This window comes from Ranitomeya imitator, chromosome 7 (genome assembly GCF_032444005.1).
Source record: "Ranitomeya imitator isolate aRanImi1 chromosome 7, aRanImi1.pri, whole genome shotgun sequence".
NCBI lineage: Eukaryota > Metazoa > Chordata > Amphibia > Anura > Dendrobatidae > Ranitomeya > Ranitomeya imitator.
The window spans coordinates 166,832,106-166,904,194 of NC_091288.1; the positions used below are offsets into that span (position 1 = coordinate 166,832,106).

Below are 72,089 nucleotides of genomic sequence, written 5' to 3' on the forward strand. Positions count from 1 at the left end.
ACTAGTATTAGATTAATAATGGATAGGTGTCATAATTGACGCCTCTCCATTATTAATTTGGCTTAATGTCACCTTACAATAGCAAGGTGGCATTAACCCTTCATTACCCCATATCCCACCGCTACACGGGAATGGGAAGAGAGTGGCCAAGTGCCAGAATAGGCGCATCTTCCAGATGTGCCTGTTCTGGGGTGGCTGGGGCCAGATGTTTTTAGCCAGGGGGGGGGGGGGGGGCAATAACCGTGGACCCTATTCAGGCTATTAATATCTGCCCTCAGTCACTGGCTTTACTACTCTTGCGGAGAAAATTGCGCAGGAGCCCACGCCAATTTTTTCCGCCATTTAACCCTTTAATTTAATAGCTAGAACGGCCAAATTTTGCATATACACACTACTGACATTAGTAGTGTGGAATATGCAAAAAAAATGGGAATATGACATGGTTTACTGTATGTAAACCATGTCTCATATCATGTCGGGTTTAGGAAGGAGATAGCAAAAGCCGGTAATTGAATTACCGGCTTTAAAGCTATCTAGCGCTGTATGAAGTAATAATATATATACATATATGTGTCTACTGACATACAGTGGGGCAAAAAAGTATTTAGTCAGTCAGCAATAGTGCAAGTTCCACCACTTAAAAAGATGAGAGGCGTCTGTAATTTACATCATAGGTAGACCTCAACTATGGGAGACAAACTGAGAAAAAAAAATCCAGAAAATCACATTGTCTGTATTTTAAACATTTTATTTGCATATTATGGTGGAAAATAAGTATTTGGTCAGAAACAAAATTTCATCTCAATACTTTGTAATATATCCTTTGTTGGCAATGACAGAGGTCAAACGTTTTCTATAATTCTTCACAAGGTTGCCACACGCTGTTGTTGGTATGTTGGCCCATTCCTCCATGCAGATCTCCTCTAGAGCAGTGATGTTTTTGGCTTTTCGCTTGGCAACACGGACTTTCAACTCCCTCCAAAGGTTTTCTATAGGGTTGAGATCTGGAGACTGGCTAGGCCACTCCAGGACCTTGAAATGCTTCTTACGAAGCCACTCCTTCGTTGCACTGGCTGTGTGCTTTGGATCATTGTCATGTTGAAAGACCCAGCCATGTTTCATCTTCAATGCCCTTGCTGATGGAAGGAGGTTTGCACTCAAAATCTCACGATACATGGCCCCATTCATTCTTTCATGTACCCGGATCAGTCGTCCTGGCCCCTTTGCAGAGAAACAGCCCCAAAGCATGATGTTTCCACCACCATGCTTTACAGTAGGTATGGTGTTTGATGGATGCAACTCAGTATTCTTTTTCCTCCAAACACGACAAGTTGTGTTTCTACCAAACAGTTCCAGTTTGGTTTCATCAGACCATAGGACATTCTCCCAAAACTCCTCTGGATCATCCAAATGCTCTCTAGCAAACTTCAGACGGGCCCGGACATGTACTGGCTTAAGCAGTGGGACACGTCTGGCACTGCAGGATCTGAGTCCATGGTGGCGTAGTGTGTTACTTATGGTAGGCCTTGTTACATTGGTCCCAGCTCTCTGCAGTTCATTCACTAGGTCCCCCCGCGTGGTTCTGGGATTTTTGCTCACCGTTCTTGTGATCATTCTGACCCAACAGGGTGGGATTTTGCGTGGAGCCCCAGATCGAGGGAGATTATCAGTGGTCTTGTATGTCTTCCATTTTCTAATTATTGCTCCCACTGTTGATTTCTTCACTCCAAGCTGCTTGGCTATTGCAGATTCAGTCTTCCCAGCCTGGTGCAGGGCTACAATTTTGTTTCTGGTGTCCTTTGACAGCTCTTTGGTCTTCACCATAGTGGAGTTTGGAGTCAGACTGTTTGAGGGTATGCACAGGTGTCTTTTTATACTGATAACAAGTTTAAACAGGTGCCATTACTACAGGTAACGAGTGGAGGAAAGAGGAGACTCTTAAAGAAGAAGTTACAGGTCTGTGAGAGCCAGAAATCTTGATTGTTTGTTTCTGACCAAATACTTATTTTCCACCATATTATGCAAATAAATTGTTAAAAAAACAGACAATGTGATTTTCTGGATTTTTTTTTCTCAGTTTGTCTCCCATAGTTGAGGTCTACCTATGATGTAAATTACAGACGCCTCTCATCTTTTTAAGTGGTGGAACTTGCACTATTGCTGACTGACTAAATACTTTTTTGCCCCACTGTATATATATATATATAGACAGTATATATGTTTTTTTTTTTTTTTTACACATGGATCCCTTGTATAGCCGTATGTCGGTTTTGCAAGCCTGCGAGAAAAACACGCAGTACGGATGCCATACGGATTACATACGGTGGATGCCATGCGAAAAAAACGCTGAAACACTCTGCCTACGGAGGAGCTATGGATCACTATTTTGGGGATTTTTCAGCGTATTACGGCCGTAATATACGGACCGTATTGTCTTACGCTGAGTGTGACTCCAGCCTAATAGTTTGCTGATTACACCCAAGAATACTCTTCTCGTAATAACATCACCACCGAACTACTACAAAATACCAGTGATTGTCTACTGTCTCTAATATAATTTCCTCCCTATACCTGAATCTTTCCAAAATTGAACTCTTTTTGATTCTAGCCTATCTACGCATGATTATTTCCTTGTGTGATTCTATCATAACTCCCAGCAGCACACTCATCGTTTTGGGGTTTGTCTGGGAGACCAGGAAGATGTCCCACCAATTGTCAGGACAATCACACAATTGGATGACAATTGATGGACGAGGCAATGACTACTATTGCTACTAAGCATCCAGTTCCACCCTTGACCAGCAAAAGTCCGAGAAGCTGCAGCTTATCCCGGACCATCTCTTCATGTTTGATTTGTCCGAAAGCGGAGACAGTGATGCCGTCGCTGATTGGGTGTGGGCATCACAACAACGCACGAGAGCCCTGGGGAGAGAGAGTGCCGACACAGTGGGAACGGCGCCGGCACGGTGAGTATAAGCTTTATTATGTTATCAGGGCCAAGCAATGGGTATGAGAAGTTGTCCAAGTAGTGGACAACTTCTTTAAAGAATATCTGCCCCCCCATGGAGGTCCAAGGTGGAAGATATTAATGCCATATTTCCTTTCGCAATTTGAGCTTTCTATAAATATGAGACATGGTATATACAACTTTATATGGTTGATATTAATTCTGGCCTAATGGTCAGGACGCTCAGTAATGGAAGTCAGTGCAATGCGGTCGTCACTGTGTCACAATACTGAGAATATGTCTCCCATATTTATAGAACCTACACCTCACACTAAAAAAAACCAATATATATATCTTTTAATGTGGCCCCGGAAAGTCTGGGACGTTGGCCATGTGGCTTTATTGTTGCTTTCAAGTCAGGAAATGCCTAATTGCAAAGGGACAGAAAAAAAGTGTCACCACACAAACCTTTTGTTTCATATAATCTTTATTTTTATATAGCGCTAACATATTCCGCAGCGCTTTACAGTTTGCACATATTGTCATCACTGTCCCCGATGGGGCTCACAATCTAAATTCCCTATCAGTATTGTGTTTGGAATGTGGGAGGAAACCAGAGAACCCGGAGGAAACCCACGCAAACACGGAGAGAACAAACAAACTCCTTGCAGATGTTGTCCAGGGTGGGATTTGAACCCAGGACTCCAGGGCTGTTGTGCTAACCACTGAGCCACTGTGCTGCATCACAGACCCTCTGTTCAGCAGGGGTGGGGGTGGGGGGTCATTGAGCAAATAGGAGGAAGAGATCGTCAGCTCTTCTTTTGGTGGCCCCGATTCACAATTCATAGTGAATTCATGCTCCAATGCTCGATATGAAGGTGACAGGGATAGATTTAGCTCACTTCTATACTCCCTTTACCAAATCAGTCACTTCACATGCACATTAAAAACATCTCCAGAATCTGCATTTTTCTTACTTTTCCAACTGCCTAAACTCTGTCTCTCTTAGGCTACTTTCACACTTGCGTCGGTACGGGTCCGTCGCTATGGGTCGGGCCGACGTACCGACGCACGTTGTTAAATTTCTGCACGACGTGGGCAACAGATGCAGTTTTTCGACGCATCCGCTGCCTATTCTGAAGTCTGGGGAGGAGGGGGCAGAGTTTTGGCCGCGCATGCGCGGTAGAAAATGGCGGATGCGACGGACAAAAGAAGTTCACTTGAACGTTTTTTTGTGACGACAGTCTGCCAAAACACGACGGATCCGTCGCACGACGGACGCGACGTGTGGCCATCCATCGCGATCCGTCGCTAATACAAGTCTATGGGCAAAAAATGCATCCTGCGAGCACATTTGCAGGATCCGTTTTTTGCCCAAACCGACAGATTGCAACGGATGCCAAACGACGGAAGTGTGAAAGTGGTCTTCTTCACTCCTTCCTGGACTACTGTGACTCTCTTCTGATCGGTCTCCCTCTCACTAAGCTCACCCCTTTCTAATCCATCCTGAATGTGGCAGCCAGGATCGTATTCCTCTCCATCCGCTGCCTCCACCCTGTGCCAGCCATTGCACTGGTTGCCCATTCACTACTGAGTACAATATAAACTTTTCTCTCTCACCCACAAAGCTCTCCATGGTTCTGCACCACCCTACATCTCCTTCCTTTCTCTCACCCTACCAGTGCTCTCCGCTAATGATCTCAGACCAACATCCTCTCTAATTCCAGCCTCCTACTGCTGTCTCCAGACTTCTCTTGTGCTGCACCAGTTCTCTGGAATGCGCCACCCCAGACAATCCGGCCAATTTCCCGTAGCCACAATATTAAGTATGCTGTAAAAGCATCGCCGCACTGAACCGTAAAGTGCGGCGGTATATGTTGGCGCTATAGAAATACACTTGCAGCACAGGCTCCAGTGCGTTGGGAAGCTGCAGGCATTGGGTCAGGATTGTCCTGTGATGGGGGCTTGTGGCCTAATGCGTTAATACAGCCGTGGCCTCGTGACTCGCCACGTTTTTATAACTGACATTGGGGTTACATCGCCTCGTCATATAAATACTTCCTCACACTGAGGTAATGAAGTCATTGCTGACGTCTGGTTCACTAGGAGTTACTTATTGAGGAATATTTGGAGGCATGAGGTACAGACAGCCACACAGCAAAGTGCTCTGACAGCAACACTTCCCCAGCAGCAGAGGAACAGGGCTGCTCCCCCTGCAAATGCCAGCCATAATAACAACTGAGATTCACGCGCATGCGCGGTGTCAGCGTTCAGTCTCCGTGCAACCAAGTTTGGCTGAACATTCCTCCCTTTGTGACGTATCTAGATATACAGCCGTATTAGCCAATCAAATGAACGTTGTGGAGTTCAAAGCGACCGCTACACCAGTAGGATCGAGGAAAGCCGCCAGTGGGCGGGGTTGGCATGCTAGCAGGTTTTCGCCGAGCTTCCACTTAGTGTCAGGTCAGCGGCGTCACAGGTTCAGTTTGTTTGGAGTCAGCACGGGGGAAATATGGGGGTGAGGTAGCTGGCGGGGCGCTCTTGTCTCACGTCGTCGCTCCCCTCACTACGTGACTCCGGATTTATTCTTAGAGCGCGGCGACTACAGACTGAAAACGAAGGGCGTCAGCTGAGGGCTGTGACTGCTCACCACCCTACCCCGGAGGAGGAGAACGACAGGCCCGGGGGACGGAATAAAATGGAGGACAAGAAAGAGGAGGGCGAGGCGGAAATCCAGGAGCACGGCCCCGAATACTGGTTCACCAAATGGGAGCGCCAGTGCCTGGCGGAGGCCGAGCAGGAGGAGCAGCCGGAGGCCGACGCCGAGGACGGCCAGCACAAGCTGTGGCACCTGTTCCAGAACTCTGCCACCGCCGTGGCGCAGCTCTACAAAGGTCAGTGCCGGGCTCCTCGGAGGCACCGCCGCAGCCCCCGCCTCACCTCCACAAGATGGCGGCGCTCACTGCCGCTCCCTGTCACCACCCCAGGGGGCGCCACCCAGCGGCCGGGCCCCTGGAGCTGACAGCTGGGCCCCGCTCGCCCGCCTCTACCGGAAGTCACTCCAAAATGGCGTCTGTTGTGAGTGACGGCCCGTGCGGCTGTATGGCCCCTGATCGGCGGCGGCGGGCACGTCTGCTGCCTCCCCGTGCCCAGCAAGCAGCAGAGCAAAATGGCCGCCCGCTCCGTGCTGTGCTCACTCTCCTGTGTTTTCCCTTCCAGATCGCGTGTGTCAGCAGCAGGGGCAGCCGCTGTGGGCCACCTTCCAGAACGCCGCCACAGCTGTCACCAATCTATATAAAGGTAGGGCGGCATCTACTGTCATGTGCCCGGGGGTCTGCCTCAGCACCAGGGGCGCCCTCCCAGCGCAGGAGCCTGCTGTGCAATGTATCCTCTCCTGTGTCCCCCTGGGGGGGTCTGCCTCAGCACCAGGGGCGCCCTCCCTGCACAGGAGCCTGCTGTGCAATGTATCCTCTCCTGTGTCCCCCTGGGGGGTCTCCCTCAGCACCAGGGGCGCCCTCCCTGCACAGGAGCCTGCTGTGCAATGTATCCTCTCCTGTGTCCCCCTGGGGGGGTCTGCCTCAGCACCAGGGGCGCCCTCCCTGCACAGGAGCCTGCTGTGCAATGTATCCTCTCCTGTGTCCCCCTGGGGGGTCTGCCTCAGCACCAGGGGCGCCCTCCCTGCACAGGAGCCTGCTGTGCAATGTATCCTCTCCACAGGAGCCTGCTGTGCAATGTATCCTCTCCACAGGAGCCTGCTGTACAATGTATCCTCTCCACAGGAGCCTGCTGTACAATGTATCCTCTCCACAGGAGCCTGCTGTACAATGTATCCTCTCCACAGGAGCCTGCTGTACAATGTATCCTCTCCACAGGAGCCTGCTGTACAATGTATCCTCTCCTGTGTCCCCCTGGGGGGGTCTCCCTCAGCACCAGGGGCGCCCTCCCAGCACAGGAGCCTGCTGTACAATGTATCCTCTCCTGTGTCCCCCTGGGGGGTAGGGGGGATCTGCCTCAGCACTAGGGGCGCCCTCCCAGCGCAGGAGCCTGCTGTGCAATGTATCCTCTCCTGTGTCCCCCTGGGGGGGTCTGCCTCAGCACTAGGGGCGCCCTCCCAGCACAGGAGCCTGCTGTGCAATGTATCCTCTCCTGTGTCCCCCTGGGGGGGTCTCCCTCAGCACCAGGGGCGCCTTCCCAACACAGGAGCCTGCTGCGGGGGCAATGTATCCTCTCCTGTGTCCCTGCGACCCCTTATCCTGGGGGGTAGGTGGAATGTGCCTCAGCACCAGGGGCGCCCTCCCAGCACAGGAGCCTGCTGTACAATGTATCCTCTCCTGTGTCCCCCTGGGGGGTAGGTGGAATGTGCCTCAGCACCAGGGGCGCCCTCCCAGCACAGGAGCCTGCTGTACAATGTATCCTCTCCTGTGTCCCCCTGGGGGGTAGGTGGAATGTGCCTCAGCACCAGGGGCGCCCTCCCAGCGCAGGAGCCTGCTGTACAATGTATCCTCTCCTGTGTCCCCCTGGGGGGGTCTGCCTCAGCACCAGGGGCGCCCTCCCAGCACAGGAGCCTGCTGTACAATGTATCCTCTCCTGTGTCCCCCTGGGGGGGTCTGCCTCAGCACTAGGGGCGCCCTCCCAGCACAGGAGCCTGCTGTACAATGTATCCTCTCCTGTGTCCCCCTGGGGGGGTCTCCCTCAGCACCAGGGGCGCCCTCCCAGCACAGGAGCCTGCTGTGCAATGTATCCTCTCCTGTGTCCCCCTGGGGGGGTCTCCCTCAGCACCAGGGGCGCCCTCCCAACACAGGAGCCTGCTGCGGGGGCAATGTATCCTCTCCTGTGTCCCTGCGACCCCTTATCCTGGGGGGTAGGTGGAATGTGCCTCAGCACTAGGGGCGCCCTCCCCAACACAGAAGCCTGCTTGGGGGGGTGGGCAATGTATCCTCCCCTGTGTCCCTGCTACCCTCTGATCCTGGGGATAACGCTCCATATGTGGCCTCCTCTCTGTACAGCCCAGTAAAGGATCAAACGCTGGGAATGTGACAGATCAGTGTTCGGTGCCTCATTCTGGGAGACCGCAGATGTACTTGCATACCCTCAGTATAGGAGCCTGGTCAGTGCGCACGGCAAAGGTTGGGGTCTTGTTGGCCTCTGGTTAGAGACCCTGGTATCTGATAAATGTGGGCACCATGTATCCAGCACTAGCTCTGTCAGCCACTTATATTTGACTGCTGCGTTTTGAGACAGGAACGTACTTTAAAGGCCACCGTGAAACGAGACCACATGGGCACTAGCCAGACTGGTCCTTGGCGGCTTCTCTCTGCCCACTGACAGTGACTGGTGCTTTCCTATATACACATGTAGGCAGACGTCTGTCAGCGGGAGGAGAGAAGCTGCCGAGGACCCGTCTGTCTGACAAGTCTCTAGCACGGTCTTTTCTCTTTTGAAATGCTGCTGTGCGTCAGACAAACCTGGCAGAAGTCACACACAGTTCCAGGTTGACTAAGGCTACATTCACACTAGCGTTCGGCTAGTGTGCGTCGCGCTAGCGTCGGGCGACGCAGCAGCGACGCACGCGTCATGCGCCCCTATGTTTAACATGGGGGACGCATGCGTTTTTGCTTGTTGCGTTTTCCGACACGTGCGTCTTTTTTGACGCTAGCGTCGGACCAAGAAAACGCAACGAGTTGCATTTTTCTTGCGTCCGATTTTCGTCAAAAAACGACGCACGCGTCGAAAAACGCAGCGTGTTTGCACGCGTTTTTCGGTGCGTTGTGCGTCGCCGACGCAGCGGCGCACAACGCTAGTGTGAACGTAGCCTTATATCGCTGTATGGGATCCAGTAAAGTACCACTCCAGGTATACTTTTTTTTTTTTCACCACCAGATAAGTATCAATAATGTGTGTTTTTTTTGTGAACAGTAAAACACCTACCGGTGGCACTTGCACAGTTTCCAGCTCCGCTTTAGGTTCTTTCTGCCATTTTGTGACTAGCCGGAATTCTCTGCCAATAGTCGCTACCTTTTACTTGAGATCCTCATTCTGAGTCTCATAGACTTCCATTGAGAAGTGACTTGTGGTCCGCGCAAACCCTGGAGAGATCTGGCAGGCCACAACTCAAGTCATGCGGTAGAAGAGCGGCATCGGGACCTGAAGATATCGCCAGCTGGTAAGTGTTCTACACACTGTACATGTGTTACTGGTACTGCTCTGGTGAAATAAACAACTAAAACCACAGAATGATGCGCTAATTGTATGTAGTCTATGGGGGAGGATGCTGCAGAAGGGTATCTGTCTGGCCTTCTTTTGGTACATATCAAAGTGAGCTCAGCCTAATAGTGCATTGACCCAGTAGATTGGTCCTTGTCCAGCGGTTGTGGCTTCTCTGGGATTTACCGCTAGTTACTTCTGATTCTGACTGTCGCTCCATGTTCTCTGCTAGCAGTTCTGTCCTGTGTGTTATGTGGGGTGCAGTTGCTGGGTTACATGGTCCTGTGCCTTGGGTGCCTGTAGTTCTTTTCTGTCCTGTGCAGTAATATGACGGGGCGAGGCATCTGCTGGACGTGGGGTTCTGCAAACATTAGTGTGATGGTTACTATGCAGCAGCAAACACATGATCTAACTTACTTTTTGGTTATTTTTGGGCTTGAGTATTTTTGGGTGAAGTTTTTCTCCACCCTGTTTCTAATTAGAGCATAAAAAATATTGCTAAATTGATCGTCAACTTTTAAAGGAAACTTGATCCACCAGCACAGTTTAGGTTTAAGAAAACTAAACTCTGTTCCTGCGTCCACCAGCAAATCTCTGCCGGTGCTCCCAAATGTCATTGGCATCGGAAGTGGTGCTGACTTCATGTTTGTGAGCCCCCAGCTCTGCCAGTGTAGACTGATCGCTCGGCTCACTTACTGGCTGCTGCGTTGTGCACATGTCAATGCCAGGAGCTGGTAGCAATTGCTGAGACTTACTAGTGGACCTGGGGATGGTGATGTTTTTTTTTTTTAATACTGCCAAACTGCACCTGAGAACCAATATTTCCTGAAAGAGAGTATGTAACCCCTTGTGTGGTGTGAAGCCTACTGTGTTTTGTAATGTAAAAAGGAACGGTCTTCAGACTTCCTTGTCTTGTAATAAGATTGTTGGTTGTTTCTTAGTAAGTGTTGGCCTTTCAATTCAGACATGAAAAAGATTCTTCTGTTTGTTTGGTAATTGTGTATGGCAGAATCTGGCGTGCTGAGGCTTTGAATTCTGTCTTTGGTAAGAGTACCTTGTGGCATCACATCTCGTGATTTCCTATGATGACGTGCTATGACCTCCTACAACTGAAGCGCGGAGAATCAATTGTTTCCAAAAGCGTTGGGTTTTCTGTCGCAGGACGTCACTTCCACGTTACTCGCTTGCTGTTTTTTTTTTTTTTTTTTTTTTTTTTTTTTTTTTTTTTTTACAGCAAATTCACCGTTTGAAAATGGTCGTTTGACAAAAAGTCTTGTGGCATTTTTTCTTTTTCTGGTGTGACTCTTCTGAGAATTGTTGCTCTAGAACATGTTACCGTGTAGCTAACTGGTATATACCGCCTTTGAGAATTGTACAATTTATTGGCCTTCCTATTAACTAAGATAACTTGTTCATCGCTATCTGACTGGTGTTATCACTCCAAAAACCTCTGCGGAAGTAACTTGTCTCTGGCTCAGTTTTTGCATTGCTATGAATGTCTGAGGGTACGTGTCCATGTTCAGGATGGCCGGTGGTTTTGATGGAGCCGCAAACTTGCTCTCCCCCCCCCCCCCCCTTCTGGAGACGCGATGATGCCGGATGTGTTCATTGCACACATCCGGAATCATCGCACCCCACACATAGGGCCCTGTGTTATACCTTGTGGCGGCACAGTGTCGCCGCAAGGTAAATGGACATGCTGCGATCTAAAGACGCGCCGCACGTCTGGAATCGCATGGCCGCGGGATGCGTGTTACCATGCATAGTGGAGACGGGATTTCATGAAATCCCCTCCACTATGCTGTAACATCTGGATGCTGCGTTTGACGCTGCGTCTCTATGCAGCGTCAAACACGCAGCGTTTCCTGAACGTGGAAACATACCCTGATACACTTTACGATCAGTGTGCTTAAACATCAGTATGTTGGTTTTGCTCTTTTTTCATGTAATTTCTCTGTTTTGCTGAGATGACCTTGATACCTGTATCTCTGAGCTTCCTTCTTGTTGACATTTCCTGTGGCAGAACTTGTGACGTTATACAGGCAGTCGATAAGGTGACTTTTCTACTCGCAAGTCTGTAATCCAGCTGTTGCCCATGTGATTGAGATGTGCAGTCATATACAAGATGGAGTTTGTGTACATGTGCCTAAGGCTACTTTCACACTAGCGTCGGAATCTCCCCGTCGCAATGCGTCGGGGAGAGATTCCGACGCTAGCGTTTGCTGCATTGCACAATGGGTGCAGCGGATGCATTTTTCCGGCGTATCCGCTGCCCCATTGTAAGGTGCGGGGAGGTGGGGGCGGAGTTCCGGCCGCGCATGCGCGGTCGGAAAAAGCGGTCCGTCGGGAGAAAAAAACATTACATGTAGCGTTTTTTGCTCCCGACGGTCCGCAAAAGCACGACGCATCCGTCGCTCGTCGGATGCAACGCGTGGCAATCCGTCGCAAATGCGTCGTCAATACAAGTCTATGGGGAAAAAAACGCATCCTGCAAGCACTTTTGCAGGATGCGTTTTTTCTGCAAAACGACGCATTGTGACGGATTGCAGAAAACGCTAGTGTGAAAGTAGCCTACCTGTGTATGGTATTGGAATTGTAGGCAATTGTGCAAAATGTTAGAGCCTTGTTGTTAGGTTTCTTAGGGTAAATTTGGTGTCTTAGGAAATTGGCATTTATGTTTTTGAGTAATATCTATGGCATGGCTTCTCTATGTAGTGCGACTTTAGGAGCTAAGACAAGGTGCCGAGGCCTCAGCATTGCCATAAACTGCCACAACTAATCTCAACAGCTAAACACCATTAGGAAGCTGAACCCCAGGTTCTGTGCCACAATTTGTCAATACACTCCCCCAGTGCTTGCTCCCTGCTGCTTTGCTGTCTGTTTTGGCTGTAGCAGTGAGGTCACGTTGACAGCGAGTGCCACCTCTGTGGCCAGTGCCTGAGCTCTGCAGCCCGTGCAGTCTTCCTCGGCACAGCGCTGAGCTCAGTGATTGGCTACAGCGGTGGCGTGTGCTGTACAGCAAAAACACATAACAAAGCAGCAGCAGGTACTGGGCGTGGTGTCAGTGTGTGTAATGTAGGGAGTTCAGGATGCAATATTTTTAAAGGTATGTGCTAAGATGTGAGGAGTTTTAGGTTCCCCAAATGTCCTTCGGTCTTCAGATTACTGCTTGTGAACTCCTCCCTTGCTGTAAGATAGCTCAGTATTATATTCAGCTATGACTAACGCTCATGTGTTGTAAGGACAGGCAGAATTGCAGTAGAGGTACTCTGAGATTACTGCTCTTTTGCTCTTGAAACCCTTTATTTCACGCTGCAAAGTACAGAAGAAGCACATACATGAAAGTGTGCATGTGGCAGTACACTAGGAAAGTCTGCAAAATACTGTGGAATTGTCCCTAAAGACCATTTCTCTATGGAAATGGAGTGAGTAGGGATCCCGTGAAGGGAAGCATACGCTGGCGTTGTCTGCAGGATCCCTCTTGGCCTGGTTGATACTTGCCTGCCAAGCTCTGAATACTGGTAGCATATAGTGGGGGCATTATGACATTTCTGCAGATTGGGATTGTGTGAAATGAACAGCAGCCAAATATGTATATTAGCCAAATCCACTAATTAAATATTTTGTTTATGATGAATCTGATTGTAGACACATTTCCTTCAAGCTGCGGTCTCCACGGAGGACTAGACGAGTGTGGAGTGGAACGTATTCAATTATTGCTTTACTTGTAGGTTGATGGAAGCATGTTGTTTTGTCAACACTGCTAGAGAATCTTTCCTGTGATGTATATATTATACTTTTTTTTTTTTTTTCTGTGAAAACCTTTTTGAATTCCCCCAGTGTGCTGAATAATATAAGAGCGTGTGCTTGCCTCCCAGACCAGTGGCGTTCCTCTGCTCTCACATCTGTCTCCTAGTGGCCAAGTGCAATTACTTCAAGTGAGACAGCCACCTTCCCATCTGGTGGTTGCTGATTGGCTGCAGTGGTCACGTGACATAATGTCACTAGCTCACCAGAGGACACAGGAGCAGCATTGTCTTGGGAGGCTAGTATGCTATTTTCCTTTGCCGCTAGATAAAATTTCAACCCTCTAAGTCTTTGGTTGATGTTGTGCAGTTTTTAGCTCTTATGGTAGTGGACAGCGGCAGGAAGGATTTTAAAAGGATGAAAGGCTTTCTCTCCTCGCATCTTTCCAATTCATAATGTCATACATAATTTTTAACCCCTTAAGGACCAGGGGTATTCTCGTTCTTGTGTTTCCATTTTTTGCTCCCCTTCTTCCCACGGCCATAACTTTTTTTTTTTTTTTTTTTTTTTTCTTCCCGCAAAAAAGCCATCACATGGCCATATTAATGGGAAGTTGTACTTTTGAATGGCACCATTGATTTTTACCATATCATGCACTGGAAAATGGGGATAAAAAATTCCAAATGTGGTGAAATTGCAAAAAGTGCAATTCCAAATTCTTTTGTTTTGTATTTTTTTTTTTTTTTTTAACCATGTTCACTAAATGCTAGAACGGACCTGCCATTATGATTCTCCAGGTCATGAGTTCCTAGACACCAAACATGTCTACGTTGGTGTTTTTTTTTTTTTTTTTTCTTTAAGTGGTGAAAAAAAAATTCCCCCCCAAAACGTTGCCATTTTCCAGGATTTGGGGCTGGGTGAGGGCTTATTTTTTGCACGCTGAGCTGATGTTTTTAATGACACCATTTTGGTGTGTATATGATCTTTTGATTGCCTGTTATTGCATTTTATTGCAATGTTGCAGCTACCAAAAAAATGTACCGTAATTCTGGCTTTTCAATTTTTATTTTTTTTTTTTCTCGCTACCCCATTTACCAATTGGATTCATTATTTTTTTTAATTTTTTTATATTGATAGAGCGATTCTGAACGTGGTGATAAAATGTATGGCATGTATCGCATGCATGCTTTATGCATGCTTCAATAGCTGCCATAACCTGATGGGCTCTGACCACTGGGCGGAGCTCATACCTATCCAGATATAACTACAGAAGTTTCCTGCTGACCCTGGGTTGTCATGCCAACCCATTGGCGACCCCCCAGTCATGTGACACATGCGCCGATGGGAGGAGGTAATGACTCGCTTCCTGCACGCGCATGTTAAATGCCGCTGTCAGTTTGACAGCAGCATTTACCATGTTAACAGCCTCTGTCCATCATTGAACGTTAAGGGATTAATGACCACCATTACACCATTTTACTGACCTGAGAAATAAGAGTATATTATTTCTTGATGGGTAAAAGTCCAGTAGTTGTCTGCTGTACACTATAGCGGACACCCTGCTGCATCAGCCACGATTGATGTCGGCACAGACTATTGACGTCCGTCCACCTACTCTCTAGATCTAGATTAACAGATCATTGGAGGCTCAATCTTAAACCCCTTTGGCACCATAACATTGCGATTCTGTCGTCCTGATGGTCGACAAGGTAATCCAAAGCCTGTTTAAGGCTATGTTCACACGTTGCTTTTTTTTTTTTCTTCTTTTTTTACTGTCAGGAGCAGGTTTTGCCTTCAGAAAAAAACGCAGCAAAAATACGTCTGAGCATAATAAACACCACTAAAAAAAAGAGCAACTCTTTGCAAGAGACACTCTAAAGTGAATCAGCAGACCAACATAAGAAGAGAGAGCAAAATAGATCTTCTAAAAAAGCACTTTATTTCAAAATATAAATATATATATATATATTTTTAAGTTACTGAACAAACATAAGACACAAACGGCACTCCTGAAAAAGTGGTGCATGGAAATAGTTAGCAGATAATTATTTCTTACGTGTATTTACAGCAGGGCCTATTAACATTATGGCTTCTAACCAAATGCCCCTAGTCAAAGAAAAAGGGAAACTAAGACTATTGCGAAACAATTTTTAGCTAAAAGATAGTTCAAAGTCTAATACTTACATGAAAGATGGTATGTGAATGTACCGGGGTAGAGTGCACATGTGCTGGCCTACCAACCCCACACTTCATCAGGGGGCATGTAAGCGTGTTTCTGAAAAGCACCTAAGGGGTTAACAAAGTACAGCAGTTTTCAATATGTTAAGGGGATCATTTTTGTACTTTTTCTAAAATGTATAGATAGATCTGCATCTCCAAAATCACTACTAAACTGAATAGGTCCACACAAAAAACTTGTAAATTCCCTTGAAAAATTGCTGCTAAATTAAATTTAAAAAAATTTCTTCCTAATGAAGTAAAAAAAAAAAAAAAATTATACAAATGGTGCTGATGCAAGGCAGATGTAAGGAAAGGGTTAACTACTTTGTGTAAAGATACCGTCACATTAAGCAACGCTGCAGCGATCTATACAACGATGCCGATCGCTGCAGCGTCGCTGGAGAGCTGTCACACAGACGGCTCTCCAGCGACCAACGATCCCGAAGTCCCCGGGTAACCAGGGTAAACATCGGGTTACTAAGCGCAGGGCTGCACTTAGTAACCCGATGTTTACCCTGGTTACCATTGTAAAAGTAAAAAAAAAACAGTACATTCTGGTGTCTGTCCCCCGGCCTCAGCTTCCCTGCACTGTGTAAGCGCTGGCCGGAAAGCAGAGCGGTGACGTCACCGCTGTGCTCTGCTTTACGGCCGGCCGGCGCTGATACTGGGGGACGCAGGGAAGCTGACGCTGAGGAACGTGACAGGAATGTAAGTATGTAGTGTTTTTTTTTTTTTTTTACTTTTACAATGGTAACCAGGGTAAATATCGGGTTACTAAGTGCGGCCCTGCACTTAGTAACCCGATATTTACCCTGGTTACCAGTGAAGACATCGCTGGATCGGTGTCACACAAGTCCTGGACTTTCCCCAGCGACCAACGACATCACAGCAGGATTCTGATCGTTGGTCGCTGTCACGCATAACGATTTAGTTAACGATATCGTTGCTACGTAACAAAAAGCAACAATATCGTTAACGATATCGTTATGTGTGACAGTACCTTAACGAGTATCTGGATCAAAGGTAAACATTCAAAGTTATTAAATTGCTAATTTACTAAAAGATGTCAAATTTCAGGTTTTTAAAAAAGCTAATGATATTGACCTACGTTATTACTTCAGGATAGTAGTAAATATGCCACAAAAAAACAATCTCAACCACTGGGATATGTGAAAACATTTCAGATTTATTGTCATATAAAGTGGTTTGTCAAATCTGAACAATTTGTCCTGGTCACTAAGGAGTTAACAGCAGTGGACTTTGGTGACTCTGGTAGTGTTCTTGTCTGAAGGCATTGGATCATGTAATAAGTGGTTTTGGGGGCAGATCTGTTTGTATCTAGGGAAACTAAAGTTTGTGTTTTTTAAACGACAAGATATAGAGTCATAGTCTGTTTTCAGGAACTTGAAATACGTGTGCGTGGGCCATCCTTCATGGGGGGGGTCCTAGATGTATCCGCTGATGGGGAGGGGGGGGCTATCATCTGGCAGATGATCTCCCGTTCTGTAGAGTTTTGATACCTTTTATCCATTGGTTTGCTTAGATCCAGTTATCATTCACATGGCTTTTGGGCCAACCACCAGACTTTCCTTGCAATCTGTTTGCTTAGGGGGAGAACTGTTGGTAACAACATTCCCCACCCCCCACCTGGGATCACTGGGTGTCCCAGTTACTTTGGCAACAGTTCTGCTTTCAGAGCACACAACAATGATTTGTTTTAAAATGTGTGAAGTCTGCAGATTTCTGTGAATCCAGAAAGCGAAGAGATGAACAAATAGGCATTTAATTTACATAACTAAACTTCAGCCCTTTTAAATAGTCTGAATGTAGACTTGTGCCGCACTGACTTTACCTGTGCCATCCTGTCCAACCTGTATGAGGAATGCATTTCTCTGCCTTTTTCATTGATGATCTGTTCTCTGTTTGCCTTCTAGAAAGCGTGGATACTCATCAGCGGACGTTTGATCTGGGAATTCAGGTCGGCTATCAGCGCCGCAATAAGGATGTTTTGGCCTGGGTGAAAAAGCGTCGACGAACTATTCGTAGAGAGGATTTAATAAGCTTTCTATGTGGCAAAATTCCACCTCCACGAAACTCGCGTGCACCTCCAAGGCTAACTGTTGTGTCACCCAACCGGGCTTCTCCTTCAGAAACGGACTCCTCTGTAGAGACTGATTTGCAGCCATTTCGAGAAGCAATAGCTCTCCATGGTAACTGTCAACTTCTGCTCTTTACTCTTTATTGTACATAGCATTCCACAGTTAACACTTCATGTAAGAGTTATTGAAGATTCCTAACTCACTTTCTGCAAAGGCGAAAAGATAAGGCAGCCGTAGGAAATCGTAGAATAGCTTGCTCAAAACAATGGCGAGAACGCATATTGTCACCAGTATAGTTACCTGTGTGGTGGTGGGAAACTAACCTACAGTTACTATTCTTTTTTTTTTTTAGCTTTTTTTTGCTATAAAAACGCAATTAAAACTGCCAAAAAGAAGCTTACATTAATCATCCTATTAGAATGCAATCCGCCATTTTTGTGCACATGTTGCGTTTTTTTCCTCGGCGGAATCGCATTCCGGAAAAAATGCAGTATGTTCATTCTTTGTGTGGAATCGCAGGGATTCCGCACAAATAGGAATGCATTGATCCGCTTACTTTCTGCATGTGGCTATGCCCACCATGTGGGAAGTAAGCGGATCATGTGCTGTTGGTACCCATGGTGGAGGTCAGGAGGTTCTCCTCCAGGCCTTGGGAACCATATAATTGTTAAAAAAAAAAAAAAAATTGTGACATTCTCACCTTCCGGCGTCCCCGGCAGTTTTCCCGCTCCTCGCGATGCTCGTGTTCCCAGTGATGCTTTGCGGCAATGACCTGTGATGACATAGCGGGCTCATGAGACCGCTACGTTTTCTGGTGTCATTGCCACTAGGTATTATTGGGAACGCGAGAACCGGGAAGACTGCCGGAAACGCCGGAAGGTGAGAATATCACTTTTTTTTTTTTTATTTAACGTTAGATCTTTTTACTATTGATGCTGCGTAGGCAGCATCAATAGTAAAAAGTTGGTCACACTTGTAAAACACTGACAAGTGTGACCAACCTGTCAATCAGTTTTCCGAGAAATGCTACAGATCGCTTGGAAAACGCTAGCATTCTACGTGCTAATTACGCTTGTAAAACTCTAGTGTTTAGCAGGAAAACGCATGTCAATTCCGCATGCGTTTTTCCCTCTGCAGGGAGTTCCGGAATTGCTGCAGAAATTTCCGCTGCAATTCCGGACGTGTGCACATAGCTCTAGTATTTAGGTTAACAAGGTGTCTCGCTGAAGTATTAGGCCAGGTTCACACTGCGTTTTAGCGGTCCATTAAGACGGACTACGTTACTCCGTGACATAATGCTGTGTAACGCAGTCCGTTAACGCCGCCATTAAGCCCTAGCGATGTGCCGTCATTGAGTGACGGACCCTGGAACGCAGGCTGCAGCGTTTCCGGGTCCGTCACTGCTAGCGCAGATGGAGCATCTGCTAGCTCTATCTGCGCTAGCGGTATGACAAGTCGGCACTTGCGTTAACAGCAGCCCGTTAACGCATGTGTTGAATGGGCTACTGTTAACGCAATGTGAACCTAGCCTTAGAAAAAGCAAATGACAAGAGGAAGGGTATATTGTCAGTATAATTATGTCTGGAAACTACGTGCGGAAAAGAAAACAGCTGACCGCACCACCGCTACTCCGACCAAGACGTTTAGAACTCACAGCTTGCAGCTAGCCGGCAGACCTGAGGTGCTCAGCCGGAACAACGAACATCAACGATGCAGACAACGGAGAAGAAACTTGGCGGCACTCACCGGTCTTCAAACAGGTATCTTTATTTCATAACTTCACGGTGCGGGGATGTACACAACAAGAGCAGCTGGCGAACGACGGCCGTTTCGCACCCTCCTGGCGCTTCAACGGGTTCAATGGGAATACGGATGTGACGCCTGAAGTAGCGCTGGAATCAGACGCCACTCCCCGCGCCAACACCCGCCCACCCTCAGTACACTTACCATTAAAAACAACTTACATTAAAAACAAAAACCTTTACACAGGACACTGGACTAACATCATGTTAAATACATAATACCGCAAAAACTATAAGGTATATAACCGCCGCATGGGACGGGCTTTTAATGACATCGCAGCTGTGGAGATCTACGTTTGTTAAGATTACGGTTACGAGTTGAGAACTTTACTTAGGAGAGCGGTGGAAACCAATGTTATATCCACAGACAAAGCTGGAAAGTAGCTGCCGGAGTTCCCCAATAAGCCACATTGGTACCATGTCCCTAAAATACACAAGGCTGTCAATAATCCCCCAGGTCGACCGATAGTGTCAGGGGTGGGATCACTTACAGAACCTCTTTCCAAATATATAGACTGGTTGCTACGCCCCCTGCTGACACACATACCAGCATATACCAAAGACACTAGTGCGTTCCTGCGACAAATCCGTTCGTTCACTTGGCAACCAACTTTTCAGTTAGTGTCAATAGATGTAGTTAATCTCTACACACGGATACCACAGGATTTAGGAGTTACAGCAGTGCGCCATATTCTAGACACTACAGATATGGGACAGGGCACTATAGAATTTGTGACAGCCTTAGTTTTATTCTTACGCATAATGCGTTTACATTCTTGGACCTATGGTACCTACAGATCGTCGGTACGGCGATGGGGACTCCGGCAGCTTGCACTTTCGCTAATTTGTACTTGGGGTACTTCGAAGAGTCATATGTGTACTCTTTAAGGAACCCCTATTTGAAGCATATCAAGATGTACCTACGGTACGTCGATGATATGTTCTTCGTGTGGGATGGGACAGAAGACACCTTCGGACACTTTGTCTCGTATCTGAATGACAACACCATGGGCATAGCCTTTACCTCTAATTTTGGAGGGGCACATTTAGAATTTCTGGACGTGTCTGTGGACATAGTGAATGGTGAGGTGAACACCTCCCTGTATCGTAAATCAGTCTCCACGAACGCTTTGATGCACTACCATAGTTATCATCCGGGTCACACCAAACGTTCGTTACCTTATGGCCAATTGGTGCGTACTAGTCGTGCCAACAACACACAGGAGGGCCTCGCAGCTCAAACCCTAGATTTACAACAGAGGTTGAAGTATAGAGGGTACCCAGATCGTATGTGGAAAGATGCTCGTGAAAAGATGAATAATAGAGATCAACACACGAGTAAGACGCAATCGCCCATGGGAAAAAGGTTTACATTCTGTTTTCAGTTTGGCCCCATGGACAGGCAGATCAGGTCCGCCATAAGAAAGAATTGGCATCTGTTAGACAGGGACAAAGACCTAGCCGAAGTGGTAGCCAGGGGTCCTCTCATTTCTAATAGAAGGAGCACTAGACTCAGGGATGTACTGGTGCGGAATAGAGTGGTAGAGAATAAGCCCGACAATTGGCTGAATAAAAGTACCCCGATGGGGAATTATCGGTGTGGGCACTGTAAATTCTGTAAACATACAACGGATAGGACTTTACATATCGGGTCAATTGAACACAAGGTGGGTCAATTAATCACATGTAAAACAAAAAACGTAGTATATGTGGTATGGTGCCCCTGTGGGCGCTTTTACTTAGGCAAGACTATTAGATGTTTGTATGTGCGTTTTAGAGAACATTGCCGCTTGGTCACTACAGGGAAGGGAGCACCCAGACTCATTAACCACGTACGAGAGGAGCATGGAGGGAATGTGGAGGTACTAACATTTGCAGGTGTGGAACAAGTAAAGATCCCAAAAAAGAGGGGGGGGGGGGGGCACCATAATGCCCTACTGAGATGTGAGGCGGTGTGGATTATACGCACAGGGGCCATGGGTCCGGCAGGGCTCAACGACCAAGTTGACATGTCCATTTTTCTCTGAGCAATATTATAGAGTAGGTGGCGTTTAGCGTAGGTGTTTAGTGATGGTGTACCTGATTATGGTTGATCCTGTGGTTTATGTTGAGCCTAACGGTAGGTATTCGAGATGATTAGCAAGAGAGATTTGTAACGGTCTCGCGTAACCGTAATCTTGATAAATGTAGATCTCCACAGCTGCGATATGTCATTAGAAGCCTGTCCCATGCGGCGGTTATATACCTTATAGTTTTTGCGGTATTATGTATTTAATATGATGTTAGTCCAGTGTCCTGTGTAAAGGTTTTTGTTTTTAATGTAAGTTGTTTTTAATGGTAAGTGTACTGAGGGTGGGCGGGTGTTGGCGCGGGGAGTGGCGTCTGATTCCAGCGCTACTTCAGGCGTCACATCCGTATTCCCATTGAACCCGTTGAAGCGCCAGGAGGGCGCGAAACGGCCGTCGTTCGCCAGCTGCTCTTGTTGTGTACATCCCCGCGCCGTGAAGTTATGAAATAAAGATACCTGTTTGAAGACCGGTGAGTGCCGCCAAGTTTCTTCTCCGTTGCCTGCATAATTATGTCTGGGTTCACACATTGCAGCTGCTTAGGAGCTATAGTAAGCCACTGGTCCAATAACCCTTATGGAAAATCAGCGTGAGATGTGCCACAAATAATACTTATTGTTGGCAAGTACAGGTGAAGCTCATGGTTTTTGTTTAAGTGCCTTCCTGTAGCAACTCTGTCAACTGTCTGCTTTTACCGTGTGTTGTGCTGTAATGTGTTGATCAAATAAGTTGTTATCCGAGCTTGCTTGTGTGCGAAGTGTCTTCGGCATGCTCGAATATTGCCTGACACGCCATCCCTGCATGTGTTGTAGCTGTCGAAAATATTATTCGAGCACACGTAGTGGGCGATATGGGATTGGCAGGTAGTCACAGTGGCTTTCTGAATTATACTAAACAATTCATTACTAAATACTTGTTTGTTAATAATAGCCCAGCATTTTTTTCGCCAAATCTGTGGCTATTAACCCCTTAACGACATATGACTTATTGGTATGTGATGTGCCGGCTCCCTGACTTTGATGCGAGTTCGCAAGCAGAGTCTGCATAATTCCCTGCAGATTACTGCTGTGTTGAGCTGCAGATCTCCACCTGCGTCTGGTAACTTGTTTAAATGCCACGGTCAATCTGATATGGCACGCTCGTGGCGACAATGGGTTGCCATGATGGCCCAGGGTCTGCTAAAGATTACCATGATTAACCCCTTAACCCACAGAGCGCTTTTAGTTTTTCTCTCCCCTTCTTTCCAGAGCCTTAAGTTTCTTTTTTTCTTCTGTCAATATGGCCATGTGAGGGCTTATTTTTTGCGGGACGAGTTGTGCTTTTGAACGATACCATTGGTTTTACTATGTCGTGTAACAGAAAACGAGGGGTGGGGGGGAATTCCAAGTGCAGTGAAATTGCAAACAAAAGTGCAATCCCACACTTGTTTTTTGTTTGGCTTTTTTGCTAGGTTCACTAAATGCTAAAACTGACCTGCCAATATGATTCCCCAGGTCATTACGACTTCATAGACACCTAACATGTTTAGGTTATTTTTTTTATCTAAGTGGTGAAAAATTTGCTGTTTAAAAAGAAATAAATACCGTAAATAAAAATTGTGCCTTTTTTCGATACCCGTAGCGTCTCCATTTTTCGTGATCTCGGGTCAGGTGTGGGCTTATTTTTTGCGTGCCGAGCTAACGTTTTTAATTATACCACTTTTATGCAGATACTTTTTTTTTTTTTGATCGCCCGTTATTGCATTTTAATGCAATGTCGTGGCGACCAAAAAAATGTAATTTTGGCTTTTTAATTTTTTTTCTCGCTACGCCGTTTAGCGATCAATTTAATCCTTTTTTTTATTGATCGGGAGATTCTGAACGCGGCGATAACAAATGTGTAGGATTTATTTATTTCTTTTTTGATTGGGTTGAAAGGGGGTGATTTGAACTTACATTTTTTTTAAACACTTTTTTTTTTCCGCATGCCAAAGCATGCACTACACGATCGCCTCTGCTACATACAGGTGAAGCACAGATCACCTCTGTGGCAGAAATGCTGCATTGCTTGGAGCGCCGACCACAGGGTGGCGCTCACAGAAATATGCCATCAACAACCATAGAGGTCTCGAGGAGACCTCAGGTTGTTATGGCAATGCACCGCTGACTCCCGATCATGTGACAGGGGTCAGCGGTGCGAGCGCTTCCGGCCGCGCAGCTGGTGGCTCTTGTTAAATGCTGCAGTCAGTTTGACAGCAACATTTAACTAGTTAATGGGTGCTGGCGGATCGCGATTCCGCTTGCGGCCACATGTCAGCTGTTTGTAACAGCTGACATGTCGCGGCTTTGAGGTGGGCTCACCGCCGGAGCTCACCTCAAAGCGAGGGAGTCTGCCAGCTGACGTACTATCCTGTCAGCTGGCAGAAAGGGGTTAAGGGCTTCACTACCTGAAACTAGTTGTTTTATCCATTACTGTGGCATTTTAAAGCTAACCTGTCACCAGGATTTTGCTAAGTAAACTATAGGCATTGTCATGTTACTGCAAAATTGATTAAAATAATACCTGGGGTGAAGATATAAGTCTTGTGGTTCTTGTGTAATCAGTGTTAGAAGTTTTCAGTTTTTGATATGCTCATTCTCTGGGGCGGGACTGTAGGCATAGTCTATCTTCCTGCTCTAGGCCAGAGAAACCAAGGAAAGACCTGTCCACAGGCTGCCCCCGAAGCACAAACATGTCTTTCTCTGTCCATCTCTATGATGATGAATATGTTTGTGCTTTGGGGCGGCCTTTTGGTGCAAATATCTATGTCCCAGGCACAGATGCACCCTCTGCTCCGACTCTTCAAATGGTGCATGTAGGTGAGCTAGACTCAATCTTTCTCTGCTGAAGAACCCATTGCCTCTCATGATGGTTCTCCTGTGACTGCCATTTACCGTATATACTCGAGTATAAGCCGACCCCCCCCCCCCCCCTTCCCCTAATTTTGCCACAAAAAAAACGGGAGAACTTAATGACTCTAGTATAAGCCTAGGGTGGGAAATGCAGCAGCTACCGGTAAATGTCAAAAGTAAAAATAGATACCAATAAAAGTAAAATTTTATTTGAGACATCAGTAGGTTAAGTGTTTTTGAATATCCATATTTAATCCGGAGCCCCATATAATGCTCCATAAAGTTTATGATGGCCCCATAAGATGCTCCTTATTAAAATATGCCCCATATAATCCTGCATAAAGGTTAGTAATGGCCCCATAAGATGCTCCATAGACACATTTGCCCAATATAATACTGCACAAATGTTGATTATGGCCCCATAAGAACCTCCATACAGACACTTGCCCCATTATAATGCTGCACAAACGTTATGGCCCCATAAGATGCTCCATACAGACACTTGCCCCATTATAGTGCTGCTTCAGCACTGACGTTGAGGCAGAGGGCGTGCACTAACAATGTCACCGCGCCCTCTGACCTGAGCGTCACTGCAGAAGACGCTGAAGAGACAGAGCGTCGGCTGGAACAAGGAGCAGGTGAATATTGTGCAGCACTCCCCTCCCCTGTTATACTCACCTGCTCCTGGCGCTGTGCAGTCCCTGCTTCCCCGACGCTGCTGCTTCTTCCTGTACTGAGCGGTCACCGTTACCGCTCATTACAGTAATGAATATGCGTCTCCACCCCTATGGGAGGTGGAGCCACATATTCATTACTGTTATGAGCGGTACCATGTGACCGCTTGGTACAAGAAGAAGCTGCCGGCGCCAGGGAAAAGAAGTGCAGGGACCGCGCCAGGAGCAGGTGAGTATAATTAGAGAGCCCCGCTCCCCCTCCCCTGCCGACCCCTGGGTATGACTCGAGTATAAGCCAAGAGGCGGACTTTCAGCCCCCAAAAATGGGCTGAATATCTCGGCTTATACTCGAGTATATACGGTATTTTGCTTTTTGCGGCAGTACTGTAGACAGTGGGGAAGAGTTAAAAATATATCTATATCTATATCTCTCTTTTTACCTTTTTACTTGCTTCAATAGTCTCCATGGGAGACTAGAAGCTGCAGTTGTCCGATCGCATCTGTTACATAGAGCAGGGCTGCAGCCGGATATGCTCACCAGGTGGCGCTTATAACGAACCAGCAATGACGACCACATGGGTCTCCTGCTGAATCCGGGTTGTCATGCCAACCCATTGGCGACCGCAGTCACGTCACACGGGCACTGATGGAAGGAGGTAATGACGCGCTTCCTGTTAATGCGTGGTAAATGCCGCTGTCAGAGTTTAACATGTTAACAGCTAGCTGGGGGTGAATTGCGATTCCACCTGCGGCTGTTTTGGGCACATGTCAGCTGATCAGATCAGCTGTCATGTGTCGGAAAAGGTGCGGGCTCATCTCCGGAGCCTGCACCAAACGGGGAGGAGTCCAATGATGGACTATGTTTGTCATTGGACGTTAAGGGGTTTAAATGATACCTTGTCTGATTATATTAATCACATGGTTGTTTTAATCTTTTCAGTTAGATTCTCGTGGGGTGGAGTTTGTGGTGTTCTGCTTTCATATTTATCCTCATGGCTTGGGGCAAGCCACTGATTTCCCAGTTTCTCCCTCCATGAAATTGTCAAGTTCCCCTTACTTACTAATGGTGTAGTGGAAAACCGTTCCGACCTTAACAAATTAACTGCTTATTGGCCTTGTATTGACGGCTTTGTGGGGCCCCCACTTGGTCTATTTTGTTTCATGCAAAGAGCAATATACGCGCTGCCTACTTGAGACAAATTATGCACAATAAAATGTGACATATTGAAAGATGCAGGTGTACTGTATGTACATATAGCAATAATGCATAGGTTGGTGTAGTTCAGTAAAGTGGCGTCTCTGCCAGGGCTGTGGAGTCTGTGTCCATTTTGGTGGAGTCTGCATAAAATGGACCTTCTCCTAAAATATACACTGCTCAAAAAATAAGGGAACACTAAAATCCCACATTCCAGTTATCACTGAATGAAATATTCCAGTTGAAAATCTTTTCATTACATAGTGGAATGTGTTGAACAATAAAACCTAAAAAATATCAACTTAAATTACCCCTAATATCCCATGGAGGTCTGGATTTGGAATGATACTCAAAATCAAAGTGGAAAATCAAATGACAGGCTGATCCAACTTCAGTGGAAATTCTTCAAGACAAGGAAATGATGCTCAGTAGTGTGTGACCTCCCTACAATGCCTGGGCATGCTCCTGTTGGGGCGGCGGATGGTCTCCTGAGACGTGGACTAAAGCATCTGCCAAATCCTGGACGGTCTGTGGTGCAAGATGACATTGGTGGATGGTGAGACATGATGTCCCAGATGTGTTCAATCGGATTCAGGTCTGGGGAACAGGCGGGCCAGTCCATAGCTTCAATACCTTCATCTTGCAGGAACTGCTGACACACTCCAGCCACGAGGTCTAGCATTTTTCTGCATTAGCAGGAACCCAGGGCCAACCGCACCAGCATATGGTCTCACAAGGGGTCTGAGGATCTCATGTTGGTACCTAATGGCAGTCAGGCCACCTCTGGTGAGCACATGGAGGGCTGTGCGGCCATCCAAAGAAATGTCACCCCACCCCACACCATTACTGACCCACTGCCAAACAGATCATTCTGAAGGATGTTGCAGGCAGCAGATCACTATCCACTGCGTCTCCAGACGGTCACATCTGTCACATGTTCTCAGTGTGAACCTTCTTTCATCTGTGAAGAGCACAGGGCGCCAGTGGTGAATTTTCCAATCCTGGTGATCTGTGGCAAATGCCAAGCATCCTGCACGGTGTTGGGCTGTGAGCACAACCTCCATCTGATGACTTCGAGCACTCAGACCATCCTCATGGAGTCGGTTTCTAACAGTTTGGGCAGACATATGCGCATTTGGGGCCTTCTGGAGGTCATTTTCCAGGGCTCTGGCAGTGCTCCTCCTTGCACAAAGACTGAGGTAGCGGTCCTGCTGCTGGGTTGTTGCCCCCTCCACGTCTCCTGGTGTTCTGGCCTGTTTCCTGGTAGCGCCTCCAGCCTCTGGACACTATGCTGATGGACACCGCAAACCTACTTGCCACAGCTCGCATTGATGTGCCATCATGGATGAGCTGCACTACCTGAGCCTCTTGTGTGGGTTGTACAGTCCGTCTCGTGCTACCACGCATGTAAAAGCACAACCAACGTTTAAGTGACCAAAACATCAACCAGAAAGCATTGGTACGGAGATGTGGTCTGCGGTTCCCACCTGCAGAACCACTCCGTTGAGTGTCTTGATAAGTGCCAATAATTTCCATCTGTTGTCTATTCCATTTGTACAACAGCATGTGAAATTGATTGTCAATCAGTGTTGCTTCCTAAGGCCAGTCTCACACGTCCAGATAATTCCGGTACCGGAAAAATCTGTACCGGAATTGTCTGTGTGCTTACGTTGAACATCAGTGTGGCACACGTGCGGCAGCCGTGTGCCAACTGAGGACTAGAGTTAAGCGCTGTCCCCCGCGTGCGGTGCTGAACCCAGTATTCATCCCTTCTCTCCAGCAGCGTTGGCTGGAATGAATAATCTTTTTTTTTTTTTTTTTTTTTTTTTTTTTTTTTTTAAATAAAGTTGCCGGTAATCTGCCCTTCCCCACCCCTGGCATTAAAATACTTACCCAGCTCCCTCGGCGCTTGCATCCTCTCAGCGTCACAGCTCTTCCTGTATGAGCGGTCACGTGGTGCCGCTTATTACAGTAATGATTATGCGGCTCCACCCCAGCAACTTTATTTTAAAAACAAAAGATAATAATAATAAAAATTTCATTCCTTCTTTCCAGCAAACGCTGCTGGAGAGAAGAAATGAATGGGGCTTCAGCACCACACGCGAGGGGGACAGTGCTTAAAGTAGCGCTGTCTCCTGCACGGCACACGGACAACATCCGTGTGCGGTACGTGTTTTACACGGACCCATTGACTTTAATGGGTCCGTGTGATCCGTGCGCTCCCACGAACACTGACATGTCTCCGTGTTTTCCAAAGGGACACATGGTCCGTGAAAACACGCTGACGTGCAGAGACACATTGATTTCAATGTGTCTACGTGAGTCAGTGTCTCCGGTACGTGAGGAAACTGTCACCTCACGTACTAGAGCCACTGACGTGTGAAACCGGCCTAAGTGGGCAGTTTGATTTACTTGGGAGTTATATTGTTTAAGTGTTCTCTTTATTTTTTTGAGCAGTGTATAATAGGGTACAGTAGTTCAGTGCAGGATGTGCTGAATATTTTCATTAAAAAAATTTGGATAGTTCTGAAATGTCCTATAAGGGTATGTGCACACGATGCGGATTCACAGCGTTTCCGCAGCTGCGGGTCCGCAGCAGTTTCCAATAAGTTTACAGTTCAATGTAAACCTATGAGAAACCAAAAACGCTGTGTACATGCTGCAGAAACACACGTGGAAACGCAGCGGTTTACATTCCACAGCATGTCACTTTCTGCGGATTCCACAGCGGTTTTACAGCTGCCCCTATGGAAAACCGCATGAAAACCGCGATAAATCCACAGCGGTTTTGCACTGCGGATTTATCAAATCCACTGCGGAAAAATCCGCAGTGGACCAGAATACGTGTGCACATAGCCTTAATGTCTTTTCTGTTCCTAATTAATCTCTGCTTTTAGCTGAGATGAATCTGTGCTGCACTTTATGTACATTCTCAGTAGTGAAGCATGGATGAGGCGGGAGGTTTGGTTTAGGTTATGTGCACACGATGCGGATTTTGCTGCAGATTCGCAGCGTTTCTGCAGCTGCAGGTTCGCAGCAGTTTCCCATGAGTTTACAGTTCAATGTAAACCTATGGGAAACCAAAATTGCTGTGCACATGCTGCGGAAAAAAAAGCGTGGAAACGCAGCGGTTTACATTCCGCAGCATGTCTTTTCTTTCTGCGGATTCCACAACGGTTTTACAGCTGCCCCTATGGAAAACCGCAGTTGGAAAACCGCAGTAAATCCGCAATAAATCTGCAGCAAAAATGCAGCGTTTTTGCCCTGCAGATTTATCAAATCTGCAGCGGGAAAATCTGCAGTGGCCAAGAATACGTGTGCACATACCCTTAGACTCCACAGCCCTGGGGGCTATGGGACCTGTGTGTGGCCACAAAACACTTCCCTTTGCGGCTAAGGCTACTTTCACACTAGTGTCGTGCACTGCACGTTGCAATGCGTCGTTTAGGAGAACAAACGCATCCTGCAAAATTGCTTGCAGGATGCGTTTTTTCTCCATTCACTAACATTAGCGATGCTTTGCCACACGTCGCAACCGTCGTGCGACGGTTGCATCGTGTTGTGGCGGACCGTCAGCAGCAAAAAAAAAAAAAGTTACATGTAACGTTTTTTGCTGCGTTGTGTCCGCCATTTTCAACCGCACATGCGCGGCCGGAACTCCACCCTCACCTCCCCGCAACTCACAATGGGGCAGCGGATGCCCTGGAAAAATGCATCCGCTGCCCCCTTGTGCGGAGCTTGCACAGTATGCATCGGGCCGACGCATCGCGACGGCCCCGTAACGACGCTAATGTGAAATGAGCCTAACCAGGGGACACATGGAAATTTCCCCCCAGAACTTCATTTAATTTAGACACACATTACCTTTTCCTGGTGGAGACACTTTGTTGAACTATACCAACCTATGCATTGTTGCTATATGAGCATACAGGTTAGTACGCAGCCAATCTTTGTAAACTTCTTTTCTAATTTTTCCTTCTGTAGAAGACTTGAAGCTGTGAACTTCCGATCGCTTATGCTACACATAGCAGGAGCGCTGATGGGTGGTGTATGTGATGCAGATCTGGCACGATTGTTAAATGTCGCTGTCCAGATATCGACAGCAGTATTTAACATGTTAAATTCCACCTGCCTGCATCAAAGGGGGATCACTACCCATGACATACTTATACATCCTAAGTTGTGATGGGGTTAATAGCCACTGGACATATGCCTCAAAAATATCTAATATAAACAAACAAGCAAAAGAAGGCAGAAAAGTATCTAGCAATATAGCGTTTACATTAAATGAAAAACATGGTAAAATAGAATACATGTAGGACAAGGTCTTTGTGTGATTTAATGTGGACTTGCAAACACCAAAATTGGGATACATTTAGATCCTTGTCTTGCATGTATTTAATTATTTTTTTGTGTCCTTAATTAATAAATTTTAGTTTGAGACAGTTGGGTTGGTCTTTTTTTTTTTTTTTTTTTTTGCTGGTATGTATCCTTATACTGTGGCTGTCAGCTGTGAATTATAAAGAGGGGAGAAAAACTGCATCATTTGGAGGATGAGCAATCGGTATGGAAGCACGCGATCCACGCCACTGCACGGCTTTCAGTAACACCAGAGAATGGAGAGATGATCCAGCCTCCAATCCACAATACAAGCACATGTTAAAATTGTAAGTACTTGTTAAAATATGATGACAACAAAAAAAAAACAAAAACAAATAAAAATGATGAACCTCTTGACAGTCTGGAAGTGTGTGGGGTTGCCTTTTGTCGTCATATTTTAACAATATTGTACTTACAATTTTCATCGTATTTTAACTTTATTATCAAAGTACCTACAATCTTAGCACGTTCCTGGACTGTGGTTTGGAACCTGGAACATCTCTCCTTTGAGTTGTGAACTATGCAAGCCCTTGGCTGTCTAGTTCACTGCTGTAGATGGAGCTAGGTGCCGTGTTATTGTAGCCCGGCACTGAGCTACAATTTCCCTAAGTCACTGCACGTTCTGGGCATTGGTAGTGAACAGAAGTAATGGGCACTTACAAAGCGCGGTGGGAACATGTTTGCAGCCTGCTAGGTATTGTACTACTAATGCCAAACTACCGATATGCTCTTACCGCAGGAAGATATCTCTGCAGCAATTCCGGGAGCACTGGGGGGGGGATGCGGCCCATGCCGGGAGCACTGAAGGGGGGGGTCCGATTTCGGGAGCAGGGTCCGATGTCGGGAGCAGTGACTTCTTCCGGTGGTGAGAATAGATCTGCAGCCTGACATTGGTAGAACAATATTTGGCTTTGTGTTCTCACTGCTGCATTGCTGATGTGTACTGATCACTGCACACTGAGCTCACCGCACAAATAAGCCCGAACACCTCTCCATCAGCAAATATAAAATTATGACAGATTTCAGAAAATGGCGTCACAAACCAGTAATACAACTTTGGTATCGCCATAACCTTACTGACCGTGAGAATCCTGTTACCAGATAATTTTTATCATACAATATAACTCCCCTAAACACGGAGTTGTATTTACTCCATTCATGTTTGTATCGCACTGTGGGGAGGGGCGCCATGTCCGTTTTCACTTGATAGAGGGAAAGCCGGAACCGATCCTGCCAGCCGTCATTGGTGACACGTACACACCTCGGTATCCATTCTAGTCCAGTACGCAATGTTTCTGCCCTGTTGATCATTTACTTTTTTCTCCTTTTGCAAACACCCAGAGGGAGAGGAATGACATCACACACGTGAGCAGATTCTGCCCACCTTTACTGCAGTAATGGCGAACGCAAAAGGGACTTGTATTCATGATTAGCATTTTGGTGATTTTATACTGTGGTAAAACTCAGCAGCACCCGGGAGTGCACTTATCCTGCATTCAACAGCGTTAAAGTAGTTGTCCCGGACCTTAGACAGCCATGCACATTAAACGGCTGCTGGTGGAATGATGCTTCAGGCAGTGGTTTGGGCGACGCTCCTCTCAGCCCGCTTTCCCATACACAGGAGCGCTCATTAGGCCAAATGCTCCAGTCTTCTATGAGAAAGATGCCAACTTGCCTCTGAGATTACAAAGCCCCAAACCAACAGTGCCCTTATACATGTTGAATTGACATCCAAACCCGTTAATATTGGCCTGTTGCGTCTACATTGGATGAATATTAATGGGGGTCTTTACATATTGAGGACCTACCCGTCAAATGTGATCAATACAAGATCGGTGGTGGTCTAGTACCTCTGGTTAATTGAAATCTGCTCCAGCAGCGGCCAAATGAAGGCAGTGTATGATATAGTACGTCGCGGCTCCATTCATTTAGTGGCTGCTGACGACTGCTGCTATTTATCTCACTTTCTCGGTAATGGGAGATAAACCACAGTACTTGGCAGCAGCCAATAAGTGATGTGTTGTGTTCCATTCAGTAAATTGCTTTCATCTGGCTGCTGGGGGTGTTGGACCACGACCAAACTCGTATTGATGACCTGAGTTCCAGACAACCCATTTAATATGCAAACTGTGATGACCTAGCCTGGGTTCATCTGCTTGAAATGTGCATGCTAAGCGTGTAACCCTGTAAAATTCTCTATAGACCAGTAGTCACCAGATGCAGAAAATGTGTGCGCACGTTGAGTATTTGCTTGCAGAAGTTTCTGCATGTCTTGGCTTATCCAGTACTGGACAACCCTTTTTAAGTCTGCCGTCACACTAGCAGTATTTGGTCAGTATTTTCCATCAGTATTTGTAAGCCAAAACCAGGAGTGGAACAAATAGAGGAAAAGTATAATAGAAACATATGCACCACTTCTGTATTTATCACCCACTCCTGGTTTTGGCTTACAAATACGGAGGTAAAATACTGACCAAATACTGCTGGTGTGACGGCAGCCTAATGGTGATGACATGGGGATGTAGCCTGTGATCATCAGTCAGCTTCATAAGGAGTGATCATAAGCATGTGGCTGGCCTTCATTGTATGGCTGTTGCTCTGCTGTGCAGAGAGCCAGCCAGTGTCTGCAATTGTAGCATTATTCACTACAGGAAATTGTAGGGACAGTGTATAGTAAGTGAAGTGGGAGGGATGTTGAGTGATGAATTATCCATGTTGAGACTGTATAGGGGGTCTATAGCTAGTCCTTTTGTGTTGTAGGGGACTGAGGATGGGGGAACTGTGGGACAGATACAGCTCTGCCTCTTTGGAAATGTTGTCTAGAGGCACAGACTACATGAGGCAGGAGATTTTACTGTTATGCTTGGAAAATCCCAAACGGTGGCCATTTTTAAAGACCACTTCAGCAAAACCTTTACTTGGCCAGTTAAGGTACCTTCACACTAAACGATATCGCTAGCGATCCGTGACGTTGCAGCGTCCTGGCTAGCGATATCGTTCAGTGTGACACGCAGCAGCGATCAGAATCCTGCTGTGATGTCGTTGGTCGGGGCTAGAAGGCCAGAACTTTATTTGGTCGCTGGCTCTCCCGCTGACATCTCTGAATCGGCGTGTGTGACGCCGATTCAGCGATGTCTTCGCTGGTAAACATCGGGTTACTAAGCGCAGGGCCGTGCTTAGTAACCCAATATTTACCCTGGTTACCATCCTAAAAGTAAAAAAAACAAACGCTTCATACTTACCTTCCGCTTTCTGTCCTCCGGCGCTGTGCTTTCCTGCACTGGCTGTGAGCACAGCGGCCAGAAAGCAGAGCGGTGACGTCACCGCTCTGCTTTCCGGCCGCTGTGCTCACAGCCAGTGCAGAGAAGCAGAGCGCCGGGGACAGACAGCGGAAGGTAAGTATGAAGCGTTTGTTTTTTTTACTTTTAGGATGGTAACCAGGGTAAACATCGGGTTACTAAGCGCGGCCCTGCGCTTAGTAACCCGATGTTTACCCTGGTTACCGGCGTCGCTGGAGAGCGGTCTGTCTGACAGCTCTCCAGCGACCAAACAGCGACGCTGCAGCGATCCGGATCGTTGTCTGGATCGCTGCAGCGTCGTTTAGTGTGAAGGTACCTTTAGTTGTTACTGAGAGATCAGTGTTTGCATTGATGAGCAAATGAGGCTGAAGAGCTATGTTAGGTTTAATGTGAACCTGTCAGAAGGATTGTGCTCAGTAAACTTCAGACAGTGTCAGGTTGGTGCTGTTGTACTGATTTAAAATGACTCCTTCATTGATGAAATCCGTTTTGTGGATGTTTAATCTTTATTTGTAGGTTTCCGTTAACGATATGCTCGTGCTGCGAGGCGGCTTGTGGGGGGGTCTTTATGTGGTGGTCTGCTTAGATATTAATCTGTGTGGCTTATGACCGGTCACTGATCCCTCAGTTACCTGCCCCCTATTTTACATACTGTGTTGTCTTGGGGTGGTGGGGGGGGTTGGGAAATTGCGTTCATCATGCAGGTGGCGCTTGTGCTGCTGCATGATCGGATCTATAAAATATAAATATATATATTTTTATTTGGGGATAGAATTTTTTTTTTTTTTTTAGCAGAATAAATCCCTCAATGGCGCCAGCCACGCCTGTGCAGTAACATAATTCGGAACGTGATAGATGCTACTGCGCAGGTGCTGCTGGCGTCATCTTGGTGGAGATTTTTCTTTTTTTTTTTTTCATCTAGCAAAATGGTGGCACCTTCCGCAGTAGCATCTATTGGAAAAATAAAAAATTGTGTATTTTTTTTTTTCTCTCTGAAGAAATGTCTATCACTAAATAAAATTATAGATCCCATCATGCTACAGCGCCTGCATGATCAATGTAACTTATTTATTTATTTTTTCAAATCGCTAAGATCTACATGTAAAATATGGGGCAGGTCAATGAGGGATCAGTGACCTGTCATAAGCCATACAGATGAATATATAATCAGTGCACCACATAAAGGCCGCCCCGAAGCACAAGCATATAATTAACTGAAAACTACAAGATTAAACTACAATCACAAGACGGATCTCATCAACCTAAGTATCATTGTAATCAGTATAACTGCGCCAACCTGACACTGTATGTAGGTTACGGAGCACAATCCTGCTGACGGGTTCCCTTTAAAGCCTCACTCCAGATCTATTCCCCACCCAGCGCTGCGTCCTGTTTGACTAATGACTCCTGCATCACAGAGGCTGTTGATCAAGAAAGCAGAGGCGGTTGCTCTGGGAGGGGAATAGAGCTGGACTGACAGACTTGAGATTAACAATGGCATACCATTAGCGTATCAATTCAAACTAATTTCTCAGTAACGGAGGATCTGGCTGGCCAGGGGTACTGCTGGACCTGTCTTTCGAAAGGGCTACATGTGCATATAAATAGCATCTATTAAAATATGCCAGACGGAACTGGTTTTTTTTTTTTTGTTTTGTTTTGTTTCCCCCCCCAACAATCTCCACCACACACAAATTAACTGGGAAGTGATCAAAGCTTTCTCTGCAGACTCTGGCAATGGAGGAGATGGAGAAATTACTTTCTCCTCCTCCTTCACACCTGTGCTGCTATTCTATCATGTGAGGATCGGAGCACAGTAACATTCGGCTCAACCTCTTGACAACTGAGTCGAGTGTCATTTGCATAATCGCCTTGATTCTCTCGCATGAGAGAATTATCGACCATGTGAGTGAGCCCTAACTTTTATATCTTTGAGCTACTTTCAGCTTACTAATGATCACAGACCCCATCAAAGTAAAATGTGCAAAGAAACAGCCCGTAAAAGCCAAACTGTGCAAAATTTTTAATGAAACCGTTGTGTGTAATTTTACTTTATTTTAGCTTTAGGTATATATTAGCGAGAGATTTATTCGAGAAAGTAAATATATTTCTAAAGGTGCTATTGACCTGAAATTATCACCATATGTTGGTAACAAAGCATCCAATCCACACAGGTAAAAAATTTATGGACATCTATGGCTTGATTTAAGTTGTGTGTAGTAATGAGTAGTAACAAGGAAAATATTTTGAAGACAGAAATGCAAAAAGCCTTTGAAGGTCATGATACAGGCTGAAATCTATCAGTATTTTGAAAACATTCCTGCCGCTTAGTGATAAATTGTCAGCTGTTTCAACTGATGGTCTATAAAAAGGTGTCTCATTACTAAGGGGCCACACAAGAAACCCCTCATGATGGGTAAAGCCAGTGAGCTGCCCCAAGACCTTCACAACCTTATTGTTGCAAAACATACTGATGACATTGATTACAGAATAATTTCTAACCTACTTAAAGTTCCAGTGAGCATTGTTTGGGCCATAATCTGGAAGTGGCAAAAACAGTATTTCACCATAAACCGACGACAACCAGCTGCTCTCCGCAAGATTTCTGACAGGGGAGTGAAAAGAATTATCAGAACAGTTGTCCAAGAGCCAATGATCTCCCGTGGAGAGCTACAAAAAGACCTGGAATTAGCAGGTACAATTGTTTCAAAGAAAACAAAAAATAATGCACGCCGCCGCCATGGCCTGTGTGCACATTCACCATGCAAGACTCCATTGCTGAACAAAAAGCATGTTAAAGCACGCTTTAAAGTTTGGTCAGCATTTAGGCAAGTTACTAGAATGGTCAAGCCAATCACATGAACTGAATCTAACAGAAAATGTATAGAAGGAACTAAAGCTCAGTTGATTGAAGGAGTCCATGGAACCTTCAGTATTTGAAGAGTGTTTGTGTGGAAGAATTAGCTAAAATCACACCTGAGCAATGCTTGTGACTAGTTTCTCCATACAGGAGGCTTCTTCAGTCTATCATCACAAAGACTCCTTTCTGTATGTTAGTATTGAATTAATTTGCTAGCATGTTCAATATTTTTTGTCATTTCTCATTACTTAATTTATGGATATCTATGGTTTCATTTATTTTCCTGTGCGGATTGGATGGCTTGTTAACGATACTTGGTGAGAATTTGTTAGTACCACCTTTAGATGTTGAAAATGTCAATTTCCTAAGTACCATATTTTTTGGACTATAAGACGTACCCAGGTTTTAGAGGTGGAAAATAGGGAAAAAAATAATTGAAGCAAAAAAAAAAAAAAAATTGGTAGAAGTGAATAACCTACTACTATATGTGGAGATATATATATATATATATATATATGTATATATATGTGTATATATATGTGTATATATATGTATATATATGTATATATATATATATATATATATTCTCATAGATGGAGATATATATTCTCATAGATGGAGATATATATTCTCATAGATGGAGATATATATTCTCATAGATGGAGATATATATTCTCATAGATGGAGATATATATTCTCATAGATGGAGATATATATTCTCATAGATGGAGATATATATTCTCATAGATGGAGATATATATTCTCATAGATGGGGATATATATTCTCATAGATGGGGATATATATTCTCATAGATGGAGATATATATGTTTGTTATATTGGAAGCTGCGGGTAGAAGATGGTCCTGCGGGACCAGTGTGGTGTCTGCAAAGTACTATATGAAGACTCTAAAGGGTGAGTATAAGAATGGGGGCACAGGGCTTATATTGAAAGCACCACTCCAGAATTGAAAAATAACACTGGAGTGCTGCTTTAAGATCCCATTGGGAAAACTAGAACTCCCCAGCATGTCCTGCAGATCCTATGACATGCTGGGAGTTATAGTTCAACACAGGAGTGGCAGAGTGCTTTATTGTGTTGTAAAGAATAACCTTTTAATTGTGCCAACCACATGGATCATCCCATGACTGCACACAGTCCTCCCTGCCTCTCCACAGCACAGGTCATAAGAGGAAGCCAGCAGATTCTAGTGGGGAGTCTGAAGGACCTGTGATGACATCAGAAGAGGGAGAGCTCTGTGCTGCCATGTGACGCTCCAGCCCGCCCTCTTCATGATATCACACAGGTCTTTATGCCCAGCACTCAGCATCCAGCCCAGGTAGGTATGCGGCGATCTTGTCCCATCTGGCCCCCGCTGCTGCCCCCTCCTCCATGGGCCACACAGATCTCCCCAGCTGCTGCAGGAATCCAGCCCTGGGGAAACCATGTGTGTCCCTGTAAGTGAAGGAATATTCATGTGCTGCTCACTGCTCAGCGCTGACAGGTGGGCTGGGAAGCGGCTAATGAATATTCACTGCACTTTAATCATCGGGACCATGTGGTTTCCCCAGCCCTGGATTCCGGGCAGCTGGGACATTTTTGTGCCTCCTTCAAGTGGGGTCACAGTGTGATCCCACTAGCCGCTGCCCCCCCCCCCCCCCCACATTCTACATTCCGACCACAAGACGCGACCCCCCCCCCACCCACTTTCCTCCCAAATTTGAAGGAAAAAAGTGCGTCTTATGGTTGGAAAAATACGGTAAATATATTTCTATTCCATCTGCTGTGTGTATTTTTGTGCATTAATATACTCGCCTACCGCCGCTTTCTCTGCTGTCCATTGCCGTTCTCAGTGACATCGCCCCTCTGCAGACTATGGCTTTTACAATGTTGGCCTATGAAGTGTCGGAACAAGGCTCCATTGGCTTTCATTGTAAGAGAATTCCTGCTCTTGCATTGTGAGCCAGCTAGTTGGAATTGTCGTAACGTTACTGAGAAGCAAAGCAGAACGGAGGTAGGTGAGTATATTAATACTCACACTGCATATTGATGTCCCCATAACATTTGGGAGGGTGAATTATTTAGGGGTTGATGCCCCCCCCCCCATCCCTATTTGTATACAAGTGCAACCCAAGAGAAGAGCTTCTGCTCGATCACACATTCGTTGTAGTCCGACAGTTGTGGCTTTGTAGGATGCAGCCATGGACAGAGATTGATAGAAAACAGATGGACAGATGCAGTGAAGTGTTCAGCCGCGCTGTATTGTTTTAAAGTGGTCATCTAAACCTACACTAAATGTTAGTTAAGTTTGTAATTGAGACCATCAGTTATTCACAATCTGCGCCGGATCCAGTTTTTCCAACATTCGCCGGATTTAGCCTGAAACAAAAAACCTGATGTGTGAAAGTAACCGAACACTAGCCTGCTCCAGACTAACAAATCCTAATGCTACCCCCATATAAAAATTGTATTGCCCTGGTGCAGTGTATATGATCATCGGTGTAGGCAAAGTGAGATTGTTTTGTTACAACTTGTTGTCTGTCTTGCAGGTCTGAGTGGTGCAATGGCTAGTATAAGTGTTCGCTCAAGTACTCCGGGCTCTCCCACCCACGTTGGCGGAAGTTCGAACACCAGCCGTAGGAGAAATGGACTCCTTGATGTCGATTTGAATACTTTCATATCAGAGGAAATGGCACTCCACTTGGACAATGGTGGCACTAGAAAGCGTACCTCGGCCCAGTGCAGCAATGTCATTACAGACTCTCCAACCAATAAACGCAACAGAATGATCTAAACCTACAAAATTCTAAAAAATCCACCATGCTGCTTGAAAGCCACTTTATCCTCAACATACTGTCTGAAAGGAACCATCTTCCCTTTTTCACTGTTCAAAACAATGAATTCAGAGATTGCCATAAAGAAGTTCTAAATATTACAGTAGATGCATATTGGCTTTCTATGAACGTTATTACACTTAACAGATCATCTGAAATTGTGTAGTATATGGTAAGATCATCCGAGGTGAACAACAGTCCATTAAATGCAAAGTGACCTTACTTGTATTTGCAAAGGGAAAGAAATCATTACTTTTTTTTTTTTCCTCCTTTTTTTTTTTTTTTTTTTTTTTTCCTTCTCCTTCCTCTCTCCTATGTATTGCTTCAACAGTATTGCCATGTGAGTTTGCCTGATCCTTCCGAGGGCATCCATCAGTTCTGTAAGCTTCTCATACACTGTGCAGATCTTTCCTTTTCAGATAAATTTTGGTTCTTGTGTGATTTCTGTACAGAGGTGCTACGACGGTCATACACAATGAATCCGTCCGATTCGCTTTGTATCTTTTAGTGCCCTGACATGCCAATATAAAAACGTCTCCAAATTACTCTCCATAGGCTTTAAAGATGGTCCGTTTAAGCTTATGTATGCACTCTTATTACATGCTTGTTGTAACCTTGTTAGGTAATCGTAACTGTATAAGCCACACTAAATCCTAAAAAATGAAAACCCAAATTATTTCTAGAAATCTCTACGTGTACATTTTTTGGTCAATAGTGTATTTATTCTGTTAACTGAAGGTGTATTCCCCTGCCCCCACACACCATTATTTTTATATATAATTTTTTTTTTCTATGGCTTCTCTTTGCCCCCAAACTACATGTAATGAGCAACTTATTCATTGGGATTTGTGTTGAAGTATTTTCCTTTTGTAAGCGATAAGGTGACTAACCGTTCAGTGGTGTTTTTGTGTCTCCATGGTATGCCATCCGACACATTTGAGTGCTTGCTGCAGCTTCGTTCTTTGCCCCAGACTGCACCCGACTGGTTTGAATGGTCTAAGCAAATCTTACGATACTACCCAGGTTTAGGTTTATATAGTGCTTAAAATCTCCTCCTCCCATGTAGACAAATGGTATTTAGGAACAATAAGCCGTCATGTCCATTATTTACCTGTGTTTAAGCTTACAGTTGGAACTGAACACTATACGCTTTGTACTGGAAGATGGTACAGTACCGCTTAGCAAGTAGCTCATTTATACCCCCAAAAGTTAAAGGGCTGCAGAAAGAAGGTTCCTTTTGTATTACTTTGGTGCACAGTGTAAACACATTGAACTTATTCCTGGCCACTTAAGAAATATCCAGGTTTGTATTATGTTAAAAAAACAAAATTGATCTGTATAACTTTTTTTATTATTGGGAATGTTATAATTTACAACGTTGCAACCAACCATGCGGAATCATTTGGCCTTAATCAGCTGTTTTCTGAATCCATGTGTTTAGTCACCAGACTTCCTCCGTGACATTGTGTAAACTGAACTTCATTTTTTATGGCAATAAAGGCACTCCTGCGAACAGTGGTGAAATGATCTGATAGTTGGGGGGGGGGGGGGGGAGATGAGACCAAAACATTGGGAGTGCCTTATGTGTTCCTGTACCTTCTGGAAGAGCTACTGTTTATGTATTCATGGGTAAAGGTACCGTCGCATTAAGCGACGCTGCAGCGATCTAGACAACGATCCCGATCGCTGTGTGGTCGCTGGAGAGCTGTCACACAGACAGCTCTCCAGCGACCAACTATGCGAAGTCCCCTGGTGACCAGGGTAAACATCGGGTTACTAAGCGCAGGGCTGCGCATAGTAACCCGATGTTTACCCTGGTTACCAGCGTAAAGGTAAAAAAACAAACCAAACACTACATACTTACATTCCGGTGTCTGTCCTCTCCGGCGCTCTGCTTCTCTGCACTAAGCGCCGGCCGGAAAGCAGAGCACAGCGGTGACGTCACCGCTGTGCTTTCCGGCCGCTGCGCTTACACAGTGCAGAGAAGCACAGCGCCGGAGAGGACAGACACCGGAATGTAAGTATGTAGTGTTTGGTTTGTTTTTTTACCTTTACGCTGGTAACCAGGGTAAACATCGGGTTACTAAGCACGGCCCTGCGCTTAGTAACCCGATGTTTACCCTGGTTACCAGTGAAGACATCGCTGAATCGGCGTCACACACGCCGATTCAGCGCTGTCTGCGGGAGTCCAGCGACCAAATAATGTTCTGGACTTTCTGCGCCAACCAATGATGGCACAGCAGGATCCAGATCGCTGCTGCCTGTCAAACTCAACGATATCGCTAGCCAGGACGCTGCAACGTCACGGATCGCTAGCGATATCGTTCAGTGTGAAGGTGCCTTTAGGTAAGCATATCTGTGCTGTTGGTGACTACAAATCATGGTGTGAATGCTGAGCAGAGTAATTTTTTTAAGTTGTAATTTTTACATGCCTGTTTTGGTGACAGTCGCCTTTCCAAAAAAACAAAAGCAATGATGCTTTTTCGTATTTTTATTTTAGGTTTGATTGATTTAAAATGTTCAGTTTACCACCTCAACACTGGCGGTGCTTAAGTAAAAGATTTGCACCCCACACCCTTAGAGACCACTTTCCTGTCCCATGTTCCTGGAGTTACCATTATTGGATAGTTAACATAAGTGAATTGCTGCTGCCACAATGAGTGTATGACGGCTTCCATAGGAGTTCATATATGTACATGTGCTGTATGGGAAGATGGTCACTTTCAGCAGGTTGAGTCATGTCTAGACAACAAGTATAATGGAATGGCTTCAGAAACATTTCTTGAAGTATCAGGGCTGTGGAGTCGGTAAGCCAAACCTCCAACGCTTGAATTTCCGTGACTCCACAGCACTGGTCACTACTGAGCATGTACGTAAAGTGCAGCACAGATTCATCTCGCCTGAAAGCCAAGATTAGGAACAGAACAGACCTTTTATAGGACATTACATAGCTTCCCCAAATTCTTATGAAAACATTTACAGCACACCCTGCATTGTACTGCTGCAGCAAATGTATTCTATATTTTAGGAGTCGGTCCATTTTATACCAGCTCCACAACTCCGACTCCACAGCCCTGATGAGCATTTAGACGTAAGGTTACTGTTTTTACACCAATTGCTTGGGATGTGCCAAGTATAAAATTTGCCCTTTTTAACATTCTGTGATTTAATAAAACAATGCCTATTTCCTTTGGCAAATTTAAGTGACACTTGTGGTTTTACTGCAAACTTTAACTAATAAAACTCCACCATTAACAACCTTGTGGTGCCTTTTTACACTCTACCGTAAGTTAGGTGAAGGCTTTACCATCATAGGCCAAATCTAGCAAAATGGGGCTAAAAATCCCAATCTCATTCTTGTAGTTGCTGCCAGCAAGTAAAATGCTTACAGATGAAGTTCTAGATTTGTGAGGAAATCTATACTTTGTTTTCTGCCTTTGCACCTGGGTGTTGGTAGAAATACCTAATAGTTACATGTATTAGTGTAGCATTGCTTGATTTGGGTATTGGCGAGGCAGTCCTGATCGTTACCCGCATAGCTCAATCCTGTGGTTTGTTTCAAAGTGAACCTGTCGGCAGGATTGTGCTCAGTGACCTGCAGTGTCAGATTGGCACAGTTAGGCCGCCGTCACACTTGCGAGTTTTACAGACGTATGAGCGCAGAAAATACGTCCGTAAAACTCGCAAAACAAACGGCACAATTATTCTCTATGCCCCTGCTCCTATCTGCCGTATTTTACTGATCTGTATTATTCGGCTGTCTACGGCCGTAGAAAATCGCAGCATGCTACGTTTGTCACCGCACTGCGCAAGAAATACGCCAATGAAAGTCTATGGAAGCCTGAAAAATACGGATCACACACGGACCAGCAGTGTGACTTGCGAGAAATATGCAGCGGTGTTAGAGAGAAAAGCCGGTAATTCATTGCGGTGTACAGTAAAATCACACTGACAGCTTACGGAAGAATAGGTAGAATAAATGTGTACACATAGAATAGGTGTGTGTGTGTGTTCCAGCGCTAGATAGTTTTAAAGCCGGTAATTCAATTACCGGCTTTTGCTCTCCTCCTTATATACCCGACATGATTTGAGACATGGTTTACATACAGTAATCCATCTCATATCACCATTTTTTTTTTTTTGCATATTCCACACTACTAATGTTAGAACGGCCAAATTTTGCATATACACACTACTATCTATTAAATTAGATAATAGGCGCCCTCTGCTGGTTGTCCTCTTATGAAGTCGAGCCTGGGAGCTTTTTAGGAAAGTTCCCACGATCTAGGAACAACCAGCAGAGGGCGCCTCACCGCAAATGAAGGTAAATATAGGTCATTGACCTACTTTACCTTCATTCCCCGGGGTTTTGCAACCAGGAACAATGTTGCATTAGCAAAGCGTGTGGCTGCAAAATATTTTAACCCCTTCAGATGGATTTACATCGTTGGACTTTACAGATCTGCGGAAGGTAAGGATATTGTTGGTTTATTATGTTATTTTTGTTACAGAATGAGGGTCTTCAGTGATTGGATTGGGCGTTGAATAAAATATTACAACAACCTTTGTTTTTATTTCAATAAAATAATTTTTAATGTGTTTGTGTATTATTATTTTTTTAACCCTTTACTACTACTACTGGATTAATAATGGATAGGTGTCATAATTGACGCCTCTCCATTATTAATTAGGCTTAATGTCACCTTACAATAGCAAGGTGGCATTAACCCTTCATTACCCCATATCCCACCGCTACACGGGAATGGGAAGAGAGTGACCAAGTGCCAGAATAGGCGCATCTTCCAGATGTGCCTTTTCTGGGGTGGCTGGGGGCAGATGTTTTTTTAGCTGGGGGGGGGGGGGGGAGGGGGCAATAACCGTGGACCCTCTCCAGGCTATTAATATCTGCCCTCAGTCACTGGCTTTACTACTCTGGCGGAGAAAATTGCACGGGAGCCCACGCCAATTTTTTCCGCCATTTAACCCTTTAATTTAGAACGGCCAAATTTTGCATATACACACTAACAGTAGTGTGGAATATGCAAAAAAAAAAGGGGGATATGAGATACTGTATGTAAACCATGTCTCATATCATGTCAAGTTTAGGAAGCAGATAGCAAAAGCCGGTAATTGAATTACCGGCTTTAAAGCTATCTCACGCTGGAAGAAATATAAATATATATGTGTCTCACTGACATATATATATCTCTGATTAAAATGATACCTTGGTTGATTAAGTCCATCTTGTGATTGTTTAATCTTTATTTTCAGTTTTCATGTAATGAGATTCTCGTGCCTCAGGGCGGCCTGAGGGGGGGGGGGGTTCTTTATGTGGTGCTCAGCTTACATAGCAATCTGTATGGCCTACTACAGGTCACTGCCCCCTATTTTACATACTGCAAAGAATTATGGTTTAAAAAAAAAAAAAAATTAATCAGGCGTCTGCACTGTAGTGAAGGGAACCTGTCGCCCCCCCAGGCGTTTGAAACTAAAAGAGCCACCTTGTGCAGCAGTAATGCTGCATTCTGACAAGGTGGCTCTTTCGTTATTGGTGCTGTAAATGCAGAAATAATCCGTTTTGTAATTTGTCCAAAATACCTGTCGTTCAGTCCTGCAGGCAGGTCTTTTCCCCCCCCGCTGCAGACGCCTCACAGCCGTCACTCAAGTCTTCTTGGCGCCGGGCGCCGCTTCAGCGTTGTTTGTTTTGAAATCTGCCGGCACCTGCGCTCTTTTGCCTTGCCTGTGGCAGGCGCAGTGAGCGCTGCCCGTCTGTTGTCATATGCAGTCTCGCTGACTGCGCCTGTGCGGCCGCCCTGCTTGTGAATCCCAGCCCCTCAGTGTCTGATGATTTATTCACACTGCGGGGCTGGGATTCCTGGACATGCGCACTGCGACCTGGGTGAGTGGCTTAGACGCGCAGTGCACATGCCCAGGAATCCCAGCCCCGCAGTGTGAATAAATCATCAGACACTGAGGGGCTGGGATTCACAAGCAGGGCGGCCGCACAGGCGCAGTCAGCGAGACTGCATATGACGACAGACGGGCAGCGCTCACTGCGCCTGCCCCAGGCAAGGCAAAAGAGCGCAGGCGCCGGCAGGTTTCAAAACAAACAGCGCTGAGGAGACTTGAGTGACGACTGTGAGGCGTCTGCAGCGGGGGGGAAAGACCTGCCTCCAGGACTGAACGACAGGTATTTTGGACAAATTACAAAACGGATTATTTCTGTATTTACAGCACCAATAACTAAAAGAGCCACCTTGTCAGAATGCAGCATTACTGCTGCACAAGGTGGCTCTTTGTTTCAAACGCTTGGGGGGGGGGGGGGGGTGACAGGTTCCCTTTTAAGGTGGTTAATACGGCTGTTTTCATGTTATATAGAAATATAATCTTGTAAAAAAATATATATATATATATATCAAAATGGCATCGGTGGCTGTGCCTGCGCAGTAGCATCTATTGTGTTCCGATAGATGCTACTGCACAGGAGGTGCTATTTTCCTAGAGAAAAAGAAATTAGGCTTTATCAAGATGCTGCTGCCGTGTGCGTAGTGGCATTTACCGAAATGCAATAGATGCTATGGTGCAGGCGCTACTTTGCTAGAAGAAATTGTTCCAATAGATCTTGATTGAACTTTTTTTTTTTTGGTCTAACAAAATGGTGCCGCCAACTACTCCTGCACAGTAGCTGCTGTCCCTCTTTGTTAGATGCTGCCTGTGGATTAGCATTTATTGAAATCGGATAGATGCTACGGCGCAGGTGCAGCTGCTGGTGCCATTTTGATTAACAAAATAGATGGAGAAATGTAGAGTTTTTTTTTTTTTTTTTTTTACAAGAAAACTATTTCTAAATAACATGAAAACAGCCATATTATCCAACTTATCATGCTACAGCGTCACCTGTCTGATTTGTGACTTTGTTTTTTTCATCCATACTGCATAAAATATGTAAAACGGGCTGGGTCTCTGAGGGATCAGTGACCTGCCTAAGCCCCCATACTGAGGCATATCTACGCTGAGCCCCACGTAAAGCCACACACACCCTGCCTCGGAGCACGAGAATCTCACTAAGATTAAACAACCTCGAGATGGATTTCATCAACCAAGGTATCATTGTAATCAGCATAATGGTGCTGACCCGATACTGTCTGTCCAGCTACTGAGCACAATCCTGCGGACAGGTTCCCTTTAACATGTTGGTAAATTTTTAAGTTTAGCACACTGTTTTTCAGCAAAAATGCAATGTTTGCCGAGAGTCGGTAGGAAAATATTAACTGCACAAAAAATGGTGAACTTTCTGTATTTTGGATCTCTAGCACGCAAGGCCTTGATTAGGTAATCAAACAGGGACCGATAATACTTATAGCAGAACATTCAAGTGTGTAAGGAAATGCAGACAATTAAATAGTGAAGATGGAATCTAGAATAACCGATGCAAGCGCAGAACAATATTGTAAACCTATAACAAATCAGTCTGGTTCTCCTTTATTAGCACAGGCCCAAGTAATCGACCTGGTTTGATCTTTATATGACACGGTTTGCTTTTAGAAATTGTCTGTCACCCACTGCTTTATCCAGACCGTCCTCCTTTCAGCAGAAGAATGGGCCACAGATCTGCCCAACAACTTTATCTGTATGACAAGAGTCATCAGAGATAAAGATCTGCTGCTTCAGTGTTTTTAAACTTTACAAAAAAAAAAGTCCGTCTTCATTTTGGCCAGTATTGTTTATATTAGCCAAAGCCTTCCTAGCATATCTATTCTAAGTTTCTAACTGTACTAATAAATAAAATAAAGCCTTGGCCTTAAGATGTTAGTTGAAGCAAAATCTTTGCCGGCAGATGTTCGTGAAATGTCATTTATGGACCTGCATGGTCCTGTTGCATACAGGAGCAGTTAAAGCAGTGCACGTTCAGGATTTCTCGCAGAAAATTCCTGAGAAAAAATGGACATTTTCTCCAGTCACCTTCCACGACAGCGGTACTGGAGGATGTCTCCCCGCCCTAATGGGGGACAGGAAACACAAAGAGGTTAAATACCCTCCCCTTCCTGCCACCTCCAGTGTTTTTCCTGTCCCCTATGGGGCATGAAGAGGTCCTGCGGTAGTGCTGCCGTGGCCGGCGATCGGAGCACTCAGGTCTTACCTAGCCGGGCAGCCTGGGTCGGGATGCGTCTCCTCCCTGCGGCGCTGCTCCCGTCTCCCCACATGGTGCGGACTCGGGACCCTTTCTCCGCTCCTCCCGTGCTCCTTCGGGAGTAAAGCGGAGCGGTGTGGTGCGGCCGGGGTCCCCGCGCGGCTCCCCGGCATTTCCTCCTCTCCTCATGGCCGGAAATGGTGGACGCGCGAACCGGAAGTACCCGAACTTCCGGTTCACGGCTTGTGCGTTCCAGCGGTGGAACGCACGCGCGTCGGACTACAGTTGATGGCGGCATAGCGGTCTTTCCCCTACGCCTGGGACCGGGAGGAGGAGCACAAGATCGGACGCAACTTCCACGGTATTTAACCCTGGTAGTCACCTCCAGGTAAGGCCCCCTGTCTGACTGACTGGACTACAGTACTGACTGACCATGGAGGGTGACAGATCTATCTCTGCTTCTGCCAAGCCCTGCGTCCTCCCTCCTACCGTGAGTAGTGGGTTAAGGTCCCTCTATCCCTGTATTCCTTAGGGTGCCATATACTTAGTCCCCCTTCTCTCTCTTTTTTAGGGAGACAAGGCCTCTGCCCCTAGGAAGGACAGATCTTCCAAGACAAAATCGGAAGATCGAAAATGTGGTGTTTGTGCATCAAAGCTACCTTCTTCTTACAAGAAGAGACTGTGCCAGCCCTGCACTGACGAAATAATTCGCTCAGAACAGCCATCCTTGTTTGAGAGCATTAAATCCCTCATTAAACAGGAAGTTCAGTCCTCGGTATCGGCCCTTTCCCAGTCTCTGTTACCTCCGCCACCTCCTCCTAAAAAAAGGAAGATGGCAACGGTTACTTCTGATTCAGATTCTGGTGAACTTCATTGCTCCGGCTCGGAGGATTTGTGGGAGAATGAGGGCTCCACTTCCACCCCCAAAGAGGAGAGTAAAAAATATTACTTTGCCTCAGAGGACATACAGGAGTTAATTGGTATGGTCAGGGGGACAATGGGTGTCGAGGAGGAGGAGGAGAAGCCATCAGTGCAGGATGAGATGTTCGGTGGGTTAAAACCTAAAAAATTAAAGGGGTTTACTGTGAATGAGAATGTACAGAGTCTCATCCTTCATGAATGGGAATCACCTGAAAAGGGTCTTACTGTTCCCTCTGAGCTTAAAAATCGTTTTTCTCTCGATGAAGATGTCTCCCTGTGGGATACTCCTAAAGTAGACGTGCAGGTCTCGAGTGTCAAAAAAGACGACCCTCCCTTTCGAGGATTCTTCCCAACTCAGAGACCCTATGGACCGCAAGATGGAGAGTCTACTAAGAAGATCGTGGGAGACTTCTACCAATCTCCTTAAAACAAACGTTGCGTCCACCTGCGTGGCTAGATCCCTATTTCGTTGGCTCCGCACGCTGGAAGACCACCTTACCCAGGGAACATCTAGAGAAGTAATCTTAGATTCTCTCCCGCTTCTCCAAAAAGCTACGGGCTTCCTTGCCGATGCTTCGGCAGAGTCCGTAAGAGTGGCTGCCAAGTCGGCAGTTCTCTCTAACTCAGCCAGAAGAGCTCTATGGCTCAAGTCTTGGAGTGGGGATATAACGTCCAAAACAAAACTCTGTGCCATTCCCTTTCAGGGCCGCTATCTGTTCGGGCAGGCCCTAGATGATATTCTGGATAAAGCAACGGACAAGAAGAAAGCGCTTCCGGAACAGAGAAATCCGAAGAAACGTTTTTTTCGTCCCTCAAAAGAGCAACCCTTCCAACGGGAATTCAAAGGGAAAGGCAAAACAGGACGCTGGAGCTATCCTAAAGGAGGGAAGGGTAGGAACATCCTGGTTCCCCAGTCCCAGCAGACCCCGGACAAACAGTGACTACGCCCAGGGCGTTGGGGGGCGTCTCTCGAGCTTCATCAACCAGTGGAGGTCCATTTCGTCGAACCAGTGGGTACTCGACACTATCCAGAATGGACTAAAATTAGAGTTCGAGAGCCCTCCCCCTCATCACATAAGGATAACCTCATTGCAGAGTCTCAGCCCTCAGGGTGCATTCCTTTCCGGCCTCCAGAACTTACTCCAGGAAGGAGTAATTTCCCCAGTACCTCAGCAAGAAATTGGCAGAGGACACTATTCCCACCTGTTTCTGATCAAGAAACCTTCGGGGAAGCACCGAATAATAATCAACTTGAAACCCCTGAATCAAGTAATAACCTACAGGAGGTTCAAGATGGAGTCGGTCAAAACAGCGATCCCTCTGATAGGACAGGACTGGGCGATGGCTACAGTGGATCTGAGGGACGCTTATTACCACGTCCCAATCCATCCAGAATTCCGGAAGTACCTAAGATTCGCAATATCTCAGGATCGGGAGATAGTACACTACCAGTTCAACTCCCTTCCCTTCAGAATCGCCTCAGCTCCCAGAGTCTTTACAAAGATCATGACAGAAGCCATTATATTCATCCGTCTTCAGGGGATCTGCATAGTACCCTATCTAGACGATCTACTCATTGTCGCTCCCTCAGTCTCCCGCCTCAGAGCCGACTTAACAAGATCTCTAGAAATCCTAAAGTCGTTGGGTTGGATCCCAAATCTAGAGAAATCGGACCTTCGTCCCTCCAGGAGGAAGAAGTTCCTAGGAGTCCTTCTGGACTCAGAGGCGAGGAGTTCCTTTCTGCCCAGAGAACGTCAACTCGATCTGGTACAGAAGATAACAGCATTCAGAACCCTGAAGGCTCCTACTCTACGACATTCCATGTCTATACTGGGATCTCTAACATCTTGTATCCAGATGGTACCTTGGGCTCAAGCCCACACGAGAGTCCTCCAAACCCATATCCTATCATCCTGGGACGGACAGCAGAGTTCTCTCTCCAAGAGAATTTGCCTTCCCAATCATGTCAAAACATCCCTGACATGGTGGCTACGGCTCCGAAACCTCCAACAGGGGGTCAGTTGGGATCAAATCCCGCTAAAGACACTAACATCGGATGCCAGTCAAAGGGGATGGGGAGCTATAGTCGAGGGATCCTATTTCCAGGGCACCTGGGGCCCAGACATCAGAGCAAGCTCTTCAAACTTCAGAGAACTGAAAGCGGTGGAAGAAGCATTAAAAGCTGCATCCTCCATTGTTCAGGGACACCATGTCAGAATATATTCCGACAATATGACCACGGTAGCATACCTTCGTCATCAAGGAGGCACAAGATTCAGGAAACTAAAAACCTTAGCCTCAAACATTTTTTTCTGGGCAGAGAAGCATGTCCTCTCTATTTCAGCAGTTCACCTGAAGGGGTCAGCCAATACCCAGGCAGATTTCCTGAGCAGAGGGATGTACATCCAGGGGAATGGTGTCTGGACCAGGAGGTCTTTCTCTCCCTGATTTCCAGATGGGGGATCCCAGAGGTAGACCTTTTTGCCAACAGTCAGAATGCCAAGCTGCAAACTTATTTCTCCCTAAATATGACAGACAGAGCTCTGGGCATGGATGCGTTCTCTCACCCGTGGAGGTTCAACCTCGTTTATGCATTTCCTCCGATCCCATTGCTATCAAAAACTCTACATAAGATCCGATCGGAACGAGTTACGGCGATTCTAATTGCACCAACATGGCCAGGGAGGAGTTGGTACAGTGCCCTGTTAGACATGGCCCAGGAAGGTCCAATATGTCTACCTCAGAAGGAAAATCTTCATCAGGGACCGTTGCTGCATCCAAACCTTCACAGATTGAATCTTTCAGCATGGCTTCTGAAGCCGAGATACTAAAGGCAAGAGGTCTCTCAGATGGAGTAATTCATACTCTCCAGAACAGTAGGAAACCCATAACAAATGCCATTTATGCCAAAATCTGGAAGAAGTTTTCATCGTGGTATCTTCCAGATATTCCAGACCCATTTCATCCAAATATTGCCAAAATTCTTGACTTCTTGCAGAAGGGTCTAGAGTTGGGTATTAGGCCTAACACCTTAAAAGTACAGATTTCAGCACTTAGCTCCTATTTCGATCAGGAACTAGCCAAACATCGGTGGATCAGGCGTTTTGTAACTTCAGTGAGTAGAATCCGTCCCAGAGTTCTCAACAATACTCCTCCTTGGGACCTTAATTTGGTCCTTAATAGTCTAACTCGGGACCCCTTCGAACCTTTATCTCAGTCTTCATTAAAGGTTCTTACCCTAAAAACGGTCTTTTTAGTGGCTATTACCTCTGCCAGACGGATAGGAGAACTACATGCCCTATCCATACAAGAGCCTTACTTAAGGGTAACATCTGATAGTATAATCCTTCGTCTAGATCCTACCTTCCTACCTAAAGTAACATCAGACTTTCATAGAGGTCAGGACATAGTGTTGCCCTCATTCTACCCGGATCCTTCTAATATAAAAGAGGAGTCCTTCCACACTCTGGATGTTCGCAGAGTGGTTCTACATTATCTTTCACAAACAGAGAGTTGGAGGATTGACCAAAATCTCTTCATTCAACTCTCCGGGAAGAACAAAGGCAGAAAGGCTACGAAAAATACTATCGCCAACTGGATTAAACAAGCCATATCTCTGGCATACTCATCCCAGAATCTACCACCTCCTCCATCACTGAAGGCCCATTCTACACGGCCGGTGTCAACATCATGGGCAGAGAGAGGTGATGCTTCTACGGAGCAGATTTGCAGAGCCGCCACCTGGTCATCAGTACATACGTTCACCAGGCACTACAGGCTTGATTTCAATCGGGATTTAACTTTCGGCAGAACAGTTCTGCAAGCGGTTGTCCCCCCCTAGAAATTATTTGTTGGTACTACTCCAGTACCGCTGTCGTGGAAGGTGACTGGAGAAAATAGAATTATTCTTACCGTTAATTCGGTTTCTAGGAACCTTCCACGACAGCACTAATTTCCCTCCCTATCAGATGATTTTATTGGATGATTCCTGCACTTAAGTGGTTACTATACATACTACTGTGTCCAGAAAAAACACTGGAGGTGGCAGGAAGGGGAGGGTATTTAACCTCTTTGTGTTTCCTGTCCCCCATTAGGGCGGGGAGACATCCTCCAGTACCGCTGTTGTGGAAGGTTCCTAGAAACCGAATTAACGGTAAGAATAATTCTATTTTCTGCAAGAAATCCGCATGCGGTTTTGACGCGTTTTTGCCGCGGTTTTGGTGTGGTTTTGATGTGTTTTTTCCGGACATTTCCCAATGCATTTTGTAGTGGGAAATCTGCAAAATGAATGAACATGTTGCGTTTTTACCGCGATGCGTTTTTTTCGTGGAAAAAAACGCATCATGTGCACAAAACATGCGGAATTCATTCTAAATGATGGGATGCTTATTGTATGTGTTTTTTTCTGCGGTTTTATAGCATTTTTATCGGGGAAAACTGCGGAAAAAAACGCAACATGTGCACACAGCCTAAGGGGTGAATGATTTTAATCCTTGACCCCTAAAATCACACCCAGTTAGCACCAAGAGAAGAGTGGACAGGAACCAACTAAAATCGCTGTTGCTAATTTGCAGGAACTTGCACATGTACAGATGAAAGTCAGAAACTCTGGTCATTAACCTCTTCACAACCGTTGATGTACGGTATATTTACATTATTGGCTGTGTCCCTGACTTTTATGTGGGCACCGGTGCTGAGCCCGCATCTTCTCCCACAGTTCACTGCTTCATTTAATCAGTGATCAAGTGCCTCTAACACCCTCAGTTGTTAACAAGTTAAATGCTGCTGCCAATCATTGACAGGCACTTATCACGTGCTGTCTGAAAGTGCATCACCAACCCTGCACCTGTCGTGATTATGGGGCACCAATGGGGTGTCATAACAGCCAGGGGTTTGCAAAAGATTCCCATGCCTGTAATTACGATGCTCCTGTTAACTCCGAAGAGAAAGTGATTTTTTTTTTCCTATACATCTCAGTGCTGAGGCACTGCTATGTATAATAATAATAATCTTTATATAGCACCAACATATTCCGCAGCGCTTTACAGTTTAACAGTTTCAAACACAAAAGTCAAAAGTAACAACGTTAACAATACAATAATTAAAGCAAAATAAGACGACCCTGCTCGTGAGAGCTTACAATCTACAATGAGGTGGGGGAGATACAAAGTACAGGTGTGTATTTACAATGATGTATTTACAATCATGGTCCAGCCATCTTCAGGGGGTGGGGGATAGATGGGGATAGTGAATGGGCTACACACACACACACACACAAACATAAAATGACTTTGATTAGTGAACGTGATAGGCCGCTCTGAACAAATGTGTTTTGAGCGAGCGCCTAAAACTATGCAAATTATGGATGGTCCTAATATCTTGGGGTAGAGCATTCCAGAGGATTGGCACAGCACGGGAGAAGTCTTGGAGTCGGGAGTGGGAGGTACGGATTAGTGCAGAGGTTAGTCGAAAGTCATTTGCAGAGCGCAGTGGTCTGTTAGGCCGATAGACAGAAATGAGGGAGGAGATGTAAGGGGGTCCGCACTGTGGAGAGCTTTGTGGGTGAGAACAAGTACTTTGAATTGTATCCTGTAATGAATGGGTAGCCAGTGTATAGCACAGCTGATCGGACGATCCCTGCTTCAAGTCTCCAGAGGGGACTATTAAAGTAAAAAAACAAAATAAATTAAATAACCACCCTCATATTCCCCCATTAATGTGCCACCTGCCGTTAATGCATGTGAGCCAGCAGATACAGTGGTATATAAAACTTTGGGCACCCATGATCAAAATTACTGTTGTGAACAATTACGCAAGTTGAAGATGAAATGATCTCTGAAATGCCTAAAGTTAATGATCACGTTTTCCTTTTGTATTTTGGGCAAAAAACAAAATTATATTTTAGTACCTTGTGGCACCCCTTTTGCAATTATCACAGCTTGTAAACACTTTTTGTAGCCAGCCAATAGTCTTTCAATTCCTGTTTGAGGGATTTTCTTCCATTCATCCTTGGAAAATTTTTCCAGTTCTGTGAGACTCCTGGGTCATATTGCATGCACTACTATGTTGAGGTCTAGCCACAGATTTTCAGTTATGTTCAGATTGTTAGGTTGCACAATAAGATATGTTCACTAGGTGTCTACTCCCTGGCCTAATTGGATATTGATCAAATGCGCACTAAAAAAAAAATAACACCAGACAGACACAGTCAGATGTTAGCTCTCCTTGATCAATCTATGGCTCAGCTCTAAGAGACTTTATTTAATCTGAACATAGATTTATATAACCCCTGTAAGGGGGCTCGGTTAGCTCTATAATGGGAGCGATCAGATATATTCCATTGGTTAGTGGGAGGGCAATAAGCTAGTCCATGGGTGGATCCATTAAGTCATCAGGGTGGATTGCTCCATGAGGTGATCGGGGGGTGTCATCGTGGGCTTATCCATGAGGTCATCAGGCTAGGCGTCATCCTGGATACCAGCACATGTGTGTATTGAAACAGGAAATGGTATCCATCTTCAGTGTCACACTTTGATCCAAGCAAGCTTATGCAAGGTGAGATAATACACTGTATGGGTCGTTTCTCTCAGTCTATGTCTTGAGGTTAATTAACCCCTTCATGACCCAGCCTATTTTGACCTTAAAGACCTTGCCGTTTTTTGCAATTCTGACCAGTGTCCCTTTATGAGGTAATAACTCAGGAACGCTTCAACGGATCCTAGCGGTTCTGAGATTGTTTTTTCGTGACATATTGGGCTTCATGTTAGTGGGAAATTTAGGTCAATAAATTCTGCGTTTATTTGTGATAAAAACGGAAAATTTCACATTTTTAATTTTTATTCTGTTAAACCAGAGAGTTATGTGACACAAAATAGTTAATAAATAACATTTCCCACATGTTTACTTTACATCAGCACAATTTTGGAAACAAAATTTTTTTTTGCTAGGAAGTTATAAGGGTTAAAATTTGACCAGCGATTTCTCATTTTTACAACGAAATTTACAAAACCATTTTTTTAGGGACCACCTCACATTTGAAGTCAGTTTGAGGGGTCTATATGGCTGAAAATACCCAAAAGTGACACCATTCTAAAAACTGCACCCCTCAAGGTACTCAAAACCACATTCCAGAAGTTTATTAACCCTTCAGGTGCTTCACAGCAGCAGAAGCAACATGGAAGGAAAAAATGAACATTTAACTTTTTAGTCACAAAAATTATCTTTTAGCAACAATTTTTTTATTTTCCCAATGGTAAAAGAAGAAACTGAACCACGAAAGTTGTTGTCCAATTTGTCCTGAGTACGCTGATACCTTATATGTGGGGGTAAACCACTGTTTGGGCGCACGGCAGGGCTTGGAAGGGAAGGAGCGCCATTTGACTTTTTGAATCAAAAATTGGCTCCACTCTTTAGCGGACACCATGTCACGTTTGGAGAGCCCCCGTGTGCCTAAAAATTGGAGCTCCCCCACAAGTGACCCCATTTTGGAAACTAGACGCCCCAGGGAACTTATCTAGATGCATAGTGAGCACTTTCAACCCCAGGTGCTTCACAAATTGATCCGTAAAAATGAAAAAGTACTTTTTTTTCACAAAAAAATTCTTTTAGCCTCAATTTTTTCATTTTCACATGGGCAAAAGGCTAAAATGGATCCTAAAATTTGTTGGGCAATTTCTCCTGAGTACACCGATACCTCACATGTGGGGTTAAACCACTGTTTGGGCACATGGTAAGGCTCGGAAGGGAAGGAGCGCCATTTGACTTTTTGAATGAAAAATTATCTCCATCGTTAGCGGATACCATGTCGCGTTTGGAGAGCCCCCGTGTGCCTAAACATTGGCGCTCCCCCACAAGTGACCCCATTTTGGAAACTAGACCCCCCAAGGAACTTATTTAGATGCCTAGTGAGCACTTTAAACCCTCAGGTGCTTCACAAATTGATCTGTAAAAATGAAAAAGTACTTTTTTTTCACAAAAAAATTCTTTTCGCCTCAATTTTTTCATTATCACATGGGCAATAGGATAAAATGGATCATAAAATTTGTTGGGCAATTTCTCCCGAGTACGCCGATACCTCATATGTGGGGGTAAACCACTGTTTGGGCACTCGGCAGGGCTCGGAAGGGAAGGCGCGCCATTTGACTTTTTGAATGGAAAATTAGCTCCAATTGTTAGCGGACACCATGTCGCGTTTGGAGAGCCCCTGTGTGCCTAAACATTGGAGCTCCCCCACAAGTGACCCCATTTTGGAAACTAGACCCCCCAAGGAACTTATCTAGATGCATATTGAGCACTTTAAACCCCCAGGTGCTTCACAGAAGTTTATAACGCAGAGCCATGAAAATAAAAAATAATTTTTCTTTCCTCAAAAACGATTTTTTAGCCTGGAATTTCCTATTTTGCCAAGGGTAATAGGAGAAATTGGACCCCAAATGTTGTTGTCCAGTTTGTCTTGAGTACGCTGATACCCCATATGTGGGGGTAAACCACTGTTTGGGCGCACGGCAGGGCTCGGAAGGGAAGGCACGCCATTTGGCTTTTTAAATGGAAAATTAGCTCCAATCATTAGCGGACACCATGTCACGTTTGGAGAGCCCCTGTGTGCCTAAACATTGGAGATCCCCCAGAAATGACCCCATTTTGGAAACTAGTCCACCAAAGGAACTAATCTAGATGTGTAGTGAGGACTTTGAACCCCCAAGTGCTTCACAGAAGTTTATAACGCAGAGCCATGAAAAAAAAAAAAAAATTATTTTCTCAAAAATGATCTTTTAGCCTGCAATTTTTTATTTTCCCAAGGGTATCAGGAGAAATTTGACCCCAAAAGTTGTTGTCCAGTTTCTCCGGAGTACGCTGATACCCCATATGTGGGGGTAAACCACTGTTTGGGCACATGCCGGGGCTCGGAAGTGAAGTAGTGACGTTTTGAAATGCAGACTTTGATGGAATGCTCTGTGGGCGTCACGTTGCGTTTGCAGAGCCCCTGATGTGGCTTAACAGTAGAAACCCCCCACAAGTGACCCCATTTTGGAAACTAGACCCTGAAAGGAACTTATCTAGATGTGTGGTGAGCACTTTGAACCCCCAAGTGCTTCACAGAAGTTTATAATGCAGAGCCGTGAAAATAATAAATATGTTTTCTTTCCTCAAAAATAATTATTTAGCCCAGAATTTTTTAATTTTCCCAAGGGTAACAGGAGAAATTTGACCCCAATATTTGTTGCCCAGTTTCTCCTGAGTACGGTGATACCCCATATGTGGGGGTAAACTACTGTTTGGGCACATGCCGGGGCTCGGAATTGAAGTAGTGACGTTTTGAAATGCAGACTTTGATGGAATGCTCTGCGGGCGACACGTTGCGTTTGCAGAGCCCCTGATGTGGCTAAACAGTAGAAACCCCCCACAAGTGACCCCATTTTGGAAACTAGACCCCGAAAGGAACTTATCTAGATGTGTGGTGAGCACTTTGAACCCCCAAGTGCTTCATAGAAGTATATAATGCAGAGCCGTGAAAATAATAAATACATTTTCTTTCCTCAAAAATAATTATTTAGCCCAGAATTTTTTATTTTCCCAAGGGTTACAGGAGAAATTGGACCCCAAAAGTTGTTGATCAGTTTCTCCTGAGTACGCTGATACCCCATGTGTGGAGGTAAACCACTGTTTGGGCACACGTCGGGGCTCAGAAGGGAAGTAGTGACTTTTGAAATGCAGACTTTGATGGAATGGTCTGCGGGCGTCACGTTGCGTTTGCAGAGCCCCTGGTGTGCCTAAACAGTAGAAACCCCCCACAAGTGACCCCATTTTAGAAACTAGACCCCCCAAGAAACTTATCTAGATATGTGGTGAGCACTTTGAACCCCCAGGTGCTTCCCCGGCCTTTTCAACGTAGAGCCGTGAAAATAATAAATCATTTTTCTTTCCTCAAAAATGATGTTTTAGCAAGCATTTTTTTATTTTCACAAGGTTATCAGGAGAAATTGGACCCCAGTAATTGTTGCACAGTTTGTCCTGAGTACACTGATACCCCATATGTGGGGGTAAACCACTGTTTGGGCACACGTCAGGGCTCGGAATTGAGGGAGCACCATTTGACTTTTTGAATACGAGATTGGCTGGAATCAATGGTGGCGCCATGTTGCGTTTGGAGACCCCTGATGTGCCTAAACAGTGGTAACCCCTCATGTTGTGAATTCTGTGGCAGAGCTCCCTCCTGTGGTCACAAGTGGTACTTCGGCTGATTCTCTCTGGGAGCTTCCGTTTGTGGAGGAAACTGGTACTGCTGCTTCTGAGTTTCCTCCCTCAGGTGATCTGGTGAGGTCGTTAAGTCCTTCTCTACTTAACCCCACCTAATGCTTTGATTCAGGCTTCCTGTCAATGTTCCAGTGTTGGACTTGTGTTTCTCTGGATCATTCCTGTGGCCTGCTGCTCTGCATAGCTAAGTGCTTCTTTGCTATTTGTTGCTATTTTTTCTGTCCTGCTTGTCTATTTGTTTTGCTGGAAGCTCTGGGACGCAAAGGGTGTACCTCCGTGCCGTTAGTTCGGTACGGAGGGTCTTTTTGCCCCCTTTGCGTGGTTTTCTTTAGGGTTTTGTGTAGACCGCAAAGTTATCTTTCCTATCCTCGTTCTGTCTAGAATATCGGGCCTCACTTTGCTGAATCTATTTCATCCCTACGTTTGTCTTTTCATCTTACTCACAGTCATTATATGTGGGGGGCTGCCTTTTCCTTTGGGGTATTTCTCTGAGGCAAGGTAGGCTTATTTTTCTATCTTCAGGCTAGTTAGTTTCTCAGGCTGTGCCGAGTTGCATAGGGAGCGTTAGGCGCAATCCACGGCTGCCTCTAGTTGTGTTTGGAGAGTATCAGGGATTGCGGTCTGCAGAGTTCCCACGTCTCAGAGCTCGTTCTGTTATTTTGGGTTATTGTCAGATCACTGTGTGTGCTCTGACCTCAATGTCCTTTGTGATACTGAATTGCCTTTCATAACACCCTCAATTCTACCTCCAACACTAACCCCCCACACCCCTAACTCTAATCCCAACTGTAGCCATAACCCTAATCACAACCCTAACCACAACACACCCCTAACCACAACCCTAATTCCAACCCTAACCCTAAGGTTATGTGCCCACGTTGCGGATTCGTGTGAGATTTTTCAGCATCATTTTTGAAAAATCCGCGGGTAAAAGGCACTGCGTTTTACCTGCGGATTTTCCGCGGATTTCCAGTGTTTTTTGTGCGGATTTCACCTGCGGATTCCTATTGAGGAACAGGTGTAAAACGCTGCGGAATCCGCACAAAGAATTGACATGCTGCGGAAAATACAACGCAGCGTATCCGCGCGGTATTTTCCGCACCATGGGCACAGCGGATTTGGTTTCCATATGTTTACATGGTACTGTACACCTGATGGAACACTGCTGCGAATCCGCAGCGGCCAATCCACTGCGGATCCGCAGCCAAATCCGCACCGTGTGCACATGGCCTAATTCTAAGGGTATGTGCACACGCTGCGGAAAATGCTGCGGATCCGCAGCAGTTTCCCATGAGTTTACAGTTCAATGTAAACCTATGGGAAACAAAAATCGCTGTACACATGCTGCGAAAAAATTGCACGGAAACGCAGCGGTTTACATTCCGCAGCATGTCACTTCTATGTGCGGATTCCGCAGCGGTTTTACAACTGCTCAAATAGAAAATCGCAGTTGTAAAACCGCAGTGAAACGCGCAGAAAAAACGCAGTAAATCCGCCATAAATCCGCAGCGGTTTAGCACTGCGGATTTATCAAATCCGCAGCAGAAAAATCCACAGAGGACCAGAATACGTGTGCACATACCGAAACCCTAACCCTACCCCTAACCCTACCCCTAGCCCTAACCCTACCCCTAACCCTACCCCTAACCCTACCCCTAACCCTACCCCTACCCCTAGCCCTAACCCTAGCCCTACCCCTAACCCTACCCCTAACCCTAGCCCTAGCCCTAACCCTACCCCTAGCCCTAACCCTAACCCTACCCCTAGCCCTAACCCTAGCCCTAACCCTAGCCCTAACCCTACCCCTAACCCGACCCCTAACCCTACCCCTAACCCTAGCCCTAACCCGACCCCTAACCCTAACCCTACCCCTAACCCTAACCCTATTCTAACATTAGTGGAAAAAAAAAATTCTTTATTTTTTTTATTGTCCCTACCTATGGGGGTGACAAAGGGGGGGGGGGGGTCATTTATTATTTTTTTATTTTGATCACTGAGATAGATTATATCTCAGTGATCAAAATGCACTTTGGAACGAATCTGCCGGCCGGCAGATTCGGCGGGCGCACTGCGCATGCGCCCGCCATTTTGGAAGATGGCGGCGCTCGGGGAGAAGACGGACGGACCCCGGCAGGATCGGTAAGTATGATAGGGTGGGGGGAGCACAGGGGCGGATCGGAGCATGGGGTGGTGAATCGGAGCGCGGGAGGGGTGGAACGTAGCACGGGGGGGTAGAACGGAGCACGGGGTGGTGGAACGGAGCACGGGGGGGTGGAACGGAGCACGGAGGGGGGTGGATCGGCGTGCAGGGGGGGTGATCGGAGCACGGGGGGGTGATTGGAGCACGGGGGGAGCGGACAAGAGCACGGGGGGGAGCGGAGCACAGGACAGAGGGGAGCCGGAGCAGTGTACCGGCCAGATCGGAGGGCTGGGGGGGCAATCGGTGGGGTGGGCTGGGGGCACATTAGTATTTCCAGCCATGGCCGATGATATTGCAGCATCGGCCATGGCTGGATTGTTTAATATTTCACCCGTTATAATAGGTGAAATATTACAAATCGCTATGATTGGCAGTTTCACTTTCAACAGCCAATCAGAGCGATCGTAGCCACGGGGGGGTGAAGCCACCCCCCCCTGGGCTAAACTACCACTCCCCCTGTCCCTGCAGATCGGGTGAAATGGGAGTTAACCCTTTCACCCGGCCTGCAGGGACGCGATCTTTCCATGACGCCACATAGGCGTCATGGGTCGGATTGGCACCGACTTTCATGACGCCTACGTGGCGTCATGGGTCGGGAAGGGGTTAAGTATGTGATCTTATGGCTCTCCTCAGCAAGATCAGGGGACTGTGAGGGCCAATGTAAAACCATCATATTGCGCCTTTTGAGGTAGTTTATTGTGGATTTTGATGTATAAGGATCATTTATCCATTTGTAAAATCCATCTTTCATCTTCAGCTTTTTTTTTTTTTAGACAGATGGTGTTCTGTTTGCATTAAGAATTTATTGCATTCTTCCATCTACCCTTTAAGGCTATGTGCACACGTCCGGATTTTTTGCGTTTTTTTGCGGATTTTCGCCATAAAAACGCTATAAATCCGCTAAAAAAACGCTAACATTATGCATCCTATCTTTTAGAATGCATTCCGCATTTTTTGTGCATATGTTAGCGTTTTTTTCCGCAAAAAAAACGCATTCCTTAAAAAGAACGGACATGCTCATTCTTTTTGCGTTTTTTTTTGCGGATTTCATAGCAAAAATGACATTCCGGAAAAAAACGCAAAAAAAACCGCTAAAAATCCGCAAAAAAAAGCGCAAAAAACGCTCAAATTCCGCAAGAAATCAGCGCGAAAAAAACGCGGATTTCTGGCAGAATTCTCGGGATTTTGTCAGGAAAAAAACCTGACGTGTGCACATAGCCTAAATGTTCACCGTGCCATTTGTTGATTGATCCACCCTCATGGTTAATTGTTGACAAGTAGTGATGAGCGAATAGCATTGTTGCTTGGGTGATCTCCAAGTATTTGGATGCGCTCGGAGATTGTTTTTCGGAGATTTAGTTTTCATTGCCTCAGCTGCATGATTTACAACTGCTGGACAGCCGGAATACATGTGGGAATTCCCTAACAAACAGGCATTCCTCACATGTATTCAGCTTGTCTAGCAGCCATAAATCGTGCAGCTGTGATGAAAACTAAATCTCCGAGCACATCCAAATACTCGGAGATCACCTGAGCGTGCTCGGGGAGACCTAAGCAACGAGTATACTCGCTCATCACTATTCACAAGATCTTCTATTCCTGAAATTCTGTGCCCTTTTTTCTCCACAGATGCCTTTTGATCATTGTGGCAAGAGTTTTATTTTAATCTCATCGTTCCACAGGACTTGTTTCCTAAATGAATCTGCTTGTTTAGATGTTCTTTTGTATACTGCTGATGCTGAATTTTATGGTGAAGACTCTTCCATGAAGGCCATATGTGTGTAGATGTCTCTGAACAGTAGAACAAAGTACCACGATTCCAGAGTCTACTAAATCTTTCTGAAGATCTTTTTTCAGACAAGCGGGGGTTCTGATTTTGCCTCTCTAGCAATCCTACTAGCAACTCTCACTGAACTTTTGCTTGGTCTTCCAGATTTTATCTTTACCTCCACTGCTCGTATTAACTGCCGATTCTTAATTACACTGATGAAAGAGCAAAGCGTTTTCAAGTTGCCATCTTATAGCTTTCTCCTGCTTTGTGGGTATCCACCATTTTCAGTGTGCTAGGTAGCTGCTTAGAAGAACCCATGGCTGCTGTTTTTTTGGCACGAGGTTAGAGGAGGCTAGGTTTTTATTAAGCTAGGAAATTTGAATTACCTGGCCTTTCCTATTGATGATGGTGAAAAAGCCATAACCCGAACAGGCTAATTAAGGTCTGAAAACTTGGTCAAAGTTATGTGAGCACACAAATCTCCAAGGGTGCCCAAACTTTTGTATCGGCCCATTTTCCTTTTTGTGTTTTTACAATGTAAAAAATATGTTTTGTATTTTAGGCAAAAAAAAAGAAATGAAGAAAAAAAAAAAGCTTGATCCTGTTTAGAGATCAATTCATCTTCAACTTGTTTAACTGTTTACAATAACTGTAATTTCTCTTACCCCATGACGGCACTAACGAGAGAGAGGGATCCGCCCTCAGGGACAGGAAACCCACAGGTTAAAAAGGCGGGACCTCTCCTCCACCTCAGTTCGGTTTCCTGTCCCCGACGGGGATCCCACAGCTCACCATCCAGGAGTCCAGGGACCATCGGGCCGAGTTCAGGCAGCGGGGGACCCTGCCACGGTCTCAGGTGGATTCCTCCCTGAAGGCGCGTTCCGGGGTCGGCGGGCCTCGTGCATATGCGCGGAGGGGAGGCAGTGAAGAGGAGAAGACAGCCTGCCTCTTCCCCTTTCAAGGAGTCGATCGGTAATAGGTAGCGGCGGCTACCTGGAGGTTTCCTCCGCCGGTCCATGAGGCGCACAGGGGGTGGTGACGCCGGTCACCGACAAGCGGCAGATCGCAGAGAGCAGCAGCGGCTGCGGAAGCTCCGTCCCTCCTGTGAGCCGGTAACTAATGGGCACGCGCGCGAGGTTCAGCGTCTTACTGCGCAGGCGCGGAGGTCACTTCCGGGTCGGCGCAGGGTACCTCTGGGTAAACTGGAAGTTACCTGGCGCCGCTCTGTCAGTATATATCCGGAAGGAAAGGGGCATACCGCTGCTCAGTGATTACCGCCATGAGTGGAATAGAGCAGTCGGTGGAAGAAATTTCACAGGCCCCTGTGACAAAGAATCTGAAGGAGCGCCATTCATCACGGAAACCTACGCAGCGCAGCAGCTCAGGATCCCAGCGCAGCAGAGGCTCTGGTGGATCCAGGAGGGAGACGGTGGTTCAAGTGGAGGAGGCATCCTCAAAGCCACAACCGGTATCTTCCTCACATTAGGAGGGTAAGTGACCTCCGTGAAAGTGTATATTCTAATAGGGGTTTATTGTTTCCTAGGGAAAGAAATGCCAAGGGAAAAGTAAACATAAAGTGTGCCCACTTTGTTCAGCAGATTTGCCAGATTCGTGGGTTAAAAAACTCTGTGCGTCATGTATTAGGAACACCATTAATGAGGAGACGCCGAGTTTTACATCTGAATTAAAAGACTTAATTAAAACCCAAGTGGCAGACGCACTAAAAAGCGTAAAAAATCGTAAAAGAAAACGAAAAGAAAAAACTCCAGATTACAGCTCCAGCGAGGGAGATAGCACGAGTGAGGATTCAGATAGCTCTACAGCTTCAGCATCCTCCTCCGCATCTTCAGAAAGCGGTCGCAACTGTTTCCCAATAGATGAAACGGATGCGCTGGTAAAAATGGTTAGGGCGACAATGGGTCTGGCGGACACTCGTTCCAAAAAATCCGTACAAGATCTAATGTTTAGTGGCCTGGAACAAAAGAAGTACAGAGTATTCCCATTAAACGAAAAAATACAAGCCCTAATAAAAAAAGAAGTGGAAAAGACCAGACAAAAAAGTACTGTTGACACCCAAAAGGAAATACCCATTTGACGACCCAGCCTGCGCATCATGGGGAAAGGCGCCAAAATTAGACGTCGCCATTGCGAAAGCCTCCAAAAAATTTGCTCTGCCTTTTGAGGACATGGGAACCCTCAAGGATCCTATGGATAAAAAGGCCGATGTCTTTTTAAAGGGGTCCTGGGAGGCCGCCAGCGGGGGGCTAAAACCCGGTATAGCTGCTACTTGTACAGCAAGAGCTCTGATGGTCTGGCTAGATCATTTAGAAACTCAATTAAAAAATAAAACCCCGAGAGAGTCTATACTGGACTCAGTGTCAGCAATGAGAGGTGCCGCTGCGTATCTAGCAGATGCCTCAATAGACTCAGTTAGGCTGACGGCAAGATCAGCTTCTTTCTCAAATGCGGCTAGGAGAGCATTATGGCTGAAGTGCTGGCCGGGGGATTTGCAAACTAAAGCCAAGCTGTGTTCCATACCGTGTGAAGGGGAATATTTGTTCGGTCCCACCCTAGACGATGTCCTCGAAAAAGCGGTGGATAAAAAGAAAGCCTTTCCAGGATTCCCAAATCAGTCTTACAGGCGGCCCTTTCGAGGGAGAAGGTTCACACAAAGACGCCCCCTATAAAACCAAAAGGAGGGGTGGGAAGACAGAAAATTCAAAAAAGGAGGGTTTATGTTTAACAAACCGGATAATAAAAAACAGCCACAATGAGGGTGCGCCCCAGGTAGGAGGGAGACTGACTCACTTTCTTCAAACCTGGGAAAAAATTTCTGGAAGTGCCTGGACTTTAAACATCATAAAGACGGGCCTAAAACCAGCCTTTCACACAATGCCACACAGTCAGTTTGTGGTTACACCACAAAGAAAGTCGGAGATCGAGCAACTGAGTATCCAGAGGGAAGTTCTCAGTCTTCTGGAAAAGAAAGTCTTACAGGAAGTTCCACGACAGGAAGAGACGAGGGGATTTTATTCTCCACTTTTTCTTCGAACGAAGCCGGACGGAGCTTTCAGGGTGATAATAAATTTGAAACAACTAAACAAATACCTGGTGATAGAGAAATTCAAAATGGAAACAATAAAATCATGTGTCAGATCCCTTATCCCGTCTTGTTTCATGACTGTAATAGACTTAAAAGACGCGTATTATCATGTGCCAATACATCCGGAGTTCCGAAAATACCTCAGAGTGGCAGTGATGATACAAGGGAGATTAAAACATTACCAATACAGAGCTCTTCCGTTTGGTCTAGCCATTGCCCCAAGGGTATTTACAAAATTAATGGCGGAAGTAGTGACCCATATAAGGGAACAAAACATATTGATTGTGCCTTATCTGGACGACCTACTAGTGATGGGCAGTTCCTCTCTTCATTGCAGCCAGCAACTAGACAGAGTGATGGTAGCCCTATCAAATCTAGGATGGTTTCTGAACCTGGAAAAGTCCAGGCTTATCCCGTCTCAAGTGCAGCTGTACTTAGGGATAGTAATAGACTCGACAAAGCAAGAGTGTCGTCTACCAGAAGAGAAAGTATCCAAAATGATACATCTAGTGAATCAGTTGAGTGTTTCTCCTCTGATCACTCTAAGGAAAGCCATGTCCATACTGGGATCAATGACATCTTGTATCCCAGCGGTCCAGTGGGCTCAGAGCCACTCGAGAGATCTCCAGTGGGAAATACTAGAAGCAGTATCCCACGCAGGAGGAAATTTAGAGACGCAATTAAAAATATCCTCTCGAACAAAAACTTCCTTAAGCTGGTGGACAAATCCATCCAACCTCAGGAGGGGGGTTCCATGGGTGTGGCCGGTCTCGATAATCCTGACCACAGACGCAAGTCCTTGGGGGTGGGGGGCCCACCTAAACAGACAAATTGCCCAAGGTCCTTGGTCAGGTGAAGAGAAAGACCTTACTTCGAACATGAAAGAGCTTTTAGCAGTTCAGTACGCCATCAATCATTTTTTAACATCCCTCCGTTCCCACCACGTGAGAGTACTGATGGACAACAGGGTGGTAGTAGCATATTTAAATCATCAGGGAGGGACGAGGTCTCAATCCCTAATGAAAGTGACAAATTTCATCATGTCGCAAGCAGAAGCCAACTTGTCCTCCCTGACAGCCCTTCACATAAAAGGGTCAGAAAATAAAACTGCAGATTTTCTAAGCAGAACCCAATTAAAACAGGGGGAATGGGAGTTAAATACAAAAATATTCAAACGCATAGTGGATCTTTGGGGGGCCCCGGATATAGATCTATTTGCAAACAATCAAAATCGGAAAACGGAGGCCTTCTGCTCGATAGATCCTCGGGGGAGTCCAGTGGCTATAGACGCGTTGTTAATTCCATGGAAATTCCATCTAGCTTATGTGTTTCCTCCGATAGCTCTAATTCCCTAAGTCTTGAAGAAAATCAGGGAAGACAGAGCCAAAGTGATATTGATAGCTCCGTTCTGGCCGAAAAGAGTATGGTTCCCATGGCTACGCCTAATGTCCATAGCGGATCCATGGGTACTCCCAGATATCCCAGACCTTCTGCATCAAGGGCCAGTGAATCACCCACAAATAAAAAGTTTGCACATGACGGCCTGGCTTTTGAAAGGGAACTGTTAACAAAAAAGGGATTTTCTTCAAATTTAATTTCTACCCTCCTGGCCAGTAGAAAACCTATAACTACCAGAGCCTATGGCAAAGTCTGGAAAAAGTTCCTCTCCACGTCAGGGGTTATCCTATCAAATCAGATGCCAATTCAGGAAATTTTAGAATTTCTTCAAAAAGGATTAGAGAAAGGCCTAGCAACAAACACTCTGAAAGTTCAGATTGCAGCATTGGGTGCCCTTTACAACCAGGATTTGGCGGGGAATCACTGGGTAAAAAGATTTATTAGAGCATCTACTAGGTCCAGACCAGTTATACATCTCACCGCTCCTCCCTGGGATCTGAACTTAGTCCTTTCAGCACTAACTAAGGCACCGTTCGAACCTTTATCTCAGGCTTCACTGAAAATAATATCTTGGAAAACCTGTTTATTGATGGCCCTAACCTCAGCTCGCAGGATTAGTGATCTGCAGGCCTTATCAGCTTACCCACCTCTAACCCAAATATTAGATGACAGAGTAATCCTTAAAACTGACCCTTCTTACCTTCCCAAAGTGGCGTCAAAATTCCACAGATCTCAAAAGATAGCGTTACCATCTTTTTGCCCCAATCCAAAAAACAAAAAAGAGGAGGCTCTACACACACTAGACGTAAAGAGATGTCTAACACACTATCTGTCAGCCACAAGGGAGTGTAGGAAAGGGAGAGCTCTGTTTGTCTGCTTTCAGGGTCCAAATAAGGGTCACAAGGCATCGAAAGCCACGTTGGCAAGGTGGGTAAGAGATGCCATCAAGATGTCATATACCTCTTCCGGAGAACAAGCTCCGGACACAATTAAGGCCCATTCAACCAGGTCGGTGGCAACCTCTTGGGCTGAACGTGGTGGAGCATCAATAGATCAAATATGTAGAGCAGCCACTTGGTCTTCCCCCTCTACATTCTTCAAGCACTATCAGCTTAATCTATCTTCTCCCTCAGACTTAACTTTTGGTAGGAGAGTTCTTGAGGCAGTAGTCCCACCCTAAAACTTTCATTCTTTGAAATTCTCTCGTTAGTGCCGTCATGGGGTAAGAGAATATCGTAGTTACTTACCGATAACGGTATTTCTCTGATGACGGCACCTGTATATTCCCTCCCTTCACGTATGGGTGTCCGCACTACTAATAATTTAAGTCACGAGGTGTGCAAAAAAAAAAATATATATATATAATAAAAAATATATATATATGAGCTTATATAAGTTATATAGTTATGATTTGTTGTGTAAAAATAACCAATTAAGTTACAGCAGAAATTCCCTGCAAGGCTCTGTAAACCAACTGAGGTGGAGGAGAGGTCCCGCCTTTTTAACCTGTAGGTTTCCTGTCCCTGAGGGCGGATCCCTCTCTCTCGTTAGTGCCGTCATGGGATCAGAGAAATACCGTTATCGGTAAGTAACTACGATATTTGACCAGGGTTACCAAAACGTTTACATTCCTTTGTACCTGTAGACATCGCATGATTGGCTTTGCCTACCTCCAGATGCGAGAGTGAGCAAAAACAGATTACCCATATAACTTTCTACATGATTATATAATGTATTCACTAAGTTGATACTCTTCAAATATTTAGCAATGCAAAAGAATTGAACACAGGTTAGAAATAAGACAAATAGAAAAGGGGAGAAGCCAGTGCTGCTTATGGTCAGAACGCAATACAAAAGTGCACATGCACACATTGATTCCTAACTGTATTTCAAAATGAGACATTTAGCAAACAATTGAATTCTTTGAGCCACCCCGCTATGTCAAGGCATTCTCATAATGGGGCAGTCCTACTCTACGTTTTTTATATTCACTGTGCCATTACGGCCTGCTACATGTATTAAAAGCAAGGCCACATTAAATGCAAATTGTACCGGAAGCGTTTCTGAATCACTCCCATGGTGCCAGAAAGGGCAAGCGCAGATAAAGGTTGACAAGGTCTGGACATAGACATCTCAGGTCTAGGTTTTGTGATGAGTTAATCACAAAATTTTTACACTAGGTTTTATTTCCATGCATTGGGGACATTGCACACTTTTCTAATGTAAAACATTATTATTATAGCGCCATTTATTCCATGGCGCTTTACATGTGAGAAGGGGTATACATAATCAAAACAAGTACAATAATCTTAAACAATACACTTCACAACTGGTACAGGGCTTGCAATCTAAAAGGGATGGGTGAGGATGCAATAGGTGAGGGCTGAGCTGGTCGTGCAGTGGTTTGGTGGTTACTGAAGGTTATAGGCTTGTCAGAATAGTTGGGTCTTCATGTTGTTTTTGAAGGTTTCCATGGTAGGTGAGAGTCTGATATGTTGTGGTAGAGAGTTCCAGAGTAGGGGGGGGATGCACCGGAGAAATCTTGTATGCGATTGTGAGACGAGATAAGAGGGGAGTAGAGAAGGAGATCAGAGGTTGCGTGCAGGAAAGTACCAGGAGATGAGGTCACAGATGTATGGAGGAGACAGGTTGTGGATGGCTTTGTATGTCATGGTTAGGGTTTTGCACTGGAGTCTTTGGGTAATGGGGAGCCAGTGCAGGGATTGACAGATGGGAGAGGTGGATTAGTCGGGCAGCAGAGTTTAGAATAGACTGGAAGGGTGTGTGAGTGTTAGAGGTGAGGCCACAGAGCAGGAGGTTACAGTAGTCAAGGAGGGAGCTGATGAAGACATGGACTAGGGTTTTTTTCAGATTTTTGGTTGAGGAATGTACAGAGACGGGGAATATCTTTCAGTTGAAGTTGACAGGAAGTGGAAAGGGCTTGGATATGTGGTTTGTAGGAGAGATCAGTGTCAAGGATTACCCCGCGGCAGCGAGCTTGTCGGACTGAGGAGAATGAGCAGCCATTTACTTTAATGGATAGGTCCATCAAGGGGGGGTCGAGTGAGATGGCGATGTATAGAATTATTAACTACTTTACAGAAAATAACAAAAAATAAACATTGTGCTATTCTATAAAATAACAGGGTCTGCATTTGTCTTTACCAACTCCCAATATGTACTCTTTTTGAGGATTTAATATTCCTGTGAATCACTAACCTAATCGTTATATAACCACAGGTTTTTTTTTTAGAACTGCTTCACATCTATGTTGCATAGAGTCAACCAACTTTTGGCGCCTGTCAACTGTTATTCCAGCCCAGGATGCTTGGACTACATCTCACAATTTTGTGACAGTTGGCTTTGCCTCAGAAATACATTTTTAATGTCACACTACAAGCATTCTATCAGATTAAAGTCCAGGGATTGGGCTGTCCACTCCATAACCTCAATTTTGTTGCATTGGAACGAAGATTTTGCTTGTTTACTGATGTGTCTAGGGTCGCTGTCTTGTTGAAGCACCCGTTTCAAGGGCATGTCCTTCAGCGTAAGGCAACATGACCTCTTCCAATATTTTAATATATGCAAACTGGTTCATAATCCCTGATATTTGGTAATTAGGTCTGCCACCATCGTAAGAGAAACCTGCCCATATCATGATACTTGCACCACCATGCTTCACGGTCTTCAGAGTGTACAGTAGCTTGAATGCAGAGTTTGGGGGTTGTCTGACAAACTGCGGACCTTGGACCCAAAAAGAACAATTTTACTTTTATCAGTCTACAAAATGTTTCTCCAGTTCTCTTTAGGCCAGTTCATGTGTTCTTTGGCAAATTGTATCCGTATCCATACATGTCGTGTTTTTTTTTTTTTTAACAGTGGGACTTTGCGGGGCCTTTTTGCTAAGAGATTAGCTTCACACAAGCATCTTTTAAAGGGAACCTGTCACCCCCAAAATCGATGGTGAGGTAAGCTCACCGTCATCAGGGGCTTATCTACAGCATTCTGTAATGCTGTAGATAAGCCCCCGATGTATCCTGAAAGAGGAGAAAAAGGCGTTAGATTATACTCACCCAGGGCGGTCCTGTCAAATGGGTGTCTCAGGTCCGCTCCGGCGCCTCCCATCTTCATTCCATGACGTCCTCTTCTGGTCTTCACGCCGCGGCTCCGGCACAGGCGTATTTTGCCCTGTTGAGGGCAGAGCAAAGTACTGCAGTGTGCAGGCACCAGGCCTCCCTGACCTTTCCGGCACCTGCGCAGTACAGTACTTTCCTCTGCCCTCAACAGGGCAGACAAAGTACGCTGTAGATAAGCCCCTGATGACGGTGAGCTTACCTCCCCATCGATTTTGGGGGTGACAGGTTCCCTTTAACTGTCACAGTCCTCACAGGTAACTAGAGACTGTCTTTGGTCATCCTGGAACTGATCAATGGCTGAGCCATTGCCATTCTTTCTATTCTTCCATCCATTCAAATGGTAGTCTTCCATTTTCTTCCTCGTCTCTCTGGTTTGGCTTTCCATTTTAAAGTATTGGAGATCATTTTAGCTGAACAGCCAATCATTGTCTGCACTTCTTTAAAAGTTTTACCCTCTCCAATTAACTTTTTAATCAAAGTACACTGTTCTTCTGAACAATGTCTCGAACGACCCAAATGCATGTACAACATGTCCTGGCTTCACCGTTAAATAAGGGCCACCAGATTCACACGTTTCTTCACAGAATGATTGACCTCATTGCTTGAACTCCATACTGCTATTATTTTGAACACACCCCCTTTCAATTAATTATTCTAATACACAGACTCAAAAACCTGCAGATCATCCGGAGTCTGTTGGTTTTTATAGAATCTGCTGCACCAACTGATACATTTTTGACATGTGGTAATATAATTTTCACCAAAAACAGTGATTTATCAAGCTAGCCTTATTGGACTGCTATTATTTTTGAATTTTCAATATTAAACCTGTCCTATGTGCTCGCAGGCTCGAGAAATTCCCCGTACCTTGTGTTGATGTACACCAAATGAGCGAGACTCAAGTCACCACTATAATAACAAAATGTGAAGCTCCTTCAAAACAAAGTAGAAAAACCATGGAGTTCATCTGGTAGACACCT

The 72,089-nt window shown here is 45.6% G+C and overlaps 1 protein-coding gene across 1 annotated transcript; it reads left to right on the top strand.

The window, feature by feature from the left end:
* Positions 1 to 5,380: 5,380 nt before the first annotated feature.
* Positions 5,381 to 40,708, top strand: HAPSTR1 (HUWE1 associated protein modifying stress responses). Its single transcript, XM_069734025.1, has 4 exons — positions 5,381 to 5,841; positions 6,167 to 6,247; positions 17,053 to 17,328; positions 38,911 to 40,708. The coding sequence occupies exons 1-4, from the start codon at positions 5,646 to 5,648 to the stop codon at positions 39,153 to 39,155; spliced, it is 798 nt and encodes a 265-aa protein (XP_069590126.1). The 5' UTR covers positions 5,381 to 5,645; the 3' UTR covers positions 39,156 to 40,708.
* Positions 40,709 to 72,089: the final 31,381 nt, after the last annotated feature.

Coding starts and splice junctions, on each gene's coding strand:
- HAPSTR1 (XM_069734025.1), top strand. CDS start 5,646: ATGGAGGACAAGAAAGAGGAGGGCGAGGCGGAAATCCAGGAGCACGGC. Junction 6,248..17,052: donor TGTCACCAATCTATATAAAG/GTAGGGCGGCAT, acceptor TTTGCCTTCTAG/AAAGCGTGGATACTCATCAG. Junction 17,329..38,910: donor AGAAGCAATAGCTCTCCATG/GTAACTGTCAAC, acceptor TCTGTCTTGCAG/GTCTGAGTGGTGCAATGGCT.